The 72,089-nt window shown below is 37.9% G+C and overlaps 1 protein-coding gene across 1 annotated transcript; it reads right to left on the bottom strand.

Moving 5' to 3' along the window:
- Positions 1-16,502: 16,502 nt before the first annotated feature.
- On the bottom strand, positions 16,503-66,090 carry LOC132295577 (tricalbin-3-like). The gene is made up of 9 exons (XM_059793876.1): positions 64,652-66,090; positions 63,776-64,017; positions 51,204-51,222; positions 22,634-22,836; positions 22,336-22,445; positions 22,104-22,202; positions 19,454-19,907; positions 19,199-19,341; positions 16,503-16,742 (listed from the first exon to the last, which is right to left on the bottom strand). Exons 1-8 carry the CDS (start codon positions 65,545-65,547, stop codon positions 19,253-19,255), a joined length of 2,112 nt encoding a protein of 703 aa, XP_059649859.1. The 5' UTR covers positions 65,548-66,090; the 3' UTR covers positions 16,503-16,742; positions 19,199-19,252.
- Between the last annotated feature and the right edge of the window lie 5,999 nt (positions 66,091-72,089).

Raw genomic sequence — 72,089 nt, 5'->3', positions numbered from 1 at the left:
GATCATAAGCTAATCTAACGGCTGCTGATGTACGCGCATAGTAACCTTTCTGCGCCGCATCACATAAAATCACTCCAGTCACCTTCCTCAGTGCCGGTGGCCGAAAACCTCGCTGGAATTTACAGAAAAATCCCAGAAAATTCTATAAAAATCCCTAAAGCCTTAAATAATTATTCCTAAGCTTTAATTAATTACATAGGTCAATAATAAATTGTCTAACATCCTAGATAATTGATATCACATTAATTTAATAAACTAAAATTTAATTTATCATTGTCCTAGCATGGTTTCTAACCTCAAAAATAGCCGAATAAATTCAATGAATGATTTATGGATTCAAAGGGGAAAATTAGATGGTAACTTGCCTTAAGGATTTGAAACAAACCCACCGGTTGTGCGTAGTCGGGTAAAATCACCTACACCGGTCCAAGTTTTTTTCTCTCTCTTTTCCTTTCACCTTTCTAACATAACTCACTGTTATTTTTTTCTCTTTTACTTACGTGAGTTCCTTCAAATGGTAAGCTATAATATATATACTAACTAATATAATATATATAATACAAATATCTAACTTTATATTAACTATCAAAACATTCCTACCTAATCTAATTTAAGGCAATGAATTCTAGTCAACCTATCTAACATAAATTTATATCATAGTAAATGAAATCCGATCCTTCAAACTAATATCTAATTTACATCATGACATTTATTTTTTTTATTTTTTTTATTTGTAATAATACATTAATTAACTAATATTAATTAATAAAAACTTAGCCAAAAAATATATAAACTAACATTATAATATATAGAACATACAATCAATTTTACATGCACAAATAAATAAAATTAATTTAATAATTTAGCATACACAATTAATGGGTGAATAAATCTACACATTAAATAATTAACCCAATACATAATTAATTTAAATAAACTCTTTAAAAATACGGGGTATTACACTTAGGGATTGTTCCTGTAGCGTTGCCGCGTAGGATTCTTATTTTCTTGTAACGGGTTGTTGACTATGGTGTCGAGTATCATGAGTGATGTGTGTTTCATGTCGGGTTGGTACCATTTTTGAATGAGCAGTTGGTAGTGGAGGCTTGTTGTTTCCAAGGGATTAAAGTGTGTGTAGTTAATTTTGCGAAGGGTGATCATGGGGGTGTTGTACTTAAGGTTCCTGTTTTGGAGGGTAAGTCAGTTTAGGGGTGACCCCAGTATTCGGGAAAGAAGTAGTGATTGACTGCATCGTTGGCGGTTTTAAGGGAATAAATGAGTGTTGAGCAGTCTGGATTTTGCTCATTTTCATTTGAGAATTTGTTGGCATGGCATTGCCATATGGAGGTTCTTTCCTAGTGGTGAATAGTGGTTGTGGGGGAGTATCAGGAGTCATGGTCATTTTCTTGTTAGGATAGTAATGTCTCAAGGATGTTTAAGGAAGAATCGCTTAGTAATGGCTTGATAGTCCTCGGGGACAATAGGTTTGGATTATTGTTTGGAAAGAATGAGTGGCAGTGAAGGTGTTATGGTGTGATGATTAGTGTTGAAGAGCAAAATGGTTTAAGGCGTGATCCGAATGTGACTTAGGGATTATGAGTTATTGTTGTGTGCTGACAGGTAAGTGATGGGATTGTGCACCAGTTGAGGTGATTGCGGATAGTTTAGTCTTTAGAGCCAATGAGAGCAGTGTTGCCATGTGGGCATCTTTTTCTTTTGACGAGTCAGTGGCTTTGTTATGACTGAGGTCTAAGGCGTTGAGGTTATCTATTGGAAGTGACTGATTCTAGGTAGAACGGGACGTGGTGTCCTAAGGGCTGTGATTGTTTTTAGTGTTAGTGTGCCGTGAGCATTGGTGCTCTTATCTTGTTGGTTTTGATTAATGTAGGTGTTGTGGAGTAGTGTATGTGAGGTTCCGGTGTTCATAGTGTATGATGGTCCATTGGTGGCGAAGTCGCCTAAATTTATGTTTGTAGTCCCATATGTGTTTCCAGTTGGTTCTTCCCCTTATGTATAAGGAGTTCATTTCATCTCAAGTGAGATTGGGTGTCCATGATTGGATGAACGATGAGTAGCGTGTGACAAGTTGTCGGATGCATTCGAGTACGAGTTGTCAGTCTCTTGTGAGTACGGGGTTTGTTACCCTTTTTGTTTGTTCTAGTCCTAGCAAGGACATCATTTGTCGTATGTCTTGTCCTCTATCTAGGTGTTGTGTGCATTCGCGAATAGACGGACCTATATATGGTTTGTCACGCTGTTAGAGTCCACTGGAAAGGTTTGGTTGAATAGGTCGACTCACTTCCACGGAGGGAGGTGAAGTCTTTGGTTTTGTGGTGCTTGTTCTGAGAGTGTTCTTGACAGGTGGTGAGTAAGGCACAAGTTGCCGAATAGGGATTTTGTCTCTGGTGCTTGGTACTAGCGGTGATGGCTTGAGAATGTGTCGTGAACGACAAATTGAGGATGATTAGGTGATCTGATGTGAGTTATGTGCTCTGTGTTTTTATAGATATCTGATTTAAGCAGTGCTTTGAGGACAAGTGTCGATGTTGCCTTAGAATTTTGTGATTAGAGAAAGAAAATGTGTGATTCTATTGAGGAGTAATAGGAATGATTGACTTTGGTTTTGAGGTTTTCGGTGTGAGATGGTCGTAGTGTTTGTTTTGATGACTTAAGACTTGGATTGAGTAATATTATGAATTGTTTACCTGGTATGGGTGTTATGAGGAAATTAGAGATCCCTTGTGCTGGTTGAGGATTGTGACGTTTGGTGCCGTGTTGTTTTACCTTGTTATGAGTTGTATGATCGAGGAATGATTGAGATTCTTAGTACTAGTAAGTGATTGTATAGTTGTTGAGGTTATTTAGAGTGACGGATTGATTAGAGAGTCGATCTCGTGGTTGTTTTGTAGACTGTGTGAGACTGTGTTTGAGGTTTGGATCTGAGGACAGGAACGATGTCTATGCCGAAGTCAGATTGAGGATAGGAATGGTCCGGCCAACCATTTCTCCTGAATCAATCCCTCTTAGCACGATGTCGGGTCAAAGGTTAATGAATGTTTCAAGCTGTCATAAATAGTGAGAGTATGGTATTGGGTATTGTGTCAGTGTGATTATGTGGATTCAGGAAGTTGTCTCAGGTGAAGAGGTGTAATAGGTGGGACCCAGTGTCCAATTTGTTTGATTATTAAAGATCTTGTTTTGAGAATTTGAGTCCTGGGTACAGGATAGTACGCTTTATTGGTTTGGTGACTCATGATTGTATAGTTGTTGGGAGATTCATTATTTAGTTTTTTTTTAGGTTGATCAGTATAATAATTGCCGGTTGGTGTGATTGGTGGTCGTTGTATGATTATGTCATCGTATAGCTGTATGTTGGATGGCAAGTGTTGGTTTGATAGAGATATGTTGATCTGAGTTTGAGTTTGATTGTGTGATAGATGGGATTCCTCGTTTAGGGTCTGGTTTGTCCTTTAAAGGGATGAGTTGTGATAGGATGTTGTCATGTTCAGGGGTCTTATGACCAATCTTCTTTCAAGCTTTGTGTAGCAGTGTAACGGGGACCAGTGTTGGCTTTAAGTCGAGTGTAGACTTCAGCGGATTTTATGTATGATGTTGTGAGTGATGAGTACCCTCATAGGGTGGTAATCATTGGGTTTTCTGGCGGCAAAGTGTAATTGCCTATTGGCGTCGGTGTCAAAGGCAATATGGTTGTTGGGTTCGTAGTCTCGAGGTTTTGTGAGGTGTTTTCGAAAAGTGTGTGGTTGTGTGCCTCCTTCTTTTAAGGAGGGTAGATTTTGAGGACGAAATCTCTTTAAGGAGGGTAGATTATGATGTTTTCATTTTTCGCTATTTTTCATTTTTTTTGAAATTTTTGTCGTTGCAAGGGCATTTTCATCTTTTTGCCTTTTTTGTACCGGACACTGTGGAGTGTGCCGGTTGTATCCGAGAGATGTTTCGAGCAATTCATTGAGTTTAGGACTCTTTGAAATGCAAGGGCGATCATTCTGACGTTTTTTCTCAGTTTTTCGGGCCGTATGGTCCCGTGTGGGACCCACAACAGGGACTGTTGCATACGAGTATTTTGATTGGATCCATTTGCATTATATTTATTTTTAAGTATTGTGTTTTAAGTGATTGTAATTTAAATGTATATTTATATATGTATGTGGTGAGAATTAAAAAAAAATAAAATAAAATAAAATAAATTTGGTGGGACCCATAAAATTCTCTTAAGTGGTCATGAGACCACATTCTAGCCTCATTTCTCACTCTTCACTCTCTCTCCCCGTTGGTTCACTTTCTCTCCCCTTTACTTTGCTTTTTCTTTTTCTTTTTCAATCAAAGCTTTAGAGCTTGATTTCTCCTCCAATCCTTGGAATTTTTAAAAGCTGTTTGCGACAAATTAAAGCCCACAACGAGACCTATGAGTTGATCGGAGCCAATCTTCATTTGGCCACCATTTGGGGAATCTCTAATCCTAGGGTTTGAGGAGGAAATTGGGGGTTTTTGGCTTGTCTTGAGGTAGGGGTTCCTAATCCATGAAATTCTTGTTCCTTTGTGAATTTCCTTTATTAATTGTTGCCTAGTATGCTTATTTTGTGTTGATTACCTCTAAAATGATTTATTTGATGTGTATGAAGTTCATGAATATGTGTACAAGTTGGTTTATATGAGAAGCATGCTTAAATGTTAATTTTCTATGCTTATTGTGTTGTCAACTTGCTACAATTGCTATATGAAAACATGTTGTACTTCGGTGGGTATCCATAGATAGTGTCTATAACTATCTGGTAACCATAGATAGTGTCTATAATAATTGGTTTAGACCTCATTTGACTAGTTTAAAGTCTTATTACCCTCTCATAATGTAAAATGACCATTTTACCCCTAGTGTGTCCTCGGGTTTGGTTAAGGATCTGTTTAACGATCCGGACCCCCGGTACGGGTCGTTATAGTAACTCCTGTTACTTCCGTAGTAACCCATCCCTTCTTGGCCGAATCAGTGCTCTTCATTGTTGAATTAACAACTATCACTTCCTCAGCAGCTCTTAGTGGTTCTTCCATCTTAAGGCTTTCTTCCATTGTCATTGACTGACATGGAGTAGCCTCAAAGACTGCTAGCAGAACAAAAGCCATATTGCAAGCCACTTCTTCCGAAAAACTTCCAAAATGAATTTTATACTTAAGAGTATACTTGGGATCTACATCTGTATCAGTTTCACGCCCCCCAAGTGCAACTTCATCATCAAAGGCAATGGTTGTGTCTATGTCTTCTGGTTACTGCTCTGATTCCCTATCTATGTTCTCGGCCAATTTAGAACAGCAGTTATGAGATTCTTCCTTCTTTCGCCCTTCAGCCCTTCTGCGTTGTAGCCTTTTTTTCCGGGTCTGAGTGAAGCCATACTTGGCCGAAGGCCTTACTTTTAGGAATTTTGGATATTCCAGTCTCTTCCATCTTTCGGGCATAGAAACAGGTGACCTTACCATTTGGAACTTGTGGGAAACATCCCCTTTTTGTACCCAAACCTCAGATTGAATCTACGGTCTCCTTTTAAAAATAGGAAATTGTTGGCTTGAACATACCACTGTAATTCCCTTCTGCCAATCATGAATCGGCTGTACATCCATCAACTGGTCAAGAATACTTCTTCTAGAAGAATAAGAATCCCTTCTATGATCATGGTGGTGTTTTCTATTATCACGGCCATGACAGTCTGGGCATCGACCGTGATTAATAAGAGCAATCTGAGTTTCTCTCAACTTCTTTTCCAAGTTTGCTATTACCTTAAACTTCCTGCATCTGCTTCTCATCCCCAATATCAATTTTCTTCCTTGGAAAGTTTGGAATAAGGCTAATCATATTACTAATAACAATGGTAGGAAATAGGTCACTGTCTACTCCCATTACTTCCAGTTTTTTTTCTGGAAATTTCAGCGTTCTTTTATCAATGGCTTTCTGCAAAACATTTCGGAATACAAAGCAATTATTAGTACAATAATTCCAGGAATTATGGTATTTGCAGAACTCTTTTCCTTCAGCTCATTAGCCGTAGGAATAATATGTCCCGTAGGCAACGATATTTGTTTATCGGCCATAAGATGATCGAATATTTGCTCTGTTTTGGATAGGCCGAAAGTAAAAACTTTTCCAGAAACGGCCATTCCTTTCTTGGCCGAAGAGGTAGATGCTTGTTTGCCACTTGTGGAAGATTTTGATTTGACCAACACCTCACAAACATATGGTTTCTTGATATGAACATCTACCACATTAGCTTCCAGATCATCTTCTAACTCTATTGAGAAAACTTCATAGTTAGTATCTCTGTAGTAAGTTCCTTTGGAAGAATTCTTCCTGTCCTTTTCTTATTTAAGTATAGACTCAAATCTGCTGGCCATGTCAGCCAACTTAAATAAGTCTCTGAACTTTATTCCTTCAAACCTCTTCCGGAGTGGGGTAGCCTAACATACTCCCTTTCTGGAAGAGAAACACAACACTTAAGTTTAGCCCTTCTGAATCTGGTAATAAATGTTTCTACAGATTCATTGGCCATCTGGCATAGCCGAGATATATCGGCCAGAGTTGCCTCTGATTCTGTTCGGTAAAACTGCGTATGGAAGAGCTCTTCGATCTGCTGCTAAGAATGAACAACATCTGGTGGTAAATGAATATACCAAGAGAAGGCTGATCCCGTGAGGGAGTTTGGGAAAAGCCTCAATTTCAACCACGGACTTGCTCCTGCTTCCCCACATTGAATAGTGAACCTGCCAATGTGTTCTACAGTAGATTGGTTCCCCTCTCCATTGAAGGTTACAAAATCTGGAACTTTGTACTTTCTAGGGAATTCAAATTCATCAACTATTTCCGGGTATGACTTTCTATAAGCCAGTCAGCTTACTCGTCTGGCAGCTAAACCAAATTCCCGATCTATCAATTTCGTCAACTGGCCTCTATCCAAAAGAATTAGTTGGGCCAGTTGATTAATTCCTGGCAGTTGATTGGCCGCTGGTGGTAAATAATTCTCTGGCAAAACTGGAGGATTGGCCATTGGTTGTCCCCCGGGCACCACGGGTTGTGGCACTGGTGGGAATGGTAGGTTATTCCTCCATCTTCCATAATTACACCCCGGGTCAAGATAATATCTTCCAGGGAAATTCAGAGGAAACACTTCAGGTTTTGGAGGTGGCTGGTACGGTGGCTGTGGAAATGGCTGTTGTACCGGTGGCTATGAAAACATTGAAAATTCTGGCCAAGTCACTGGTGAGTTTTGTGGAAGACTCACTACGGGAACTGGCTGAGGTACCGATTCTTGAGCATTCGAACTTCCAGCCTGAGCCGGTCGATTATAAATGACAGTTGACAGTTGAACGATACTTTGAGCAATATTCTAAGAGCTCTGAAAGGACTTACGATCCATGTCATTAAGGTGGGCAGATAATCTACCCAATGCATCGGCCAAGGGTACAACCAGTGATTGCATCTCGGCACTTACTCCTGATTCTTTAGGACCAGGATTAAAACTTCCAGCTTTAGTTGGCTGAACTTCTTCTTTTGGCTCTTCCAGCTTTTGGAATGATCAAGCGATTGTGAGGTTTCGGATTTGCTTTCGATGAAAGGACTTTTAGTTAAGACTATAATGCTATCTAAGGAATTGAAATGCAATACTAAAAGTAAGTGCATGAATATAAAAGAATTGAAAAGACTTGTATTGAAATTGCTTGAATTGAAATACAAAGTATTGCATGTTGATTGATGTCGTTGAGAGAGTTTAAAATATAGTCCTAAGTAAACTATTTATAGGCACTACAAGCCTTACAAGAAGGACCCATGTCTTCTTAAGCAACTTCCTAATTTTACATTGCATAACACTTGTCCCATGTTTCAGTTGCAGAAATCCAACTTCCAACCCCACGATCTGTGAACTTCTTCCACTACTGCTATGTATCCCACGTTCCTTTAACTCCTTATCTGAATGTATATAGATGTACATATATTTGTATGTATATATATACCATGACTTTATACATATGTTTCTTCAGCATTGGACCATAATTTAATACATTTGTCCTCTTTTCATTGCACCATGCCATCATTGAAGTGGTTACCCATTGGACTGCCACTTTTATGTGCCAACAGTCGGACACCATGAGAGTCGATAGGGGAGCTTGTTGGATTGTTACACAAAAAATGGGAAGACCGTGTAAAGGAAGGGAGCTTGTTGGATTGATTATTCTCCAGTGAAAGCAAAGGACCTGCAATCCTGCCCGACACTGCAATTCTCATACTTGGAGATGATTGGTACTTTAATAATAATGGTAACCTTTGGGAAAAAAAAAAAAAATTTTTGAACTTTGATGGAAATAAATTGTAAAAGCAGAACTTGTTTGTTATAAATCTTTTTTAGGGCTTAATTGCCTTTTTAGTGTAAAAGTAGGACTAAGAAGGAATTTTTCCATCCGTCCAAACTTTTTGTTTTATATACTAATATTTTTGTTTCTACCAAACGTGTTTTGTTAACTTTTAGTTTTTGTAAAATGTTATATTTTTTTCTCTTAATATTTTTCATCAATGTAATAATGACATATATTTCTGAAAGTAGAATTAAAATAATCAAATTTTTGTTTTTAAAAAGTTGAAACAATTATTGAATAAAATTTAATTCTTAAACAATGATTTTTTTACATTTTTTTTTTTTTTTTTACCTATAACTATTACTTCCTCAGTTTTTCTTAATTTCTTATTTAGGTTTTTTTTTTTATTTATTTATTGGATTGCATTTTCCACTATAAGTTGGGAGAGGAGATAGAGATCAACGATTGCTACCGGCTTCAGTTGTTTGAAGAATTAAGAGTGAGACAAAAAAGGCCACATGAAGTACAGTGAGACAAAATGGTCATGTAGTAGCATCACAAATATCTCTCCTCCTCCCCCTCTTGCAGTTAGAAATTAAATTCCGGAAAGGCTCAGCGTAAAAAAAATAATAATAATAAAAATTAATTAATTAATTAATAATTACGACAATAAATATAGATTTTATAAATGAAGAGATAAAAGAAAAAAAATTATTCAAAAAAAATTATCAATCAATGAATAATTTAAGAAAAATAAACAATTAACAAAAAATGTAAAAAGGAAAGAAAAATGAGAAATTTTGAAAGGGAAAAAAATTGGAATTTGATTCCAGAGAATTGTAATTCTTTTTTTTTTTTTGTTCAATAAGAAATTATGTTTGGAACTTTATAAATAGATGCAAGGTAATGGGTAAAACATCGGTAGATCGTGAAAGGCTCAAGTATCTAACATCATATCTGAGTAGAGAGTGAGTACATGGGTTCGCCTCTACTGGTTTTATTTCCCATGAGGTAGCGAGTGAGTGAGAGCATTCTCTATAGTAGTATATTTCTTCTTAAAATTTCTTCACTATAGACGAGTTGGGCCAAATCACGCACAATATTAATATTATAGTGGTGCAAGTTGGGCAGGTCCAACCCAACCTGATCTTAACCTAAAATCGGGGTTGGGCTGGGCCGGCCCAACGCCAACCCAAATATGGGCTCCAAGTAACCTGAACCCATTCCAGGCCGGACGGGTTGACCCGTCCAAATTCTTTTACCGTTTATTTTTTTTCTTCCAAATATGCAAATAACATCTTTCTTTGAAAATATCAAATTTTTTGAGAAAATTTAAAATTTCAATTCATTACTGCCCTGTTATTTTTTTCGGGTCTGATTTTAATTATTAATTTTTGTGTGTGCTTCCAACTCTAATTTTATTTTCATTAAAACAAAAAAAATAAAAGAACCCTAACACAAGCCGCGGAAAACAAACCAAAACGCTTTGAACAAAAGGTAAGAAAGAGAGAGAAGTAACTTGCAGGTTGTTTCCTCCTCTATCGCCTCCAAATACGCACAGGCTACCGGCGATTCCTTAATACCCGTTGCTCTATGTACTCTATTCATTAAGGTTCTCTCTCTATCTCCATCAACACCTGCAATCACATATGTATATATATATATATATATATATATATATATATATATATATATATATCAAAGAACAACTCCTTTTTCTTTAGGATCCTGAATTTATTATAGTTAGAGCAACTATGGAGTCTAGGATTAAAAACATGATGCACACTTCTCATAGAATATTAACCATATTGTGAAAAAAAATAAAAAAAGATTTTGAATTTTTTTTTTTTAATTTCGGGTGTCCAAGATCTGGAAGATGCCAAAAAAAAAAAAATTTGGATTTATTTTTTTATTTCGGTTTCCATGATCTGGAAGGTGCAAAAAGCAAAAGGATTTGGAAATTTTTCTCTTTTTTTTTCCGATATATATATATATATATCAAAGAACAACTCCTTTTTCTTTAGGATCCTGAATTTATTATAGTTAGAGCAACTATGGAGTCTAAAAAAAAAAAAACAGAGATTTGGATTTATTTTTTTATTTCGGTTTCCATGATCTGGAAGGTGCAAAAAGCAAAAGGATTTGGAGCATGAAATTTTATACTGACCTCCTCTTTTGTTTGTCAAATAACAATAACTTCCCTTGAGATTTGTATACGTATAAGAAGGATCTCCCCTCCATTAACGGAAAATACTTTACTAACAAAAAATGATGATGTCATCAATTTTTTATTTTTATATTCCCATTCTATCCCTCAAGGATATATAATAAATTAACTGAAATGTCTAAAATCTCCCTCTCTGCAAATCCCTTCCTCTTTAAACTCTCCCTTTCTCTCTGAAAACTCATTTCCCGTTACCAAAGCCTTAATTTTCTTTTCCAGCTGCAAACCATAAAATGTAAAAACACCCCAATCAGAATACTACTACAACTACCAAGTGCCAAAACCAATGCAAGGCTATCATGGTAATCCAGAAATCAGTTCCATACAACTGAAGACATTCAAACCAGTCTAACACTATCATATCACATAACAAATTTCAGTATACAGTTAGCATACCATTTGTACAACCTAAAACTTGAAAAGTTGACAAATTAAACATATATCTATTCGTCCCTCTCAATCTATGCAGCTGCATAAATATGTTCTGGGTTGGGGATTGTTATTAACGGGTCTGTGAAAAGGTTCGTGAGAGGTCGATTGGATGACGAGATTAAATAGTGTTCTTGGAGGGTTGCGGTGGAGGTGCTCGGCGACGACAACTTTCCGGCGAGCCAAACCCAGTTTTTTCGACAAGTTTCATCGACCCAAAATGAAACAGAGCGACATCAACCTATCTAACTGACCCAACAAGGAGCTCAAAGAAACCACCCATGTTCGGAAAATCCCAACTTGGATCCGCAAGCTCCAAAAAATCACCCACATCAGAAGATTGTTTCAATGGTGCAAGATCGCGAAACGGATCTCATTCTCACCGACCGACTATGGTTCAGCCACTCCCTCGAGCTTGCGGTGTTTGCCCAATTGCCGGATTCCTTGCTCACATCATCATAGCGTCGTCGTCATTCGGTCGGCCGATAAGTTCAATCCGGCCTCATCTTGGAGTCACTACTCTCCGCCGCAGTTCATGCTTAGGTTAAACCAGTAGAGAGAAAAAGTGTTTGTCTTCTCTCTCCTCTCATCGGATGAGACTCCAACACAAACACCACCGACGACGATCTGTTCTCCGTCCCGCTCTTGCTCGTCGGAGTGCTATTATATCACTGAACTTGAAGATCGCAACAACGGACTCGGGTGAGGAGACTGAAATGTGTCACAATCATCAATATCGTTCAATTCACCTCCGAATCTCTGAAAATTCATTGATTCATTATTATCTCTGTTCGTGATTCCCATAGAATACAGTGAGCTTTGTGTTCGGCGATGGCCGCTGGTTGATGGGGCCGGCGATGGTGAAGATGATGGCATGGGTATGACAGCAACGGATGGAGCACCCAACGAGAACGACGGATGGGGTTTTTGGGCATTTTTGTCTTTTCAAATTACATTGTGTTTTTAATAAAATACAATATAAATATAAAAAGGTATAAAAGTAATTTCATTAGAACCGTTAACACTGTTCTTCCAACAATTCTGACTTGGGAGGTCATTGTTATTTGACAAACAAGAAGGGAGGTCAATGTAAATTAACCAAACTTCAAAAGAAGTCAGTGTAATTTATCCTTTTTTTTTTTTAATTTCTGGTTTCCATGATCTGGAAAGTGCAGATATATATATATATTTTAAAAAATTGGGGGTTTGGGTCGGGTCGAACCCGAACATAGTTGAATTTTGAGAAAATTCAATCCAATTTGATTCCTATTTGTAAATTTAAAAGTCCAAGACCCAAAATTTTCGGACTGATTTCGAGCGGCCAAGTTGCAACCCTACTTATTCATGGTTGTTTGTGATCTCCTTCAGATATGGCGAAGGGGTATAATTCCCAAATTGAGTGGTAAAAGATCCAAACAAAGTTTACGAATCGGACCCCACTAGACGAGAATGAGTGTTTGGTAATCGAGTAACAGGTCTATGGATTTTTAGATCATGTCATAGAAATCCCCAAATCATAAATGGGTCAGATAACTATTTATGTTTTCATTGCTTTTCTGATTTCTTACTTTCACCTTAATTCCCAGTTTTTAGATTATGGTCGTTTTTAGATTTATTGTCTCAGTGCCACGTATTTCTTGAAACTCAATTGCCGCGAATTGTTCTTTTAACTCAAGTTCTGGATTGTCTATTCTGCATATAGCAGCAAATATGGAACTATAGGCGAGGGGTGGAGTTTATATGTATATATATATATATATATATATATATATATATATATTGATTAATGGAGTAACACATGATAATACTCCGTGTTTAACAGGACATCTTTTACGAGACATAGGTAGTAAAAATTTAGTCAAAAAAATGAGTACAATAAGAAAGAGAATCGGACATCGATCTCTCTCTTGCATATATATGTGTCATAAGCGGAAATGGAGGAAAATGTGAAAACTTGCAGGAACCTGAAGAGGTAAAGTCACTCGCAGGACATACGAGCAACGCAAACATCCCAAGAGAGCTGCAGGATAAGTCTACTTCCGACAACTAACAGGGGGCTTTGTGAGTATGTGTTGGGACCAAAGGTTCCACTTTGATGACGAACTGGTGTTACTGTCATACCCTATGAATGAGTACGAGTATCGCCCCTCTCAATGAGAAGCCGGGGAGTTAGGTTTGCGAGGGATGGCGACCACATCAGAATCAACCTCAGGCTCTAGAAAGAATGGACCTCTGGGGGTCAAAACTAGCGGAGAAGCCCTTCACAGAGTCCCAAAATGAATCATGAAAGTTGGCAAAATGATCAAACCAAAAAATCAAGCCGAGTGCGTATGCAGAAAGACCAATCCTCCTTTTGGGTGTGAATCGGCTGGGGTCGGTATTACATCATATCTCAGCGGAATGGCCTTGTGAAATGAGAGGGAAAGCAAAGCAGCTAGAGCGTAGAAAGCGATAGGAGGAATTTTGGGTCCTCCGGTATTGCATTTTCCGGGGTGTAGACACTAAAATTTGGTGGGCTTTAGTTTTAACGAATGAACCCATTAAATATAGGCCTAATGTTTAAATAAATTATTTAATTTACCAGGCTTGGTCCACTTAAATTATTTAATTTTCCCAGCCCAGATAATTAAATAAAACGATAATTATTCCTAATAAAATATATTTTGAATAATTATCTTTAAGGATAATTATCACAATATAACCGGCCCGACCCAGTTATAGTTTTATCCTTATCAGGAGATGACACGTGTCATCATCCTATTAATCCAAGAAGCCTATAAATAGAGGCCTAGAGGAAGAAAGGGAGAGGATTCAGAATTCAGAAGTCTACAAATTCAAACACAAATTCAGAATTCAGAAACTCAGAAATCCAGAGACTCAGAATTCAGACACAAATTCAGAATCGAAACCCAAAAGTGAAGAACATCAAGCACATCCAACGACGTGCCGTTCTTCAACAAATTCCACAGTGATTCAAGAACAAGCTCATGCAACCCTTGGATCCAACCAACCAAAAACAAGGAGATCGAATCATATGACCATTCTTTTTTTGTAAAAGATATTACAAAGGACTGTACTCCACATTGTTTCTATTGCAGACTTACAAAATTTGTGTGTACAAATTTGTGGCACGCCCGGTGGGACCTCCTTTGCCTCTCATCTCTTTCTCCTACCATCAAGTTTCTTCTCTATCAGATTCTATGGCTCCCATTAAGATTCAGACAGACAAGAAAGCCCAAAAGAACATCGCTATTGCAAAGGTCGACGCTAAAGCCACCATGAAAAGTGGCACGAAGACCAAATTAAGCGATGGAAGTACCTTGACGGGCCCTGTGACACGTAGCAAGTCCCAGGCGATGGCGTCATTCAAACTTCAGCAAGATGTGGTGAAAACTAATCCTCCAACACCGGCGAACGTGAAAACTCAACATGTCAAAAACCTTGACATTATTCCAGTGGAGGCTCCACCACCAGATTCACTTCGTTCTATCTATGATGCTCACTCTAATGTCGGTTCACCCCCAGAGTCACCACGTCAGACTTCGGAGCAATCAATCACTTCAAGGAACGTGGATTCTCAAGGCCTATCATACTTAGATGTGGTTGCTGCTATGATGACTGGAGCTGCTACGGTGGAGGAACAACTAGCAACTATGGCTCATTCCATTGAGAACCTCACAAAGACTATTGAAGAAAAGGACTTGCAAATCGCTACACTAATGAATAAATTGGAAGTTCAGACCTTCGGTGAAACACCAATGCCATCCGGGAATCGTGCAACTTTCACACCACTACCGTCTGGGAAACCTACATCTTCCACAGCAATACTAACGGAGAATCCTAATTCTACAGCACAAGGTACTCACAGGGAGAATCCCAAACAGACGCCGGTGACAGAACAAGCGACCAGTCAAAACCAGACGCCGAGGATAGAACAGGCGACTGGTCAAACCAATCATACCTCTTCTTTAGTCTCTTCATTATCTGTCGAACAATTGCAAGATATGATAACGAATACAATTCGAGCTCAATATGGTGGTGTCTCACAGAGCACTCTCATGTACTCAACGCCCTATACAAGGAGAATCGACAGTATGAGAATGCATGTAGGATACCAACCTCCGAAGATTCAGCAATTTGACGGAAAAGGTAACCCCAAGCAACACATTGCCCATTTTGTCGAAACTTGTAACAATGCCGGAACAGAGGGGGACTTACTAGTCAAACAGTTTGTCCGGTCCCTTAAAGGAAACGCGTTCGAGTGGTACACTGACCTAAAGTCAGAATCAATTGATAGTTGGGATCAGATGGAACGAGAATTCTTGAATAGGTTCTATAGCACTCGTCGTACTGTTAGTATGATAGAGTTGACTAACACGAAGCAATGGAAGGATGAGCCTGTAATCGACTACATTAATCGGTGGAGAGCCCTCAGTCTTGACTGCAAGGACCGTTTGTCAGAAGTATCTGCTGTGGAGATGTGTATGCAGGGAATGCATTGGGGCCTGCTCTACATTCTGCAAGACATAAAACCTCGCACATTTGAGGAATTGGCTACGCGTGCCCATGACATGGAGATCAGTATGAAATCCCATGACGGCAAAAGTCCCTTGACTATAGAACCACGCAAAGATAAGAAGGACTGGAAGAAGGGCGACAAGTCATCAAAAAATGCGGCTAAAGATTCAATGGCTATCTCAACCACCCCAATCAAGATATCTGTTAGAGATGACAAGAAGGATGATAAAAAGCCTCGCCAGTTTCAAGAGAGGGAGAGACAGCGTCCTACGCTAAAGGAGTTAGAGAAGAAAGAATACCCCTTCCCCGATTCCGATGTTCCTGGCATCTTGGAATGTTTACTTGAAAGTAAAGTTATAGAACTCCCTGAATGCAACACGGGGGAACTTGGATGGCTGCTCTCATCCAGTGACGGGGATTGCCGAATGGAATTTGGAAACGTATTTTCGGATTGAAGTAAAAACAAATTGAATTTAGTAAAATGTGTTCCCATGCATCTCCTTCCCTCCCATCATTCACTGTCCAACATTTTCTTATTCTACATTATTTAATAAACGGTTATGGCGTAACATTTTGGTACAATAGGTTTACAAAGATATGCGCATATAATGTATGTAGCCAAAGAGGAAAAGGATCAAGAATCCTCAAATCTTTCGAGGCTGGTGTGCGAGAGACGCTAAAATCTGGAAAACGTTAGCCTGGTGTAGAGCACACAAAAACATGCATGCTTGTGAGTCCCTATCATTGTGGACACACTATTAATCTCCTCATCTTTCCAAACATCAGTTTCTACATCTTTTTCTTCTACAGACAAGGTAAAAAAATTATTACATTTATATTGTCACTTTTTCAACCACGCAATTTTCTAAACCTAGTATAAACTCATTTCATTGGAATATATATATAACTTGTAAATGAGAGAACCTACACACTTTTCCAAAAAAAACTTGCCTGCCTAATGAAAAGAAAGAAAGAAAAAAAATGAAGAAAGAAAATTTAAGAATGACTGGTATAACGATATAGAATATTAACAATGAAAACATATCAGCAATATTTCATACCATTACTGCTCGAGGAGAAAAAGGCCAAAACTTTCTGCCGCCAAAAGAACATTCCTCTGTTTATAACCACAAATTCAAATAATTGAAGATTAGTGGATACAAGGAAAAATTGGATCCACAGGATGTGTACGCCTCAATAATTAAGTATGGTGCCAGCCAGCCTGCAAGAAACAAGTTTATCTGGTAAGCAGTCTAATTTAAATGAGTATAAATGCTAGAGCATATGATGAGCAAGCTAAAGAAATTAAATTTTCTATACATTGTTTCCAGCATATCTTTTTAGTGAAAATGAATTGGTATTCAAATAATGTTGGAAGGGAACTATATACAGAAGGGTATGGACCAAGAATTGTTTCAAAGCAAGTCAAGCAACACATCATCTGAGATTTGCGACATGGTTTTTAATCTTCAAAAGACAACCTACTTAGGCTTGGCCACAGAAACTTCTTTTGACATGAAACTGATAGCTTATTCATCTCCTGAAGGAAGATTTTTAAAGAATGGCAAAAAAGTAAACAATAAAAAGGATTTAGAGAAATATAAGAAATTCAGATATGAAGCCAAGAAAATAGTAAGTATTCCTAAACAAAATGCATTAAAGGACTTAAATGAAAAACTAGGCACAAAAGAGGGTGAAATAGCGATTTTTAGATTGGCAAAAAGTAGAGATAAGTCAAGTAGAGACAAGGATCAAATTAGATGTATCAAGAACTCAGATCATAGAATATTACTTAAAGAGAACGACATATTAGATAGATGGAGATATTACTTTCGACGCCTATTAAATGAGGAATTTTCAAGAGATGAAGTGGTACGTAATGAATTTAATATAGGAATGCTAAATAAATCAATAATTAGGATGTAGAGGACACATTTTAAAAATTGAAAAATGATAAAGTGGTTGGTTTGGATAGTATACTTAAGGCATAGAAAAAGTTAGAAAAGGTAGGAACTGAATGGCATTAAAAAAAAAAATTAATAAGCAAGGCATTCAAAAAAATTTAGAAGGAACAATGCCAAATGAGTAAACATGATTGCAAGAAAATTAATCCCAGAGTCAGGCACTAGCTTTCTGCGGAGAAATGTTATCTTGCTGTGCTTGTAGAATCTAGATTTAGAGAAGCTAAATTCCTAAAGATTGCAAGAAAATAAATCCTATTTGGAGCTGGAAAGCTAATTATGAGTCCCATTCTGGTGGGAAGATTTCGATAGGGTGGAATTCTGCTGTGCTTGATGTTGATGTTATTCATTCTGATGCTCAACATGTCTTAGTTAAGTGTAAGGTTCTAGGAACTGATCAACGCTGTTTTATCTCTGCTGTGTATGCTGCAAATACGGTAGCTAAAGAAGGTTTTTGTGGCAAAGTTTGAAGGATCGTGGTTCTGCTATAAGTGGTCCTTGGCTTGCTCTTGGGGACCGGAATATGGTTAGGTTACATAATGAAAAAGTGGGAAGTTTGAGAATTCCTCAACCGTTATTAGATGAGTTTAATGGAATGTTGGATGTTGTGGGCCTTGATGATTTACCAGTGAACAATGGATCGTGGTCTTGGTCAAATAAACAGGTTATTGCTAGAAGGATTATGGCTAGGCTTGATAGAGCCTTTGTCAATTCTGATTGGGTTAATGATTTTATAGATTCCAAAATCTCTCTGTCGGCTGCATCATTCTCATATCATTATGGTTTGGTGATTGTTAGAGAATACTATTATAGGAACCCTTCAATTACTCCTATGATCTTCTCATATCAATATTCTGTCAAGGAGTAATTGAAGGGTTCCTATAATGATATTCTCCAACAGTGATCAAATGGGCTTCTAACTGCTCCAAGGTCCAAAACCTTTTAAGTTTTTGAAAAGGTTGTGTTTTATGCCAGAGGCAGAGGCTTTGGGGACTGAGTTGAACCAAAAATTCCAACCCAGGCACTCCCAAAGAAACAAATCTCAACATCATCGTGACTAGTCCATACAGATGTTATTGTGAGCATGGGGTCATCTCATGGATGTTGAAGTCAGCACACCTCCAATGTTTTCAATGTGATCCAAAAAATTGTGATGGCTTCAAGATTTTGATCAGGTCCTCTGATTCCAAGTAGGAATGTGATACTAATTACTAACTGACGGTAGGGTCAAAAGAAAGAAAAAGAAGAGGAGAACAGAGGAGAGAGGGTAAAAAAGGATTAGAAGATTACATTACTCACCACCTTATGCCGACATATATTTATATTACTAAATAACTGATAATTACAAAAAAAAACTGCACCATAGAACGTTCTAACTAGGAGTAACTCTCGTTTTCTAACTTTCTGGATGGACATGATAGAGCAAAAGGATATCAGCAAAAAATTGTGAGAATTTAATCATATGGATCATACAACAGAGATACACTCGTGCATTACAAGTAAGATGAATGAGAGAAGAAATAATTTTATAGGACAAGAAACATACATTTCACCACAGACAACTTATGACAAAGTTACAGTTTGAAATGAGAAAAGCAACAACTTCAATAGGAGAAAAAAAAAAACAAAAAAAAAGATTAATTCATATAAAGGAACTGCATAAGGATTTTTTTATTTTTTTTTAAAGCCACAAACAAGAAGCAGTCGAGAGAATTACTTGATCAAACAGAAGCACTGAATACCAGTTCTCTAGAAGCTCTGTCACATTATATTAAGGATTGAAAAAGCTTGAACCACCCATATTAATAGCAATGAGCACCAAGATACTAGTAAGCACTGCAAGCCAAAACAAAGCTGATCCTGCAAATGATAATTTGTTTATGATGCATCCAAACAAGAAGAAAAAGAACTATACTATAATGAAGTTCAGAAATTATAGCATCAAATTAGAGACAATTTAAAAGTGCACTACCTCCAGAACCTTCAGAACCACTGTCAGGGTATGACTGAATGGTTTCAGCACTAAGACCGCGTGGTCTTAATGTTGTTGTTGCTGTGGTTTTGACATCATCAGCAGATCTGGGATTTCCTGTTTCAGAGGCCACAATCCCTTGAAATTCCTCACTGACAATTAATGCTGCTAGAACATCCATAAAGGATTCATTTTCTGTTCCATTTGAGGAATCCCTTTCACGCTGCTCATAAGTAGCATCTGATTCATCTGTATCAGACAACTCATCTTCTGAAGCTTCTGTATCCATAGATTTTGGCTCGGTCCTTTCATCTTCTTCATCCTCAACATATGCTTTATATGTCAGTCGAAGTAGTATTTCCCCAGAAGGTTTCTTTCTAAGCAGTCCCCAACCGCCTCGCAAGACCACGATCCTATCTGTTGGTACAGTATCTTGCAGAGACCCCAGATCAACCTGGTAAACAGTATTTTGTTTATATATATATATATTTACATGCAGGGAATGAAAAGAATATCACCATGACAACATTATAATTAAATTTTGAATTGTGAGTTAACATTGCAGAGAGTCAAATTTCACAGGCATTACTGTAGCTATAATTTATATATAATGATTTAATAACAACACAACTAGGGGGAAAAAAACATAACAACACAACAAGGAATACTATCCTTTCCTTTTATAGGATTTATGGTTCAGAGACCTTAGAAGGAAGCCATTAACACGGCCATACATTTGGCTCGTCTCCCCCTCCTTTCCTTTTAACGGTTTTTGCAACCTGGTTTCGACCTGAAAATTGGGCTTTGTGTGGGCCTAAGCCCACCAAAGCCACGGGGTCCAGGGCCAGTGCCCCTGGGAAAATTTTATTGACCCGTTTTCTCTTCCAGGTCTTGGACCCTGTTTAGGACTCTCTTGCAACCCAGTATATAAGGGTGTTTAGGGTTTGGGGTGTGTTATGAGAGAACAATGAAAGCTGCAAGAAAGACAGTGAGAAAGAGGACTAGGGTTTGGGGACTACAACTTGTAATCTCCTGTTTTTCACATAGTGAATTTTTTTGTCGGAGGACATGGGGTTACGCCAAGCCACGTAAATCTTTGTGTTCTTTGTGTGTGGCATGTTTACTTTTCTGTCATGATTCTTGATTGTGTTCTTGGTAAGCAGTGTTTGTCATAACAAAGGCAAATAAACTGTTTGAGCAAAAGGGCTAAAGTTCCTTCCATATCAACAAAGAACTGGCAATAATACATTAAAACCTCCGCTAAATAATACAAAATAATATTTTGTTTCCTTATGCTATAGAAGATGCTGCTACACCTGACAACAACTCCATTCCTTTACTCTTTGTTGCATCAGCCTGTCCTTTTTACTTCACTGCAACAAAAAGTCTGATAAAGCAAACATACTGTTGAAGTTGAGCATCTAGCTGCATCCGTCAGAAAAAATTGATCTGTCCAAAGGCATACCATCTACGGTAGCTGATGATTTGTTATTGATTGTACTTAATACAAATCTATATTTTAAATTAGGAAAACTTTCAAAATTTGGTAAAGTGACTTCATTAGGAATTTGGAGACAGTGTGTTAAGTATTTTTCATTTCTAAACATTAGGAATTTGGAGACAGTATGTAAAGTATTTTTCACACTCCTTTACTGACTGACTGTGTATTACTTTTCATGACTTTTGATCAGTAGAAATTTTTAATACAATATTGCCTACAAAAAAGGATGTAATTTTCTCATTTAGTTAATAATGAAAATCAATTGAGATTTTGCAGACTGACACTTTCATTTGGATGGCGTGATGTATTACCTTCTTTTCTATAATAGGTTTTCCCTCCTTGTCCCTCTCTTTTCGTTTTTGGCAGAGGTTTGCCTCCAATGAAGCTCAGATGGACACTCTACACATACTTGCAGATAGGTATCCTATATTTCCTAAACATATCCATAATTTTAAAATAATTTTTTTTATTATTATTTTGAACATGAATTCAATTCTTTAACCGCATATAGGATACTTCTTAGATGCTTCAAGAAACATGTTTAACAAGTCTTAAATATTAAAATGTAAACTTTCTAACTATAATATCATAGTATACATAAAGTTTCAAATTTTTTTCAAAAAAGAAGTATTGTGATATAATGATAATGTATAACTTAGTCCAAAATTTATGTCCATGCAATATAACTCTTAGCTTGAAAGAAAATGTAAATAACAATCTATATAACCTGAAAAACAATAATTTTCATTTATACATATACATATATATTAATTTTTATGCATATCCACATTACTATGATATGTACACATTAATTTGTTGTGTTCTTTCCTAATCCATATCCTACTTTTTACGAATTTTTCACATTGTCATATATGTATGGTATCATGTCTGTTTCCCATATTTGTTTCTATGCTTCAATTGTCTGCCTCCTTTGTCTTGTACCTTGCTGACTACGTTTTTCTATAAATTCCTTTTCTTTTTTTTTTCTTTTTTATTTTTATTTTTTTTTTTATCAAAAACCAACTCTGCTTTATAAGACCTTGTGCCATTCCAAAAAATCCATGCTCCACTTATTCCTAGACATATCGCATGCCAGCACCTTTTCTGGTCCAAGTTAAAATTATTTCCCAAAATTCTAAAGTGCTTTACCTCTCCAGAACCAATAGTCAAATTTGTGAACCCAAGGGAATCCTTCACTTGAATGTACAGCTTCTGTTTTCTAGGGTTTGCAACTAGCATATGAAAATCCTGCAAGAAAGCAAGAATACCTTATCATTGACGGGAGCTGGAACTTCAGGTGAAAATTACATCCTGCTAGTTAAACAGATTTCCGCAAGTATATGAAGCACTGCGGCAAAAAGTAAATGCTTAGAAACTTTACCTGATTCCAAATTGGCTCACCAGGAGGTCCAATGACAGTGGTTTGACTGTTCTTCTTACTACGTATAATCTGATCTCCCAGGCTGAGAATAACATAGGGATCAGTTTTGCCTGGATAATGCAGGGGACCAGTGAGTATGGAATAAGGAAGGGATATATTACAAATGGAAAATTGCATTCAAAGATAAGCAAAAGTCATTTTTTTTTGCAGAAAACACATAACTTAAAGTCTATATTAAAGGTGGACTATGGAATGAGATAACTTTCACAGTTATACAAGAAAAGAAAAAAGTTGTTACCATAGAAAACATAAGAAAGCTTCTGAGCATCTACAAGAGTAACAGATAATTCTCCAGCAAAATCTGTATTTCCTTGCATTTCCCCTGACTTGAAAACATTTGGAACAGGACCAACTGCTTTCCCCTTCTGAAAATCTAGAACAATCTTCTTTGGACGTACAAATAGCCGAGGCAAATCTTCAGTGAGAAGTTTAGTTAAAAACCTAGAAGAGAACCCAAGTCAATATTTGGTTTTAGAAGATCAGCATTGGAGACTACAAGAGATACTGATAGGAAAAAGCACCATACAACAGAACAACAGAAAGTATGCATCACTTACAAAAGGAAAAGAAAACAAAAATGAGCAGGGATGGAATAACCAGGAGAAATCATAGTCAACTCTGAAAAATTAAAAAACCCAAACTCGCCAAAAAATCATCCAAAAATTCATAAAACTGTAGAGATTTTAAGGTAGTAATGAGTGTCTATAAACAGCCAGACCATAACACATCAATGAAACAGCCAACCATCTTCTACATGAAATATATATATGATAATTAATATTGACCAATGGGCCAATGGCCTAGCGTTATCAGCCTCTTACTTCCCAAAGTGAGGTCAGGAGTTTAAGTCTCAGAAAAGACAAGTGTGTGTGAGTACCAACTAGGAAAAAAAAGATAATTAATATTGTCCTTTTTAATTATCTTTTTGATTAAATTAAAGAAAAAGTTTCTTACAAATTACCCAAACATTTGTTAGAATCCGACCAATCAGGTTGGTGAAATGAGGATCTGATGAAATATAGAAAGATACAGAACTCTATATTTTCTTGAGTGTTGGACTGCGATTGGTGTAAGGGTTTTGCAATTGGGTCTTGCGGCTCCTGTAATTGTGTTTAGAGCAATTGGGTCTTGCACATTGTTTAGGGCTGTGCGTTGAAGAAGATGAACAGTGACAGACGGGCATAAGGCTGCGATTGGGTAGTGGGAAATTTCTCCACCTCCTCGGAGAAGATGTACAATTAAGGCTGCAAATGAGCCGAGCCGAGCTGAGCTTTAGGCTACTTGGGCTCGGCTCGCCTAAGTCAGAGTGTTGCTCGGGCTCAGCCAAGCTTAGCCCAGCAAGGCTCAAGCTCAGCCCGGTAAATTTTTGACGAGCCTGAGCAAAGCTCGGCTCGGGCTTGTATGTTGAGATGTGTGTGTGTGTGTGTGTGTATGCACTTATCTATCAAATGGATCGAGGAGAACCATTTTGAAACAGAAAAATGTCACTATCAATTCACATGTTAAACACTCATCTTCTCCATTCTTCAAAATCTCCTTCACTAGCTTCAAGTTAATCAATGTTTGATTTATCAGATTTATGAATAATATTAAACGAGAGAGAGAGAGGGGGAAGAAATAGACCTAAACTGATGTCGCCTTAGGAGTAGAATACAGCCGCCTAAGGAGTAGAAGGATGTTGCACTAACTGGATTTCCATTGCCGCCAATTGGATTGGAGAAGCCGTTGCAACATCTTGCGGCTACTTTTAGGGTTTCTTTATCTAACCCTTAAAGAATTATAAGTTCAGTCAAATGGCTGAGATGAATCTATGATTAGTTAGTGGGCTACTTAATTAGATGGGCTTCTCAATGCCCCAACACTAAATGGGCTAATGAAAATATACTTCTATGAATTTGGGCTGGAATTATATATATGGGCTAGTTTTAAAATATAATAATTTATATTATAAATATATATTTATGTAAACGAGCATGCTCACGAGCCGAGCTTAACATTGTTCAAGCTCGGCTCGTTTACTAAATGAGCCTAAAAATTGAGCTTTACTAAACGAACGAGCCCGAACTGAGCTTTTAATGAGCCGAGCCCGAGCTGTTCATGAACAGCTCTGTTCATTTGCAGCCCTATGTACAATACTTTGGTTCGGAATTCAGCCCTCTATTTGAGGAATTGAAGGTCAAAGTGATGAGTTCTAGTCAGCGATTGCAGACCCGAAGTGCTATTCAATTGCGATTTTGATTGAAAAAAAATTCAGATCTATCATTTAACCCTATCAGTCGTCATTGATCTGGTGATAGCCGGTGTTGTAGCCATCGTCGCCGATCTAGTGATTGCCGGTGGTGTTGCCGATAATTGGTTGTCTCAATAGCAAGAGTGGTGCGGAGCTAGGTCTGTTGGAGAGGAAGAAATAGAGTGTTTTGTGTGGGCTATCTATCTGTGTTGGTCGGCGGAGAAATTTCAGGTGGTGGATGGGCACCCCTTTCTCCTGTTGTACCATCCCTACCCGTGGATTTTGTATACATATAACATGTGTATATAATATATATATATATATATATATATATATATATATATATATATATATATATATAACAGTCATTAGGGCTATTTCTGTCTTTATAAAATTTTCCCCTCACGTGTGTCTTTAGCGTTAAATTTTAGACACCAAATTAACGATTTGCAACAAAAGATATAGTTTAAGGGGTTAAGTGTCTTTTTGATAGTTCAGGGGGGTTTAGTGCACTTAACCCTAACATAAATTGGAGATAAAATGATCACATTCGGGAGATGGTTGGAGCAGCACAAATGGGAGTTAAAATGAGAGAAAATTAGTTAAGATGGTTTGGACATGTGCAAAGAAGACCTTTAAGTGCGCCAGTTAGAAAGAGTGACATAGTCACATTGAGAGTTATACCAGGAAAGAGGAATACCAAAGTTAACGTATGTAGAGTTAGTTAAGAAAGATATTATAGCATGTGGTTTGACGGATGCTGCGCCTTTAGATAGAACGGAATGAAAACATATGATTCATATAGCCGACCCCAAGTAGTTGGAAAAAAGGATTGGTGGTGGTGGTTGTACAAATACATACATAAAAAGGGAAAATCAAGTTCATCATTTTTGCCTAATTTAGTGAAGAGAATAATTCATTGCTTTATCTTAACCAAAGCTTCAAAAAGAAAAATAATTATCTACAACGTGTGATTCTTTCTACAATTAGATCTTATGTGACAAAAGAAAACTCGATGTCTTTTAATTCTCACTTTGATTTCATAAACTAGCTACTTGTTTGCTACAATAAGATACTTCTAACTTAATGATTTAATTGATTGAATTTTGATTCAAATGAAAGAAAGCAACATCATCATCATCTTTGCCTTTGTCCCATATGAATGGGGTCAACCAAATGATTCTCCTTTTCTATTTTTTCCTGTTATAAACCATGCCACTTACAATATTTGGTTTTTAAAAAACATTTTTAATTATTTCATCCCATGTATGTTTTAGCTGCCCTCTTTGTTCCTCACCTTCTAGGAAAACAACCCTTCCTCTTTTAACTATTACATCTTCCACTTTACGTTGTATACCATACCGCCTAAGCTTACTTTCTCTAATTTTATCACTAATAGGAGCTACTTCCCGCTTACCCCTCACTCATTCATTACTAATCCTATCGCATCTAATTACTCGTAACATCCTTACTTCTGCTACATGAATGTGTTGTTCTTGTTTCTTTTTCAACGCCCAACACAACATAGCCGGCCTAATAACCATGCTATAGAATTTTCCTTTTAATTTATTTGAGATTCATATGTAACATAGAATGCAACTAGCTTGCCTCCATTTTGCCAACCCTGCTCCAATCCTACTTACTACATCACCATCTATCTCCCCATCTTGTCGTAATATTGAACCTAAATAGCAAAAATAGTTATTTTGAGTAATTATTTGGTCTTGAATTTGTAATATAATCTTCTTCTGTTGCTTTATCAAAATTACATCTCATATACTCTATTTTAGTTTCACTAATTTTTAGGCCTTTTGCTTCTAACACTTTTCTGCATGTTTTTAACTTTGTTGCTAAAGCTTCTTTCGACGTATCTATTAAGACTATGTCATCCGCAAACAACAAAACACCATGGAATGTCTTTTTGGATATCTTTCGTTATTTCATCTCAACACCATCATAAATAAGTATGGACTTAACACATTGAAAGGAAAGAAAGCGTGGAGCTGAAATCATTCAAACCAGCATAAAAACAGTAGAAATATATAAAAAGAAGAGAAAAGAGAGAATTGCGTAAAGGTTTGAATGAGATGAATTACTCATTCACAGCTCTAGTATTTATAGATAAAATGAGCACATGCTCATATTACAAGAAAGGAAACTAAATCAAATCAAAATCAAATCACAACCTATTCTAAAGCATATTCTACGGCATATTCTATAGCATCGTCAAATTTCTGCTATTATGGTAAGTCATACCATAAATCGTGGTATCATATATATGCTATTATATGCATTGTCAAATCTCTGCTATTATGGTAAGTTATACCATAAATCGTGGTATCATAAATGCTAACACTCCCCCTCAAGTTGGTGCGTGGATATCTGAAACGTCCAACTTGGACAATGCATTCTCAAACACAATCTTGCTGACGCCCTTTGTAAGAATGTCTGCAAGCTGCTGAGAGCTTGTGACAAATGGAGTGCAAATTTGACCAGAGATGATCTTCTCTCGAATGAAGTGACGGTCCACCTCTATATGCTTAGTCCTGTCATGCTGAACGGGATTTGCTGCTATGTTAATGGCAGACTTGTTGTCGCAGTAGAGTGAGAATGGAAGCGACACTGGAAGGCACAAGTCTGTCATTAAGGTTTTTAGCCAAAGCAACTCACCTACCTCAAGAGCCATAGCCCTATACTCTGCCTTTGCACTAGATCGACAGACAACATCCTGCTTCTTACTGCGCCAAGTAATCAAGTTACCACCAATAGTGGTACAATAACCTGAAGTAGACCTCTTATCTGAAATTAATCCTGCATAATCAGCATCTGTCCAAGCCTCAACAAGTAAGTGACCATGATTAGCAAACAAAATACCACGGTCTGGACACCCTTTTAAGTAGCGAAGAAATTGAATAGCTACATCAAGGTGTGGGGCACGAGGAGAATGCATGAATTGACTCACGACACTAACGGCATAAGCAATGTCAGGTCGAGTCATGGACAAATAGATGAGCTTCCCCACAAGTTGTTGATACTGACTAATATCTGACAACAACTCCCCCTCAGAATCAGCCAACCGATGATTCTGCTCAATCGGAGTATCAGTAGGACGAGCGCCAAGCTGACCAGAAGCAGAAAGCAAGTTAAGAACATACTTGCGTTGAGAGATGAAAATGCCAGTCTTAGAGCGAGCCACCTCAATGCCCAAGAAGTACCGAAGGGGACCAAGATCCTTAATCTCAAACTGACGGCCAAGATAGCTCTTAACCTCATTAATTCCGGTAGTATCATCGCCGGTAAGAATAATATCATCGACATACACAATAAGAGCAACTGTCTTACTACCTGAATGACGTAAAAACAAGGTATGATCAGTTGCACTTTGATGGAAACCAAACTTGAGCATCGCAGTGCCAAAGCGATTAGACCAAGCTCGAGGAGACTGCTTGAGGCCATATAGAGAACGACGAAGACGACATACCATACCAGAATGAGCAGGAGAACGAAAGCCTAGAGGAGGAACCATGTACACCTCCTCCTGCAAATCACCATTAAGAAAGACATTCTTGACATCTAACTGAAATAACGGCCAAGATCGAATTGTAGCAACGGAAAATAATACACGGATGGTATTCATCTTGGCAACAGGGGCAAAAGTCTCTTGATAATCTATGCCATAAGTCTGAGCATAACCCTTGGCAGCCAATCGGGCCTTGTAACGAGCAACTGACCCATCTGGATTATGCTTAACTGTAAACACCCAACGACAACCCACAGCCTTTCGTCCAATAGGAAGCGGAACCATGTCCCAAGTCTGATTTTTCTCAAGTGCTTGTAGTTCTTCTGTCATAACATCACGCCATTGAGGTTGTGCTAGTGCATCTGCAACACTAGAAGGAACAGGAACCGAGGCAACAGAAACAAGAAAACTCTGATAGGAGGGTGAGAGAGCATAATCAGAAACAAAATTAGAAATAGGGCAAGTACAAGAACGTTTATCCTTTCGAAGAGCAATGAGCGATCATCAAGCGAAACAATAGCTTGGGAAGGCAGAGCTGGTGCCGAAGGAACAGGGTAGTCGATCGTGGGAGTAGAAGCTTGTACCTAATTGTCTCCGACTATAAACCTGTGAAAAAGGAGCAATTCCCCCTGCTGAAGGGGTATCACGAGGAGGAATTATAGAAGAAGAAACAAGTAATGGCAGAGGAGTCGAAGACGGAAGAAGGTGATCATCCATTATATTCAATGGGAACCATTCACTCTGAGAACCAACTGAACCACTATAGTATGGTGTATGCTCAAAGAAAGAAACTTCCATGGATATAAACCGCCGACGACTGGGAGGATGGTAACACCTATAACCTTTTTGAGAGTGAGAATAGCCCAAAAACACACACTTCAAAGCCTTGGGGTCAAGCTTTGTACGAGTTTGCCCCAACTGTTGAACAAAGCTCACACACCCGAAGACTCGCGGAGGAATCAAAAATAAAGATGAATTGGGATGTAAGATTGAGAGTGGGGCTGCAAAGTTAAGAATCCTAGAAGGAGTCCTATTAATGATGTAAACAGCGGTAAGAACTGCATCTCCCCAGAATGCAGATTATAAGTCAAGGATGTGGCGATTGCCAATGCAGATTGCTCTGGCTAAGTCAAGGATATGGCGATTCTTTCTCTCAGAACGACCATTTTGTTAAGGAGTTTTAACATTAGCCAGCTGATGCTCAATCCCAAATTCTGTACATAACCGTTGTACCTCCCCATAAGTGTACTCTGTACCCTGGTCAGATCGGAATTTGTTAATGGTACAACCATATTGAGTCTGAACCATTGTCATAAAATTTTTAAAAATGGTATATACCTCATTTTTGGTTTTCATAAGATAAACCCAAGTAGCACGACTATGATCATCAATGAACAACACGAAATATCGAAATCCAAGACTAGAAATAACTGGGCAAGGACCCCACACATCTGAATGAACAAGTTTAAAAGGTGTTAAAGCAGATTTATTACTACTAGCAAGATAATTGGAACGAACATGTTTAGCCATATGACATGTTTCACAAGATAAATCTAACACTGCCACGTTACAAAATAAGGAAGGAAATAAATGTTTCAAATAACCAAAAGAAATATGTCCTAAACGAATGTGCCAACGCATAAGCTGGGCTTTATTAGATGAAACAATATTAGAAAATGAAGCTGAATGTGCTTGAGGTAACAAAGGAGCATCCAACAGGAATAAACCGTCCACTTCACTCCCACTGCCAATCGTCCGTTTCGACACCAGATCCTCAAAAATACAATGAGAGGGAAAGAACGTTACACTACAATTTAATTGTTTGGTAACGCTACTAACAGAAATATGATTTGTAGTCAACTTTGGAACATTAAGTGTATTTGACAAAGTTAATGAAGGAGTAACTGATATGTGACCCTTCCCAGCAATGGAAGATGGAGAGCCATCTGCAAGGCGGACCTTGCGTTGGCCAGAGCAGATACTATAGGATTGGAAGAGTGAGGACATACCATGCATATTGTCTGAAGCACCAAAATCAATAATCCATGGTTTTGAAGATGTAGATACGCTATGTGCAGACGCAATAGTACCTGAGTGGGCATAAGTGGAGGTTGGCTGAGATGATGCCTCCATTTGGTTAAAGAATTGCGTAAACTTGTCCAAATCAGCTTGAGTCAAGGTAACTGTGGCAGAAGATGTAGAGGCAGGGTTGTCAGGAGTTGACAACGAGACTGGTTGTGTAACAGAATGTGCAGAGGATCGAGGCTATTGTTTCTGTTGCGGTGGACGTCCATGTAGAGCATAACAACGAGATTTAATGTGACCAATTTTTCGACAATGGTCACATCGTCCACGTTGTCGTCTCAAAGGAGGACCGGTGGTAGTGCTCTGAACTGACTGGGATGGTGAAGTTCCTGAAAGGTTGGGAATCCGAACTGTCATAGCAGAACGATCAACAGAAGCAACACCTAATGGATGAGTCCGGTGGCTCTCACCTGACAACACATAGGAATATGCATCCTCAAAAGTAGGGAATGAAGATAAGCCTAATAAATGAACACGAGCATACTCAAACTCGTCGTTCAACCCGGCAAGAAACTAAAACACTCGATTCTTCTCCACAATTCCTGTATATAAAACTGCATCATCTGGATCCTTCCAAGAGTGGAAGGAATCATAATATGATATCTCCTCCCAAATAGAACGAAGCTTGGCGATGTAACCTGAAACTGTCAAGTCACCCTGAGAAATCCTGGTGATATCTCGCCCCAGCTAGAAAATTCGTGCATTATTCTGCCTTTGAGAATAAGTGCGTTGAACTGAATCCCAAATCTGCTTAGCAGTCTTCATAAACATATAGCCAACAGCTATGTTTGGTTAGATCGAATTAACTAGCCAAGACATAACCATAGCGTTATCTGCAAACCACTGTGGATATGCCTTCTCTGACTCAGCTGGCTCTTTCTCAGAACCAGTAATATAGCCAATCTTGCCTTTGCCACCAATGAACATCTTGGCAGACTGTGCCCAAATCAAATAGTTGGAACCATCCAACTTCACTGTGGTGATTTGAAGTCCTGGATTTTTTATGAGTTGGTGGGAAAAATGGCACCACCACCCACAGAACGTAAGCCAAGAGAATTAACAGTCGAGGACCCTGAATCTGCCATAATCTGTCACACAACAATAAATAATAAAAAAAAACTCCAAAAACACTACAAATTCTGTTAATAAATTAAAGGGTCTCCTCAAACCATAAACAATGTCTCCTCAGACCATTCCCGAAAAATCCAAATACATACCTTTTTTAAGGAGCGCTGCCCGCTTACATATAGCCAGGCAGCCTCCTTCTTAATATTCGGAACCTCTTTGTAAACTAATTTTTTTTTTACCCAAGCCCTTCTAGGTGTTGGAAACCAACTATCCCAATTTACCCAACCCTAGAAGAGTGAAAAAGAAATTGTAAAACTTAAAAATACCTGTTTTCGATCACAAAATAGCAACACAGAAAAACATGTGTAGGCAACGTCACACGATGTCACAAACAGCCTAAGGTAGCTGTCGCACAAGTAGCAAGGCTGTTGAAAGGTGTGGAAAGGTGTTGGCTCTGACACCAAGTAGAAATATATAAAAAGAAAAGAAAAGAGCGAATTGCGTAAAGGCTTGAATGAGATGAATTACTCATTCACAGCTCTAGTATTTCTAGATAAAATGAGCACATGCTCATATTACAAGAAAGGAAACTAAATCAAATCAAAATCAAATCACAACTTATTCTAAAGTATATTCTATGGCATATTCTATAGCACAGTCAAATCTCTGCTATTATAGTAAGTCATACCATAAATCGTGATATCATATATATGCTATTATATGCATAGTCAAATCTCTGCTATTATAGTAAGTTATACCGTAAATCGTGGTATCATAAATGCTAACAAAAACATATCAATGAATCAGCAGATATTATACCTCAGAATTATTGAAGATTTAATGGAGGAATCAGTGTAGGAAAATCTTTCAGTAATTGGTGTTGTTTCCTATTATTGAAGATTTGGTGTTACTAGAGGAATCAATGGAGAAAAATCCTCCTTGTTTCCTATTTTCTTATTCTTTCCATTCTCATAATTTCTTCTCCTACATAAAGGAGCCTCCACCATTGTATTGTATATGAATTGAGAGAGTATTATAAAAGTGATGTAGCCCTTTGGGCTCTTTGTGCCGTGAATGTAGGCCCTAGTGGCTGAACCACGTAATATCTGTGTGTTTTACTTGTTTTATTTATATCTTCGCTTGCGTTTTATGCTTTACAACATGGTATCAGAGCCTAATTTCTCTTCTTAGGTTTGGACCCCAATTTTGGGGTATTCCTTTAGCATCTGAAATGTTGCTAAGGGTTTCTCCATGCTATTTGTGACTTGTTTGGGCTACCGGTTTGTTCGGCAGTAATGTTCTTTGCCTTTGCCGTGTCTCCGGCAGTTTTTATTTACTTGTTTCGACCACCAGTGTGTTTGGTAGCATTATCCTTGCCTTTGCCTTGTCTCCTGATAAGCGCCGAATATTGCATATTCAAGCGCCCTTAATTGCATTATTTAAGTCTATTGTTTGCTTATTTTATGTAGATTATCCCCATTTGTGTGTTTGTATATATTTTCAGGTCCTTTTGCCAAAAAGGAGTACAAATAAGACTTTGTGGATTTTAGACCATCAAAAGGCACAAGGCTGAATTTCTGGCAGTAGTGGAGTCAGGACTTTGCTCGCCATTTTGACCTAGCAAACTCAAGAACTGGACTTCCCTCATAACATGAAAGATTTAGAGCTCTGAATCAGCTTTCCAAATCTTCAAACAGTTTGTCATTCGGAGCTCGGAGCAGAGAGTTATGGCCTTGTTACCAGAGGTGCGCAGAACTGCCTGGCAGCAATGAAATTCTGCCTTGATCTTCATTTTTGACCAACCATCCTTGAGAATTGGATCTCCACCAAAACATGAAGCATTTAAAGCTCTGAATTAGCTCTCCAAATCTTCAAACGGTTCGTCATTTGGAGTTCGGAGCGCAAAGTTATGGCCATTCCATCAAAGTAGGTCTGGGCGGAGCAAGTGAAGCATGGAGCTTTTTACACTAAATTCGAGTGCTCGAGGCCTTGCTTAGAGTGCTCGAATTTTGGGCAGAATGCCCTTCGGAAATGGCTCATTTCAGCCCACTTGCACCTTGGTTTCTTCATTTTTTTTTCCTCTTTAATGAAGTGGTTGGAGATGTTGGTTGGTAGCCTCTTGGAGTGGATAAGATATCTAATAAAGGGAAGCAAGGCCACACAAAATCATTAAGCTTCATTTCTACAAGATTAGAGGAGGGAGAAGAGAGCAAAGAGGAGGAGTTCTTGAAGCTTCAAGGAGGAAGCTCGAAAATGGAGGGGAAAGCCTTGCTTCTTCCTTCATCTAGGGCCACCATGGGTAACTAAACCTCTTCTAGGGAGGTGATGAAGCTCCATTTTGTAAGCTTTGCTTTGTTTTGATTTATATTTGGGGGTTAATATATGTATGTAATCCTTCCATGAACTAGAGCTCTTCATTTGATGTAATGAATTTCAATATCTATACATAATCATCTTGAGTTAAATATCTTGTCTTAGATGGTTTTTCTCCTATGATTATATTGCTACATTTTCATAGTGACAATGGAATGGAGTTTATGGAAGTGTTGTTAATGGCATGATATTTAGGAGATTTGATAATCTATTGCTTAGGATCTTCCTTTGATAGATTATTCTTGGATTCTATGTCATGTGCTTCTACTATGTGATTAAGGGCTTGATAACTCTATGCTTAGTGAGTATGTCTAAGGTTACAACCTAGTTTAGGTAACCAAAACATGCAATGCTTTGATAGGTTATTCTTACCTATTGATTTCATAAATTTCTTGAAGGGAATGTAATAATTTGTGTTGTTGCATCCCATGGTTATACATATATGTTATTCCCCTAAGTAAATCATATCCTAGCATGCTTATTGATGGTTGTGGAGTCTCTTCCCTAGTTTTTCTCTACTTGTATTTCATCTCTTTTTTAATTCTTGCAAGTTTCTAATTTATGCAATTTCAATATTCTTAGCTTAAGTGACAAAAAAAAAAAACAAACCCTTATTACCCCTTATCATTCTAAGAATGATTCTAGACATTTAGGTTGCCTTAGACTAGCGTAGTCCCAGTGGTTCGACTTACCCGACCAATAGCCCTATTTTACAATGATTCGTGCTATTGCGAAGGTTGATGTATAGTTGATCAACCGATCAATTTTTGGCGCCGTTGCCGGGGACTGCAAACGGTTTAGCAACCGAAGTTTCTAGGGTTAAATTTTAGTTTGATTGTGAATATCGTGTTTTGTGAATATTCCTTGTGTGTTTTAATCATCTTTAAGTTGTAAGTGAGATTCTAGGAACTCAAAGCTCGCCGTGGGAATGCTAGCAAATCGTAAGTCTAGAGGACCCCGGGTAAGTCTCTTGACCTTCTAGTTTCGAATTGTGAATATCGTGCATGTGTTAAGCTTAGAAGTAGATAAATTGCAAGCCCTTGTCGAGGCTATTTCAATTGTGTATTTTCAATTCCAAGCATCGGTCCTTGTCGTGGCCATTTTAATTTTTGTCTTGATAATTGAGGAGAAAGGGAATATCATTGTATGTGAAGTTGATGATAAAGAATTGTTGTGTTGATTATGTTGTATGTTGTTGATGTTTAACTCCTAGATGGAGAATAATTATCTCCCAACTCAATTCTACACACCACATGCATTTTGTGCTTTTTGCTCTAGTAATACACATCATACAAGAGATTGTCTTCCAACGAGACAATTCTCGGATTTTTATCTAGAGCAACCAAATGCAAATTTCTCTGAACCGGGTAGTGATCCATACTTCAATGGTTATGACTCGGGTAGGGGAGATCACCAAAATTTCTTGTGGCATGACATGGAAAATTCAGCCCCACAATCTCATGGGCAACATTTTCAAGCCAATTTTCAACCCAATGATCATTATTTCCAGCCCTCTTCTCCTTTTCCACCATCTCCATTGGATGAGCTAATTGTTGCTAACAAACAAATGATGGAGTCTATGCACACGCAAATGATGGACTCCAACAATCAACTATTGGCCTCCCTTGCTAGCATGCAATCCACAGTAGAGTCTATCAATCAAGTGGTACCATATCACCAGTCCCAAGTTAGTGCAATGATAGATGACCAAATATCTCAAATTCAACAAAGGATTAATGCTAAAAATCATGAAGAGGAGGAAACATTTTCATTTGAATTTATGGCCAATCCAAAAGAAAATTCTACGAATAATGAGATTACTCCTAGTAACTTTCATCATGAGAATGATCAAGTGGTTATTACATGTGAAAATGATGAAATGGTGGTTGAAGATCAAATTGTTGCCACTCATAAAATGGAAGAATTTGTGGTTAAAAATGAGGAAAAAGATGATGAGATTGCATCCTTTAAAACTCCAGAACAACCCCTAAATAATCCTTTGCTTGATGCACCTCCTTCAATGGAGGATCCTCTAAAAGCTTGTTTGGCTCATTTCAATTGTGAGGATTTTAATGTTGACAATTCCATTTCGGAGGTGAATTCTTTGCTTAATATTCATCCACCTATTCATTCTCTTCCTTGGTCAACATCAAATGTATCTCTTTCTTGGGAGCTTGCATCTCATCCCATTCCCTCACTTGAGTTGTCTCAAGTTGTTGAGCCCAAACCGCCGGATAAGTGTGAGGAGGATGTTGAAATTTTGAAGGATAAGTTGTCGAGCATTCCCGTGCTCAATATGACCCTTCAAAAGCCTTTGCTAGGTGCACTCTCACCTACTCCATCTTCCTATAATCCAAATAAGCCCCATAATCCAAAGTTCTTCATTGAGGATGAAGAGTGGGTTGAGGTCTTTCCGCTACCTCTTTTCCACTTTTGTCTTCAAGCTCTTCCTCCTTCGCTTTTAAAAGAATTATCCTATTTGGGGAAGCTTGAATCTCTTGAGAGACATGGTATAGGGTAAGGAGGACTAACCTGATCTCGGTGTGTCTAGCTATCGAGATTTTTGAGGATTAGTACCTGCTCTAATTTCGTCTAGCTATCGACATTAAATTTAACAAAGCAAGGGAATAAATTCTTTCGATGTTCCAAGCTTCCCTACCTTCTCAAATTGCTTGTGCCTTGAAATTTTCTGGGAAATGGTTAAGAAAAGCCAAAAATTTAATTTTTCTGGAAATCTCTTCAGTCGTGTTCCAAAATTTTAGACTGGCTTCTTAGACCTTCTCAACTCTAATTTTCATTCCCGGAAATTTCCATCGCTTTTGCGCAATTTCATAGGATCTTTGGCATGCAACTCATGTGCACAACCTCTCATTTTCAACGCATTGTTGGATCACGGTTCCCCAAAATTTTCCATGCATTGGAGATGAAGTGCAAGGTTTAAAAAAAAAATTTCCTACATTCATCCATGCATTTGAAGAGACCAAATCCCATCCATGTATTGAAGAGATGTTCCAAGGCTTGAAAATTTTCTCAAAATCCATCCATGCATTGGATTGGAATAATGTGTCAAGTTTCAAATTTTCCATGCATGGCTTGAATTTAGGACTGACATGCAAATTTTCAAAAATTCTCTATGCTTAAAATTTTCATTTTTGAGAATTCTATCCATTTTGCATCATGTTGCAAAAAGCTTGAAAATTTTCTTAAACTCATACATGCATTGTGTGCAGTGCAAAGATTGAAAAAAATTTCCATCCATGCAAAAAAAATTTCAATCCATTTCATCCATGCACTCAAAATCTATCCATGCAAGATCTTCTATGCATTCAAGTTGGCTGAAACATTCAATCTCCAAGTGCCAATTCATTTCCAAGCTACTGAGCCAATTTCGTGCCCTCCAAATCCCATTCAGATTGCTCCAAATTACCACACCAATTTTGCATGCTCACTGCCCAAGTTTGGAGCGCTCTAGCTTCCATTTGGATTGCTCCAAACTTCTCCACCATCATTCCGAGGCTGCTACTTGTATTTAGAGCACTCTAATTCCATTTTAGAGTGCTCTAAATGTGAACCAATCTCATCCCAAGCTACTGCCTTCATTTAGAGCACTCTAGCTCCCATTTGGAGTGCTCTAAATGTGAACCAATCTCATCCCAAGCTACTGCCTTCATTTAGAGCACTCTAACTCCCATTTGGAGTGCTCTAAATGTGAACCATCAATCCCAAGCTCACTGCCTTCATTTAGAGCACTCTAGCTTCCATTTAGAGTGCTCTAAATTTTCAGCCCAACATCCCGCAACCACTGTCTCCAATTCGAGCACTCGAAGGCCAAGGTTCGAGTGCTCGCAGCTGCTATCCCACTGCAACCCAACATACCGAACTCTCTGTCTTCAAATCGAGCACTCGAAATCTCTTTCTCACCCAAGCCAACAACCATGCAACCTTCTCTCGGCATTTCTCCACTTCACCATGCAAGCAAGCAACCGTGCTTGCAAGCCATGCACAGCATAACACCAACTCCTCACTCTCAACTTCAACCTCACAAACCCGAGCCACACCAAACCACCCTCAACCCATGCAAACCAACCTCATGCATGCACCCAAACCATCCCAACAAACTCTCCTTCACCTTCCTCTAGAACCCAAAACCATCTCTGCAACACACCATGTACGACCAACCTCTCACCCTGCATGCCCACAAACCCACCAACACCATCACCTCTCGGCATCTCTCTCTCTCACCCTCATGCCATGCAAACCATGCATCAAAAAAAAAAAAAAAGAATACAAACCACCCTCTTCCTCTAACCCCCTCGGCACCAAACCAACCTCATGCATGCTTCACAAAAAAAAAAAAAAAAGAGAAGAAGAAGAATTTGTATAAATCTCTATCTTGCATTAACATTCATGTTTGTATTCTTATTTATGTTTTGATTTTTCTTAAAAGACCTGTGCTTTTACCTGTGTACATTAGTTGTGTTTGGATAGGTCTTCATATCCAAGTTTGGGGGACGCGTTTGCGCATTTACATCGATGGATATTTTTGCATTCGTCACTCTACTTAGTAATATTGTTCTTTTACCTTCTTTGCTCTTATTTTGTTTCACTTGTCTTCACACATTGAGGACAATGTGACATTCAAGTTTGGGGGTGCATTAGGACATTTTTGGTTTTGCATTTTTGCTAAGCAATGATTGTATAACTTGACACTAGTTGGAGATGAAGCATATGTTTAATACCTTGTGTATAGAAGCAATTGACATTTTTGAAAATAAAGAAAAATTTGAGTTGAAATGATCATGTGGATTCAAATCAGCCTATATAAATGTCTCAATTAGATTCTCGCTGGATTTGACACTCTTTTAAGCTTCACAATGCACAAATGCACATTGGAAACTTAACTGTGAGGCATGCAACTTGATCGACCTTGACCTTGGCCTAGTTAATTTGATTTGATGAACCTGATAGATGAATATCTTTGGCATGATTTAAGTTGTCTAAAAAATAAAAAAAAAACTGAGAAAGAAAGAAAAAAATGACCAGTTGACGTTCGTAGCCTTTCCAACTCGAGCTATTAAGCCCTAGGAGTGTCTCTACACTTAGCACCCTAAAGCCGTTTGGTTTGGGAGTTGTTGGCCTAACGCTTGCTACAAGGGTTGGTTAGAAAGCTTAAAGGACTTAAACATTGCACGGTCATTCAAAAAAAAAATTGTAATAAACATGGTTTGCTGGAGTTCGTAACCTTTCCAACTTGAGCTATTAAGCCCTTTGGAGTGTCTCTACACTTAATAACCTAAAGCCATCTGGTTTGGGAGCTGTTGGCCTAACGCTTGCTACATAGGTTGGTTAGAAAGCTTAAGGGACTTCAGCATTGCACAACCATTCTATGTTTCGCTTATGAGTTACAATAAATTGTTAACAGGCAACAAAAGTTGTCTTGAAAATAAAATCATGCCTTAGGGACTTCATGTAAAGGGGAATTCATTGATTTGAAAACTTGTGTCTTGGAATTGGAAAATAAAGTAAAAGCCGCATGTTGAGAATTCAATTCACTTTCACTAGAGTTTGAGTTATTTCCATTTAAGAGATGACAATTGAATTATTTATATGGACTATGATGTTGATGCATGCATGTTGAAATGTGTTTAGTATCAATGCTTCATATATGCAAGGTAGTCTTCCCAATGACCCCATCTCCAGCTCTTTTTCTGTTTCAAGTTATTTTTGAGCTATGTATATGTCTCATTTTACCATGGATGATATTTTTGTAGTAGCATGCCCATGGTTGTCTTTTCATTAAGTTTTTCATTCTAATTTTGCTAAGGGACTAGCAAAATGTAAGCTTGGGGGTATGATAAGCGCCGAATATTGCATGTTCAAGCGCCCTTAATTGCATTATTTAAGTCCATTGTTTGCTTATTTTATGTAGATTATCCCCATTTGTGTGTTTGTATATATTTTCAGGTCCTTTTGCCAAAAAGGAGTACAAATAAGACTTTGTGGATTTTAGACCATCAAAAGGCACAAGGCTGAATTTCTGGCAGCAGTGGAGCCAGGACTTTGCTCGCCATTTCGACCTAGCAAACTCAAGAACTGGACTTCCCTCATAACATGAAAGATTTAGAGCTCTGAATCAGCTTTCCAAATCTTCAAACGGTTTGTCATTCGGAGCTCGGAGCAGAGAGTTATGGCCTTGTTACCAGAGGTGCGCAGAACTGCCTGGCAGCAATGAAATTCTGCCTTGATCTTCATTTTCGACCAACCATCCTTGAGAATTGGATCTCCACCAAAACATGAAGTATTTAAAGCTCTGAATTAGCTCTCCAAATCTTCAAACGGTTCGTCATTTGGAGTTCGGAGCGCAAAGTTATGGCCATTCCATCAAAGTAGGTCTGGGCGGAGCAAGTGAAGCATGGAGCTTTTTACACTAAATTCGAGTGCTCGAGGCCTTGCTTAGAGTGCTCGAATTTTGGGCAGAATGCCCTTCGGAAATGGCTCATTTCAGCCCACTTGCACCTTGGTTTCTTCATTTTGTTTTTCTCTTTAATGAAGTGGTTGGAGATGTTGGTTGGTAGCCTCTTGGAGTGGATAAGATATCTAATAAAGGGAAGCAAGGCCACACAAAATCATTAAGCTTCATTTCTACAAGATTAGAGGAGGGAGAAGAGAGCAAAGAGGAGGAGTTCTTGAAGCTTCAAGGAGGAAGCTCGAAAATGGAGGGGAAAGCCTTGCTTCTTCCTTCATCTAGGGCCACCATGGGTAACTAAACCTCTTCTAGGGAGGTGATGAAGCTCCATTTTGTAAGCTTTGCTTTGTTTTGATTTATATTTGGGGGTTAATATATGTATGTAATCCGTCCATGAACTATAGCTCTTTATTTGATGTAATGAATTTCAATATCTATACATAATCATCTTGAGTTAAATATCTTGTCTTAGATGGTTTTTCTCCTATGATTATATTGCTACATTTTCATAGTGACAATGGAATGGAGTTTATGGAAGTGTTGTTAATGGCATGATATTTAGGAGATTTGATAATCTATTGCTTAGGATCTTCCTTTGATAGATTATTCTTGGATTCTATGTCATGTGCTTCTACTATGTGATTAAGGGCTTGATAACTCTATGCTTAGTGAGTATGTCTAAGGTTACAACCTAGTTTAGGTAACCAAAACATGCAATGCTTTGATAGGTTATTCTTACCTATTGATTTCATAAATTTCTTGAAGGGAATGTAATAATTTGTGTTGTTGCATCCCATGGTTATACATATATGTTATTCCCCTAAGTAAATCATATCCTAACATGCTTATTGATGGTTGTGGAGTCTCTTCCCTAGTTTTTCTCTACTTGTATTTCATCTCTTTTTTAATTCTTGCAAGTTTCTAATTTATGCAATTTCAATATTCTTAGCTTAAGTGACAAAAAAAAAAACAAACCCTTATTACCCCTTATCATTCTAAGAATGATTCTAGACATTTAGGTTGCCTTAGACTAGCGTAGTCCCAGTGGTTCGACTTACCCGACCAATAGCCCTATTTTACAATGATTCGTGCTACTGCGAAGGTTGATGTATAGTTGATCAACCGATCATCTCCAGCAGTTTTTTGTTGACTTGTTTGGGCTGCCGGTGTGTTCGGTAGCATTGTCTTTGTCTTTGCCATGTTTCTGGCAGTTTTTATCAACTTGTTTGGGCTGCAGGTGTGTTCAGTAGTATTGTCCTTGCCTTTGCCGTTTCTCCAGTAGTTTTTTGTTGACTCATTTGGGCTGTCAGTGTGTTCGGTGGCATTGTTCTTCGTCTTCTCTCTCCTCTCTTCATCATTCACACTTGTTATTACTCGTCTTCTCAATGGCAAGTTGGGCATTCATGCTCCAACTTGAGGGAGAGTATTGAAGATTTAATGGAGGAATCAATGGAGGAAAATCTTTTAGTAATTGATGTTGTTTCCCATTATTGAAGATTTGGTGTTACTAGAGGAATCAATGGAGAAAAATCCTCCTTGTTTCCTATTTTTTAATTCTTTCCATTCTCATAATTTCTTCTCCTATATCAAGGAGCCTCCACCATCGTATTGTATATGAATTGAGAGAGTATTATAAAAGTGATGTAGCCCTTTGGGATATTTGTGCTGTGGATGTAGGCCCTAATGGTTGAACCACGTAATATCTGTGTGTTCTACTTGTTTTATTTATTTCTTCGCTTCCGTTTTATGCCTTACAACAAGAATTATGACTACTATTGTTAACCTAGCCCAATGTGCCAGGAATAATAAAATAGGGGGCATGTACTTCCAGAGGCTGACAAGGGATTTGTGAGAAGATCAGCCAAATAATCTCTATTCTAGATAACTTTTGTCATTGGAGCACATCTTTTTTTTTTTTTTGATAAGTAGAGCACGTCACTTATAATGAAATCACTTTTCTCATAATTAGAGGAAATCGCCTTTAATGGCATTCGTTGAGAGAAGCATTCACCAAATCGATTGACCGCCGAATCGAGGTGTACGGACTTGTGTGACTAATCACCCTACTGCCCAGTTTGTTTCTTATCAGGGACTTCCAAAAATCAAGCTCAAGAAATGAAACTTCAAGAAAGTGAGTTCAGGAGTGAAACCTTAGTGACCTAGGAAAACCAGTGATTCCTTTAGATGAAATTGTCCGTTAATTCTCTTGCCACTTTCATCTGAATCTTAATATTGACTTTTTTAGGAGACTTTTCTCTTTTTTTACATGACACAAAGACCAGATCACTTTGCTCGGAACTTGACTACAAAATGCCTTTTTATTGAAGAATCCTCTCATGTCATTTGCCCAAATATAATGAAAAACTCCAATTTCAAGTATGAAATTTGACCAAATCTAGTAATATGCTTTCTCACCTTCAGATATAACACTCAAGATTTAGACATTTCATTGTCCTTTGATGTTATGGAAATCCCACTACAAGAGAAACACATGATTTTGGAACACACTGCAGTTTGACTAAGTTCAAACATGGTAAAGAATTTAAAGTGCTTTCAGCGTACACTATTCTATTATCAGTTCTAATTATCTTAATCTTGGCATCAAACTGAGTTCATGTCATCTTATTGAATGTCTGAAAACATGTAAATACCTCACTCTTAGTGGAAGAGGTCTCTAGCAAATATATAGACTATCATATGCTTTATCACTGCCAATCGTTCTCCCATCCCCAATTCCTAACACAAACAATGGGTAGGAAAAAAGGCACCTAAACAATTAAAAGACTTGGTGGTACGACTAACAGAAAACAAATTGGTAAAGAAATTTAGAACATGTAATACAGAAGAAAGTAACACGGACATGGAGCATTGCATAAGTCCCATTCCAGAGATGGACTAGAAAGAGTCATTTGCAACTCTAACCTTCATCCTACGAGAACATTTGCAATAAGAGGAAAATCAGAAGAACCTGTCATATGATCAGTGGCTCCTAGATCGATAACCCATGGATGGGAGGGTGGAAACACACTAAGAGCACTTGTAGATATACCTAGGTGAGCAAAGTTAGAAGAAAATGAGGCAATAATAGAAGTTAAGGCAGATGGAGTATTAAGACGAGCCATCAAGAATCGAAGTGTTAACAACTCACCTGCAAAAAGAATGGTAGTATCCCAATTGTACGCTAGGATACAGCCTTTGAGACCTTTAAAATATGAGCATGTGCGAGATCGACCACCACCTTGTCCTCTAATGGGACGACCATGGAGTTTCCAACAATGATCCCTAGTGTTTCCTGTCTTCCCTCGTAAATCACACTTCAGTTGGTCCTTCTCAACGCCCCCGCTCTTACCCTAAATCCTTATTGCTAATCTCTCTAAGGAATAGAAGGTAGGATAGAGTAACCCTAAGTCATAATGTGAATCATAGCACTCATACAACTCTCCTCTTGCTGGACATATGCATAAAACTAGGAGGGAATCCATACAAAGCAACGACCATGGAGTTTGGAACAATAATTCTTATTGTTTCTCGTCTTCCCACATAAATCTCACTTGAATTGGTCCTTCTCAGAGCCCTCCCTCTTTCTTATATATACTTGTACAAGATGTTAATGTTAATATATGAGGCAAAATATTTTACAAAGAGAATTTCTACATGGTATCAGAGCAATACTGTGAGAGAAAGAGAGAAGTTTCACGGGTCTGAGCGATTACCGCTGACCTATTCTCTTTGTCCTCCTATTCTTGTTCTCTTGGTGTGCAATTGTCTTGGACAACACCCTAAAGCCTAGATTCTAAACACCATACACATCAAAACATGTCTGTCGTTACCTCTAAATCTTCTGATTCTAGTACAGCACCGCCCATTCCTTCGATTGTGACAAATCAACTTGATAACTTAAGTGTGCATATGACTTCTTACAAATTTGATGGGACAAATTATTATGCCTGGTCCCAGTTTGTGAAGTTGTACATCACAGGAAAGGGAAAGTTGGGTACTTGACTGGAGTGAAGAAACAGCCGGCGGATACTGAACCTTCCTTCTTTACTTGGTTAGAGGAGAATGCCATGTTGATGTCATGGCTTCTTAACTCAACAACTCCGAATATTAGTGCCAATTTTCTTTGACTTCCCACAGCTCATGCTATTTGGGAAGCCGTGGCTCAAACCTATTTTGATGGTAGTGTTGCTTCTCAGATTTATGAACTGAGGCACAGAGCAAATGAGACTCGATAGCAAGGGAAGACATTGGCTAGCTATTTTTCTGCTTTGCAGGCCATTTCGCAGGAGCTGGATTTTCTCCAGCCATGTGATAAGGAGTGTGTTGGGGATACAACAAAGCTAAAGAAGAGAATTGAGAATGAAAGGGTCTACGATTTCCTAGCAGGCCTCGACCCAGGGTTTGATCAGATCAGAGTACAGGTTTTAGGGCATGATCCTCTTCCTAATCTTCGCGATGCATATGCCTATGTTCGACGTGAGGAGCTCCATCAGGCCACCATGCTTACAGGTATCTCACAGGAGAGTTCAGCCTTGGCTACTATGCAGACTCCAATTGCACTGGTTACCTCTTTCTCGAGGAAACCTGAGAACAAAGAGTCTTTGTTTTGTACCCACTGTAATAAGGCTAGACATACTCGAGAGACTTGTTTTAAGCTGGAAGTTATCCAAACTGGTTCCGTAAGAAAGGTGAAAATAAGGGGGATAACTCAAATTCTAGAGCACATCATACAACCTTTGATGTGCAGTCTGATGCACAATCTTCTTTTGCAGCCCAGCCACAATATTCTTAAGCTTAGGTAGATAAAAAAATGCAAGAGTATGCTCAAAAGCATGCTCAGAAGCTATCCTTAAAAGAGGCTTCATGTAACTCAGCCAATACAGGTAACTGTGGATTAGCCTTGAACACTTCTGGTTATGTTGAGTCATCTTGGATTATTAATTCAGGTACTACTGATCATATGACAAGTGAATCTAGATTTTTTTCTTCTTATAACACTTATCCTAGTACAAAGAGTGTTAAAACAGCAAATGGATCTACTTCTATTGTGTCTGGGGAAGGTTCCATTCCAATTACTTCTTCGATGTCTCTTTCAAGTGTCTTACATGTTCCATGTTTATCTGATAACCTATTGTCCATTAGTCAAATTATTAAGGCTCTTAAATGTTCCGTAACATTCTTTGATACTCATTGTGTCTTTTAGGACCTACTTACGGGAGCAAAGATTGGTCTTGGTAGAGAAAGAGGTGGTTTGTACTACTTAGATATGAACTGGGCTTCGAATGGAAAAACAAATCAAATAATTGGCAAGTCAACATCAGAAGAGCAGATTTGGCTATGGCACAAAAGATTAGGACACCCCTCATTTAGCTACTTGCATAAGTTGTTTCCATCCTTATTCTCCAAAATTGATGTCTCTAATTTTCATTGTGATAGTTGTGTGTTAGCCAAACACCATCGCACTCTTCTCCTTCAAGTTTTAATAAAAAATTTACGCCTTTCTCAATTGTTCACAGTGATGTGTGGGGGCCATCTCGTGTTCCTAATCATTTAGGTTCTAAATGGTTTGTTTCCTTTATTGATGATCGCACTCGTGTTTCATGGATCTATTTGTTAAAAGAAAAAAGTGATGTTTTTGCCACCTTCCAAACCTTTCACCAAATGGTTTTGACCCAGTTTAACACAAGCATAGGTTATACGATCATATAATGGAGGGGAGTATTTTAAGAGAGGGCTTAGTGTCTATTTTCAAGCTCATGGCATCATTCATCAAACTTCGTGTGTTGACACACCCCAGCAGAATGGAGTAGCAGAGCGTAAGAATCGCCATCTCTTGTTGCTAGGTTATTACTCTTTGCTATGAACGTTCCTAAAACTTTATGGGGAGTTGTTGTCCTTACTGCAACATAACTCATTAATAGAATGCCTTCAAAAGTCCTTCAGTTTCAAACTCATCTTCAGACATTATCCAAAACACACACTATTCTTCAATTTCAAACTTTGATAGCCTTGACTTCCCGTGGAAGACCATTTGGCGTTCTATTGCTCCAACTAGAGTGGCATTCTTTGTATGGTCAGCTGTATGGGGAAAGATCCTGACGATTAACAATTTGAGGAAGAGAGGTAACTGTTTTGTTAATTGGTGTTGCCTGTGCAAACAGGATGGTGAGTCAGTTGATCATATCCTCATGCATTGCCCCGTGGCATACGACAATCGTCAATTTGAGGAAGAGAGGTAACTATTTTGTTAATTGGTGTTGCCTGTGCAAACAAGATGGTGAGTCAGTTGATCATATCCTCATGTATTGCCCCGTGGTGCTGGAATCTTATACTTGGTTTGTTTGGCATGCTTTGGGTAATGCCACGTTCCTCTAAGGATTTGATTCATGCTTGGAGAGGATGTCGTGTGAGAAGTGGTGTAAGCGATTACTGGAGAATTGTTCCACATTGCGTATGGTGGTGCATTTGGAAGGAGAGGAATAGAAGAATGTTCGAAGGGAAGGAGTCGTCCACGGCGACGCTGAAACTTTATATTGTTCGCTCTCTTTTCAGTTATGTGAAGAGGAGTTCTTACTCCATTTCCGATGATTTAATCATTTTTTTGGATTCTCTGGGGCCTTAGACCCCGGTTCCACTTTTGTATAAGGGACGCGTTCCCTTTTTGAACGCCTTTTTATTTAATTTTTACTTATCGAAAAAAAAAACACACTATTCCAACTCTTCTTCACATTCCACCCAAAGTGTTTAGCTGTGTTTGTTATACTCATATCCACAAACAACAACGGAGTAAGCTGGATCCGAGAGCACTAAAGTGTATTTTCTTGGGGTATTCTACCACACAAAAGGGATACAAATGCTATCACCCTCCTTCAGCAAAGATAATTGTTTCCATGGACATTATTTTTGTTGAAAATCAGGCTTACTATTCAGGGGGAGATTCAAATGCTTCTCTTCAGGGGAAGAATTTGGGAAATGAAGAGAAGTCTTGGGAGGTGTTGCCACTACCATTAACCAATGTATCATCATCTATTGAAACTTCTGCATCGACTTCGAAGGAATCTCCTGCAAATTCTACACCGACTTCAAAGAAATTCCTTGAGCCACACAGATTTGTACACTCAAGAAGGGAGAAGACACAGACAACTCAGCCACCTCTTCATCAACCCAATGACTAATTAAGCGCTCCTGTGACTAGTAATACTGAGGTAGTTCCTTCCTCTAAACGCTTTATTGTACTTCTATTAATGAGTCAGCTCATTTACCTATTGATCAACTTGATTAACCACATGATGCTACTGAATTAGTTATTGAGAATTAGGCACGTTATCCCACTCGAGAAAGAAAACCTCCCTCTCGTTTTAGTTTTTCATTTGTAAAATATCCCATCTCTCATTCTGCATCTTCACATCGTTTATCTTCATCTTATAAAATATTTGCAAACCAGTTATCATCCGTGACAATCCCTAATAAGTTACAAGAAGCTCTTGACAACCCCAAGTGGAAAGCTGCCATGATTGAAGAAATGGAAGCTTTACAGAAAAATTCTTGAGCTACCAAAGGGAAAGAAGACAGTTGGTTGCAAATGGGTATTCACAGTGAAGCATAAGGTAAATGGTTCAGTGGAGAGGTTCAAAGCAAGATTGGTAGCTACAGGTTATACCCAAACCTATGGGATAGACTACCAGGAAACATTTGCACTGGTGGCGAAGATAAATACAATAAGGGTCCTCTTATCCTTGGCTGCAAATTTAGAGTGGCCTCTTCAGCAGTTTGATGTGAAGAATGCATTTCTTCACGGCGATTTAGAGGAAGAAGTATACATGGACTTTCCTCCAGGCTTTGTTAATTCCTCTAAAAGAGGTAACGTATGCAGATTGAGGAAATCCTTATATGGACTCAAGCAATCATGTAGAGCTTGGTTTGGCAAGTTTACTCAGGCCATGAAGAAATATGGATACCACCAGAGCCAGTCAGATCACACTCTCTTTCTCAAACATTCACTTGTAGGTAAGATTACTGCCTTAATCGTGTACGTGGATGATATTGTGGTGACTAGTAATGATGGTGAGGAGATGGGTAAGCTGAAAGCATATTTGGCAAAAGAATTTGAGATCAAAAACCTTGGGTCTTTACAATATTTTTTGGGTATTGAAGTTGCTAGGTCAAAGAAGGGGATCTTTGTTTCCCAACGAAAATATGTCTAACGAAAATATGTCTTAAGACTTATTGGCTGAGACTGAAAATGTTGGCTTGCAAACCTATTGATACTCCAATTGAACAAAATCATAGGTTAGGTGAATGCACAAATGATACACCTATAGACAAAGAGAGATACCAAAGGTCGGTTGGGAAGCTAATATATTTGGCACATACTCGCCCTGACATAGCCTATGCGGTGAGTGTAGTAAGTCAGTTCATGCATGCTCCTTACGAAACACACATGTTGGTTGTACACAGGATTCTCAGGTATTTAAGATCAGCCCCTGGGAAAGGTCTACTATTCTCCAACCATGGTCATCTCGAAGTGGAAGGATATACAAATGCTGATTGGGCAGGATGTGTAATAGATAGAAGATCAACTTCAGGATACTACACCTTTGTGGGAGAGAATCTAGTCACGTGGCGTAGTAAGAAACAATCTGTTGTGGCCATATCCAGTGCTGAAGCAGAATTTAGACCCATGGCTCATGGTATTTGTGAGATGTTGTGGCTAAAGGCTTTGTTAAAGGAGTTGGGCTTTAATTCTAGGGATCCAATGAAACTTTTTTGTGATAACAAAGCTGCCATTAGCATTGCACACAATCCAGTTCAACATGATCGTACTAAACATGTTGAAGTGTATAGACACTTTATCAAGGAGAAGTTGATAGGTGGATTAATTTGCACTCCGTTTGTGAAGACAGAACATCAGCTTGCTGATCTTTTGACAAAGGGAGTGTCAAGTACGACTTTCAATTTGGCACTTGACAAGCTGGGCATTCGAGACATCTATGCTCCAGCTTGAGAGGGAGTGTTGGAAGATATATATTATTTCCCTTGATTTTAGGGATTTGATTGATTTCTCACTATGGTAAATTAGAACAAGATTGTAGGACAGATTAATTGCAGTAAATTAGGATAGATTGATTGCTTTAAATTAGGAACAGATTTGTAGGAATATTTTTTATTCCTTTCCTTGTATAGCTTTCCCTCTTTCCTATATATACTTGTACAAGATGTTAATGTTAATAGATGAGGCAGAATATTTTACAGAGAGAATTTCTACAGTTCTACCAGAGGTTTCTAATCTACCCTTGTGTGATGTATCTGAGGAATAGAAGCTATAACAGAGCAAGCCTAAGTCACAGTGTGAATCATAGCACTCCTACGGCTCTCCTCTTCCTAGACATGCATAAGACTAGGAGGGAATCCAGACCAAGCAACAACCATTGGGTTTCCAACAATGATCCCTAGTGTTCCTCATCTTCCTGCATAAATCCCACTTAAATTGCTCCTTCTCCAGAGCCCTCACTATTTCCTAGGTTATCCTGATTTTCTGATCTCTCTGAGGAATAGAAGCTAGAACAGAGCAATCCTGAGTCATAGTGTGAATCATAGCTCTCCTACGACTCTCCTCTTGCTGAACACATGCATTTTTTTTTTTTTTTTGTTTGATAAGTCTTGCTGAACATATGCATAAGCCTGCACAAAGACGGGAACAGATGGATCCCTACCAAGCACCTGAACATGGATTTGGCCATACTCCATGTGAAGCCCAGCTAGGAAATAATACACATGCTCCTTGTCTGGTAGTTTTTGAAATTTGGCACCATCATTGGCACAATCTGCCTCAACATCCTGATTATAGCCCAACACTTTCCTCATACTTCTAAGATCAGTATAATGTTGCGCAATAGAGATAGCTCCTTGTTTGGTCTCACAAATTTTCTTCCTCAATTCATAGGCTCATGCGTCATTCCCAATCTGAGAATAGGTCTAAGCTACAGAAGTCTAATGGCAAGCGTGGAATCAAGAAGATAGCCACAACTGATATGTGGCTGCATGGAGTTAACTACCCAATATATGACCAAGGAATTTCAGATACCCATTGATCAAAAAAGGGTTCTGAAGGTTTGGGCTGCTTACATGCTCCGGTCAAATATCAATATAAGCCACGAGCCTTGACCGATAGCAAACATAAGTAATTGCTTCCATCCAATTTCACAGGACTAATTTGAAGGGAGGGATTATCACCAAGAGTCTCGACACAACACAATCCACCTTCACTGTTACTGGTAGGACTTGCGCTTATCTCAATTTGATTGACCCGAAATCATCCAAGAAGACTCACCAGCCCTATGCGCACCCCATAGGATTGGATTGGTCCAAATAAATCAGTCCCGAAATTCAGTAAGTAATTCAATAACAGATGTTAACAACCATCTACTATAAAAGCATAAACTATTAGAGAGGGTGTAAAATTAATATTTAAACCCTTCAACACGCCCCCTCGTGTGTGGCCTTCTTTTGGTCCAACACACATTTCAATTGTAATTATCAGGGTGATAGTGAGGTTAGAACACAGGACCTTGACTGTTCTGATACCATGTTAACAACCATCTACTCTAAAAGAAGCTTAAACGATTTAGGGGAAAAAAAATAAAAAATAAAAAACCCTTAAAACTATTAGAGAGGGTGTAACTTTAATATTTAAATCCTTCGAACAATAGAAAAGGGCCATCAAACGGCTTCAAACATCGAAACAAATTACACCATAATTCACAGAAAATTCAGGTACTTGATCCATGTGGCATGACATTTGATCTAGTATACAAAATTAATATGAAGAATAATGTGTCTTAAATGCATATGAGCAAATCATTTAAGTATCCATATGAAAATTGGAATAAATAAACAGAAAACATAATGAAAACAACTACTAATACAACAATGATGGGGGGGGAGGGGGGTGTGGGGTGGAGATACTTGGTGCAAAAAATGAAAAAAGAAATTAAAAAGTAAAAAGAGCAATAGGGAGAAAGTAAACATTATTGTGTGTGCATAGATGAGATAAAAAGACCACTCACATTGAGAGGACGGGAATTGCTGGTATTGCCCAATACATGCACATAAGAGGAAGAGAGAACAGAACACATTAGTATTTTCAATTCCAGAAGATTTACATTCAAACCAGAAGTTTTACATAACACACAGTATTAAACCATATTGCCCTTAATAATAATGTGAAACATTGAAATTTGATATCAAGTAATGTACTCAAAAAGGAGTAAACATGATTTAATATACATCATAAGGTCAAGGAACCTTTTTTAAAGATTGAATGAATAATTAGTATAGTCTAAATAGGAGTAAAATAATGGATTAGTAGTATAGTTTAAATAGGAGTGGCGATAAATTAACATTAAAACTACAAGACTTCTATTAAAATAGGTAATCTTCACGAAGAAAATTTAAGTTTATTCAGAATGTATATATTTTTTTTGATAAGTAAGTTTATTCAGAATGTCTATTAAAAAGTAAATTCCAAGAACCTTTATGATTATTGCGACAGTTAAGATGGTTTGGACATGTGCAAAGAAAACCTTTAAGTACGCCGGCTAGGAAAAGTGACATAGTCCGCATTGAGGGTAAGGACAGATGTTTGGTGTGGGGATGTGGCGTTGGCTTGTAGGTTTCCTAGACTTTATAGGATGGTTGAGGTGAAGCATGCGGTGGTGGCAGATTATTTTAGGTTAGAGAATGGGAGAGCTACTTGGGATGTGAGATTTCGTAGAAATTTTAATGATTGGGAGTTGTTGGAGTTTACCGAGTTAATGGGATTAATCTATAGCCAAGTGGTGGAGGGGGGAGGAAGGGATGAGATGGTGTGGAAGGGGGATTCTAGAGGGGTGTTTAAGGTGGGGCTGTTTAATAAAAGTCTTACGAGTTCGATGAGCAATGGGTTTCCTTGGAAGGCTGTTTGGAGGACTTCAGCTCCAATAAAGGTGGCATTTTTCACGTGGACAGCGGCACTTGGCAGCATTCTTACTTTGGATAATCTCAGAAAAAGACGCCAAATTACAGTTAATTGGTGTTGCATGTGTAAGAAGGCGGGTGAATCGGTCAATCATCTCTTGTTGCATTGTAGGGTGGCAGCGGATGTGTGGAGTCTGATGCTGAATGTTTTTGGGGTGGAATGGGTAGTGTCAAGTAATACGAGGGATATGTTAGAAGCTTGGAGAGGGAATAGAGTAGAAAGTCAGGTTAGGAAGGCGTGGAGGGTTGCACCTCTTTGTATTTGGTGGGGGTTGTGGCATGAGAGGAATAGGAGATCTTTCGAAGGACAGGAATCGTCAGTGTGGGTTATCAAGGCAAACATTTTGCATTCTCTTTATTCTTGGGTTAATGGGAAAAACTGCCCATCTGTAGATTGGTTTTTTGGATTTTGTTGACAACTTATCGTTGTATTGATGCGTTTGCGTTTTTGTTTTGTTTTGTAAGGGTTCGCTCCCCTCTGAGCATGTTTGTTTATACATCTTTACCTATCAAAAAAAAAAAAAAAACATGGGTAGAGGTGGTAAAGAAAGATATGATAGCATATGATTGACTGAGACTATGGACTTAAATAGAGCAGAATGGAAACATGGGATTCATGTAGCCGATCCCAACTAATTGGGAAAAGTCTTGGTTGTTTTTTTTGTTGTACCTTTATGATAACTATGAGGATAAATATCTAAGTTTATTCTTGATAAATTTTTCATGTCCTGCCTATACAAAAGATCGAAAAGGCCAAGGACATCCTCAAGTTCCCAATCCTGAAAAGAACGCCGAAAATGCACATCCCACGTAAGCCTTCCGCTATCAAGCCGATAACAGTCCGCTACCGTAGCATGTCTATCCGCAACAATCCTAAAAAGTCTCGGAAACAACCGAGACAACGAGCAATCCCCCACACCAATAATCCTTCAAGAACCAAACATCCCTGCCCTCCCCAACTTTGAACCTAATATGCTTAGAAAGCTTGTCCCCCCTTGCGAATAAATTTCCACACTCCCACGCCAGCAACAGATCTAACCGGCCTGGAAGACCATCTTGCATTGTCCTATCGCTTATGATTGCTAGAGTCTTATTTTTGGTCTTTTTGGCACCCACTGGATTATGTCACGGTCTTCAAGGGAGTTAATTGACATTTGGCGGGGCCAAAGGGTAGGGGCCCATGCTCTTGTCTATTGGAGGGTGACCCTGTTGTCAGGGGCTTATTTGTTATCACTTATATAATGTTGGGGCTTATGTGTAATTTCTAAAACTTCTTGTTATAAATAGAATGTGGTGGAAGGATGAAAGTATTCTTTTATTCTTTCTCTCTTTCCCCATCTCTTTCTCTTTTTCTCTCATCCGCTTTCTTCTCTTTTTCTTCTTCTTCTTTATCACTTACTTTTGATTTGATTATATCTTAAAGTCAACATGGTATTAGAGCATGGTTTGTAAAGCTCTAGGTTTGTAGTTGAAACCCTAGGGCAAGTTTGTGTAAACCCTAGTGGGTGTGAAGGGTTTTGAAAAGATTCTAAGATGGGATTTGTTTGCAAGGAAGGGTTTTTTTTTTTTTTTTTAAGCTATTGCAATCTCGATCGGTGTTTTTTTTGTGTTCGCGGGGTTCTACAACAACGGCTTTTTCTTCGTCGTTCGCAATTCTGGTATAGTCTACTTTGTTGCTTTCTAGGGTTTGTGTGGTGACTATGTAGTCACTTTTTTATGCATTTCAGAAGACAGTAATCTTTTTAGTTGAAGTTCCTGTGTTAGAAAGGTGGTTCTCTACGTGTTTTGTTGCTGTTTTTGTTTCTGAGGATTGTATACCCAGAAATTGTTTGATAATATGTTTGGCTCAAAGGTGACTTCAAAAGAATTTGGGTCTTCTCCTAGTCTGACTCCAGTATTGAGAGATAGTAGTGATCACCATCCAGGCCTTTGTATTACGACTGTTAGGCTGGATGAGACGAACTATATGGAGTGGGCTCAATCTGCTCGTATGCATATCACTGGTCGTAGGATGATCGACCATATCGAAGGGACTGTCACGTATCCCTTCAAGAGCGATCCTAAATTCAAAGAGTGGAGTGCAAATAATGAGCTAGTTATGACGTGGTTGTTGCAGTCCATGCAGCCACAAATCAGCAAAGGGTTTTTGTTTGTGAAAACAGCTAAAAAACTATGGACAGCTGTGGAAAAGACATATTCCTCAGTTGGTAATTTTGCAAAACTGTATGAACTCCAACAACAAATTTCAAGATTCAAGCAAGAAGACCAAACTCTTGCTACATATTACCACACTCTATGTGGTAAATGGGAAGAGTTAGATCACTACCAAGACTACATATATGTGTGTGCAGCTGATGTTAAAGTATTTCATGCTATGGTAGAAAGGAATTGAATCTATTAGTTCTTGGGTAGTCTGCATCCGAGATACGAGCATGCCAGGGTACAAGTGTTAGGCAGGTTGTACAGCTCTTGGGACGTGTACCCCTTTTGAACATTTTCTAATACATATTTACTTATCAAAAAAAAAAAAAAGTGTTACGCAGGTATCCAACCCCTACTTTTGTTAGAGATGTGCTTTCGTATATCCAGGCAGAGGAGAGTAGAATGAAGGCTATGTCTGCACTTGTATACACTAAGCCTGAGCCAGAATTACCATTGTCTGACAGGTCTGCTCTTGCCACACAATAATGGAACAAGCCCAATCCACCAAAAGGAGGGAAACAGGATGACAAAAGCAAGTTAAGGTGTGATCACTGTGGGCGTACGCGCCACACTAGGGAAACATGCCAGAATCTACACAGTCGCCCTACTTCCAGCTCTTGCTAATGTGAATGCTAGGCCAAGGCCTGGTCCATTTAGGAGGTTATCTACGGCACATACTGTAGAGCGTGAGATTGCTTCTATTGGTCATGCCTCCTCAGGGCCACCGAATTCTTTGTCCGGGGCTGAACTTGATTCTCTCCGAAATCTACTATCACAACATTCCTCCATTTCCACCTCTAACTTCGCTCAGACAGGTACCTATCATTCGGCACATCAAGTTTCCACATTATCTGGTGGAGCACCCTGGATCATTGATTCAAGAACCACTGATCACATAACTGGTACGTACAGTTTATGTTTTGGTAAGGATAAGGTTAGAGTGGCTGATGGCACCTTCACCTCCATTACGAGGAAAGGCACTATTTTTGCCTCTCCTAATCTTATCATGTCCCAAAGTTTACCAATAACCTCCTTTCTGTCAGTCACATTACAAAAGGCTTAAATTGTAGTGTAACTTTTTTTCCATCTCATTGTGTGTTTCAGGACTTGAACACGGGGAAGATGATTGGAAGTGGACGTGAGGACAATGGCTTGTATTTGCTGAACGCGAAGCCAACTTCTTATTATGCTGCAAATCAATCTAGTGTTAGGAATGGTAATGTCAATAAAGATCTGTTAATGCAATGGCATAATAAACTAGGTCATTTACCTCTTCCAGTTTTGAAGCATGTGCTTCCCCAGTTTGCTTCTGTTGAATCTTGAGTTAAATTGTGAAACATGTGTTCTTGCCAAACAATGACGTGTTTCTTATCCTACTAGTATTAATAAAAATACAGCTCCTTTGCAGCTTGTTCATTCTGATGTGTGGGGTCCTGAATCTACTACTTCGTTACTTGGTTTTCAATTTGTTGATGACTTTAGTTGATGTACTTGGCTTTATCTTATGAAAACCAAAGATGAAGTTCATTCCATTTTTAAAACCTTTCATAGGATGGTATGTACTCAGTTTGGTTGTCCCCTCAAAATCCTTCGATCTGATAATGGAGGAGAGTTTATGTATGGTGGTCTTGCCTCCTTTTTTGCTGATAACGGGATTATCCATCAAACCTCTTGTGTCGATACACCAGAACAGAACAGTGTAGCTGAAAGAAAACACCGTCGTATTACAAAGGTGACCCGTTCTCTTCTAATTGGAATGGAAGTGCCTAAAAGTTATTGGGCTGATGCAACTTTAACAGCTACATACCTTATCAATCGCATGCCTTCTAAGGTTCTTGGCTATCGATCCCCCTTCTCTGTCTTACACCATGACACTGCCTTGTTTACTATTCCTCCAAAAGTGTTTGGTTGTGTTTGTTATGTTCACATTCATCATCGCAAGGGCAAAATGGACCCTAAGGCAATCCGATGTGTCTTTCTTGGATACTCTGCCACTCAGAAAGGGTATTGGTGTTATAACCTTACCACTCGTCGTCGCTTTGTATCCATGGATGTTACATTCTTTGAGTCTATTCCCTTTTTTCCACTACTCGGAATTCTCTACAGGGGGAGACTACTATACAGGTAGAGAATTCGTTGTCCATTCAGAGGGAATACCCCCTTCCTTCGCATGTTCCCATTCAAGGGGAGCTTCTTACTGAGATGTCTATGTCTAGTCCTCCTAACACTAATGATTTGTAGCAGGGGAAGCATCCAATTGTCTACACTAGGAGGGCAAAACAAGTTATTGACTCACCCCAGGACCAAAAAGTCTCCCTCGATCCAAGTAGTTCCTTAATTGACATTGATACTCCTGATTCGTTTCCCAATAGCATTCCTGTTGATCTTGATGTCCCTATTGCCTATCGTAAGGGTGTTCGTAGTTGTACAAAGCATCCCATATCTCAGTTTGTATCGTATGATGCCTTATCTCCAACATATCGTGCTTTCACTTCGTGTATCTCCTCTATATGTGTTCCTTCTAGTGTTTCAGATGCTCTCAGTCAAACTCCATGGAAGAAAGCTATGCTTGAAGAAATGAAGGCCCTTGAGAAAAATGGTACTTGGGATATTGTTCCATTACCTGGGGGTAAGAAACTAATAGGCTACAAATGGGTCGACACAATAAAGTATCATGCAGACGGAACAATTGAGAGATATAAAGCTCGGTTAGTTGCAAAGGGCTTCACTCAGACCTATGGAGTTGATTATCTGGAAACATTTGCTCCAGTTGCCAAGATGAACTCTATACGTGTTCTTCTTTCTTTGGCAGCTAATTTGAATTGGCCCTTACATCAGCTAGATGTAAAGAATGCTTTCCTTCATGGTGACTTGGAGGAAGAGGTGTATATGACTATGCCACCAGGGTTTAAGCTTGTTAATGGTCCAAATTTAGTGTACAAGCTAAATAAAGCTTTGTATGGGTTAAAGCAATCGCCACGTGCTTGGTTTGAGAGGTTCAGCACTGCTGTGAAAAGAGTAGGGTACACACAGAGTCAGGCAGATCATACTCTTCATCAACAAGCACCAGGGCTACACCACTGCCCTTATTGTATATGTTGAAGATATTGTTATCATTGGAAATGATCCAAAAGAGATTCATCGAATGAAGTCATTCTTGGAGACAGAGTTCGAGGTTAAAGACCTCGGATCATTAAGATACTTTCTTGGCATTGAGGTGTGCAGATCGAAGAAAGGGGTGTTCATTTCTCAACGGAAGTATGTGTTAGATATGTTGGTTGAAACAGGCAAACTCGGAGCTAAACCAATTGATATTCCCATTGAGCAGAACCATAAGCTTAATGATGTAAATGATGTGGGAAGATTTCAATGATTGGTTGGGAGACTGATTTACTTATCTCTCACGCACCCGGATATTGTCTATGCTGTTAGTGTGATTAGTCAGCTTATGCATGCTCCACGTACACCTTACCTTGAGGCAGCTCACCATGTTCTTCGCTACCTCAAGGGTTCGCCTGGTAAGGGAATATTGTTTGGCAGTCATGGCCACTTGCGTGTTGAAGCCTATAGTGATACTGATTGGGTAGGGTCTGTGACAAATCGACGTTCTACTTCAGGATATTGCACATTTGTTGGAGGTAATCTTGTTTCATGGCGAAGCAAGAAACAATCTGTAGTAGCTAGATCTAGTGCAGAGGCTAAGTTCAGATCCATGGCACATGGAGTTTGTGAGTTGTTATGGCTACGTATGATGTTAGGTGAGTTGGGTTATCCTGTTCGCGAGTCAATGAAGTTGTATTGTGACAACAAGGCTACTATTAGCATTGCCCACAATCCAGTTCAACATGACAGGACAAAGCACATTGAAGTCGATCGACACTTCATCAAGGAAAAGCTTCATCATGGGTTGGTTTGTACTCCATACGTCAATACACATGATCAGGTTGCTGATGTTTTGAGGAAGGGTGTGAGCAAGACTTGCTTGCAAAATATGTTAGTCAAGCTAGGCATGATAGATATCTTTGCACCAACTTAAGGGGGAGTGCTGTCAGGGGCTTATTTGTTATTACTTATATAATGTTAGGGCTTATGTGTAATTTCTGAAACTTGTTGTTATAAATAGAATGTGGTGGAAGGATGAAAGTATACTTTTATTCTTTCTCTCTTTCCCCATCTCTTTCTCTTTTTCTCTCATCCGTTTTCTTCTCTTTTTCTTCTTCTTCTTTATCACTTACTTTTGATTTGTTTATATCTTAAAGTCAACAGACCCCCCTTTGCGTTTGGTAGAGCATCTGGAAAGAGCGAAATAAAAGATCTTTTGATGGAGAGGAAACCTCATTGGGGCGCTGAAATTTGCTATTATTAGTTCTCTTTTCAGTTAGGTGATGGGCAGAAATTGTATATCTTTAGATGAGATTGTGGACTTTTGGGGGGCTTTGGGTCCATAGGGTTTTTGTTTGGTTTCTTGTATATCTCTTGGGATGTGTTCCCCTTTTGTACGCTTTCTAATAGATTTTATTTATAAAAAAATAAATAAATTTTCCATGTCTTACTTTTATGATGATTATGAGGATTAATATCTTAGTAGTACATATAATTATGAAAATTTAAAAACTAATTGTTAGAATTTCCTAATAGTTCTTAAATTTGATTCTTGTAATAATGATTATTCATTTCTTTTTAATAACAGTGTTTGAATGTGACCGAGTACGGTTAATGGATTATTTCGTTGGAGAGCAGCTTTGGGGAGGATTTTGACCATTGAGAATTTGAGAAGGGGTAGTCAGATTTTTATCAATTGGTGTTCTACGTGCAAGAGGGATGAGGAGATGGTGGATCATCTCCTCCTTCATTTCCCTAGAGGAAAGGATGGGTGGGATATGTTAAGTGCCATCTTTGGGTCCAGTGAGTAATGCCAAAGTTCGCGAGGAGTTTGATTGATGCTTGGGATAGTTGCCAAGTGCATTCCCAAGTCAGAGATGCATGGACTGCCCCCCTTTTTGGTGGCCTTATTGAAAAAGAGGAATAGGAGATCCTTTGATGGGGTGAAGTCTCCTTGGGCAGTGCTTAGATTTTCTATTATTTGTTCTCTATTCTTTTGGATCTAGGGCTCTAATTGAAAATCTTTGGAGATTCTTTTGGATTTTGTGGATAGCTTAAGGCTATAGGTTTTTATGCATCTTGTTCTGGACCGCGCCCCCCTTTTGGGCACTCTTTAATGAATACTCAAAAAATAATAATAATAATTTAATGGATTGTTAGAGATTTAAATGTTCAAAATGGATTTTGGATGCGTGTTTAGAATTTATTTGCATTAATATGATATTCTTGATCCTCTCTAATTGACATGTTCAGTAACATACATAGTAAGATTGAATAACGGAATGATTAAAATGGAAGTGTTAATTTAATGACACTTGAGGTATATAAATATATTAAATTAATGGCTATTTTATTAAAAATAAGAATAACATGATAATCCATTTACATGTCTCGCTCTTTTATATATATTTAAGACTAATCCTTCTAACTATTGTTAGTTAGTGATAAAACTTTATAGTTTGAAAAAGAAAATAGGATTCATGTAGCCAACTCCAGATGGAGGGCAGGCCTTGGCGCAATGGTGAGGTCGCTCCATTGCCACGTGGAAGTCGCCGGTTCAAAACGAGAAACAGCCTCCCCGCATGTAGAGGTGAGGCTAGAAATTGACGCTCCCTATAGAGGCAGGAGCTTCGTGCACTGGGCTCTTTTTTTTTTTTTTTTTTAAATGTAGCCGACCCCAAGTAGTTGGGAAAAAAGGTTTTGTTGAGGGGTTTTACGGTATCTGCAAATGATGATATCCGGAATGGGCTCATGTCTTTTTTCAAGCAACTCTTTGAGGAGACTGCTTCTTGGAGGCCTTTGCTTAATAGGATTGAGTTTGCGGTTATCTCGGATGGTGATAGAGACTGGCTTGAGATGCAGTTTGGGGAGGAGGAGGTGTTGGCGGCTGTGAGGAGCTGTGATGGGGATAAAGCTCTTGGACCGGATGGTTCTACTTTAGCTTTCTTTCAGCATAATTGGGAGGTGGTGAAAGTTGAGGTGATGGGGGCAATTGGTTCCTTTTTCCTACATGGATTGTTTGAGAAGAGTCTCAATGTTTCCTTTATTACTCTTGTCCCAAAAAAGGGTGGAGCAATTGAGGCTCAGGATTTCAGACCCATTAGCCTTGTTGGGGTTGTGTATAAAGGTTATTGTGAAAGTGCTAGCCATTCGACTGAGGAGAGTGCTTGATGGGGTAATTTTAAATTCTCAGAATGCTTTTGTTGGAAGGGCGTCAAATTCTGGATTCAGTGTTGATTGCCAGTGAGTGTATTGAGGCTAGGGCAAAAAGTGGAATTCCGGGGGTCGTGTTCAAATTAGATATTGAAAAGGCTTATGATCATGTCTACTGGGATTTTTTTGATGTATATGATGAAGAGAATGGGCTTTGGTCAAAAGTGGAGGGCGTGGATTTTTTTCTACATTTCAACAACATGGTTCTCTGTTTTAGTGAATGGATCACCGGTTGGTTTCTCTGCTAGTTCTCGAGGCTTGAGGCAGGGGGACCCTCTCTCCCCATTCTTGTTTATTATTGTTATGGAGGCTTTTAGGTGTTTGATAGGCAGGGTGGGGAAGCTTGGGTTTATTCAGGGATTCTCAGTGGGTAGAGCCCCCAACCAGTTAGTCATTTCCCACCTGCTTTTTGCTGGATGATACCATTGTCTTTTGTGATGCTAATCTTAGTCAGCTGAGGTATTTAAGGTGCATGTTGGCATGTTTCCAAGTTATTTCTGGTTTGAAGATAAATATTGGAAAAAGTGAGATTGTCCTAATTAGGGTGGTGGAAGATATTCGTGTTCTGGCTGATACGCTGGGATGTGGTGTTGGCTCTTTTCTGATCTCCTACTTGGGACTCCCTTTGGGAGCCTCGTCGAAAAGGGGGGAGGGTTACTCTTATGAAAAGCACACTCTCAAACCTTCTGACCTATTTTTTGTCACTTTTTCCGATGTGCAAAGATAGTTATTAGAAGACTTAATGTTACTCAGAAGTTCTTGTGGGGCGGTTTAGGAGATGAGTTCAAGTATCACTTGGTTGACTGGAGTAAAGTGCATTCCCCTATTAAAATGGGTGGTTTAGGCATTCGAAGGCTGGACGTGTTTAACAAGGCGTTGTTGGGAAAGTGGTTATGGAGATTTGGGAGAGAGAGGACCAAGCTTTGGAGGCGTGTCATCGCTTGTCAATACGGGGAGGGTGTTGGCGGATGGTAGTCTAGGGAGGTTAGATTCCCAAAGGGTATGGGCTCTTGGAAACTTATCCGTAAAGGTTGGGATGAATTTTCTAAAAGGATTCGGTTCAAGGTTGTTCAAAGCGGAAGAAATGTCAGATTTTGGGAAGACATATGGTGTGGGGATTTGGCTTTGGCCCGTACGTTCCCTCAAATTTAGCAAATTGCTATGTGTAGAGATGCTTTAGTTGCTGATTATTATCGTCTTGATAATGGATTGGTGACTTGAGATTTACAGTTTCGTAGACAGTTCCGTGATTGGGAACTATTGGAGGTTACAGATCTTCTGGCTTTCATCTATAGCCAGATGGTGGTCGGGGTGGGCATGGATGAGATAGTGTGGGTGGGTTCCTCGAGAGGGGTGTTCGAGGTCAAGTCCTTCTATTTTAGTAAGGTGGAGCTTCTTGCCCTGTTTTTCCTTGGAAAGCTATTTGGAGGACAAAAGCACCACTGAAGGTAGCTTTTTTCTCGTGGACAACTGCTTTGGGAAGCATCCTCACTATTGATAATCTTAGAAGAAGAAGTCAAGTTGTCAACTAAAATAGGTAACCTTTCCACCTAATATAGCGGTTGGAGAGAGAGAGAGAGAGAGAGCAATACAAATTGGGGAATAAATGTCTAAGGGGGAGAGAAACTGAAGAAGGCAGGCTTGAAGGAGGCAGCCGAAGGAGAAGAATACTAAAAAAGAATTTATAAACAAAACCCAGGAAAGTTGATCTCACTTTATATCTTTATATCAATTTGTGAATTAGTACCTTAATAAGTTGATTTAATGATAGTTAAGATCATTTTGAATCAAGTATAACTAAAAATCATTTTGAAAACTATTAAATTAGTCATGAGATGCGTATAATCTGATGTACTTGGATGTGAATGGTCACAAAATATAACCCTATCTTGTTATAATTCATCTAATCTACATCTTCATCTAAACAAGAACATTAAAGGAAGAAGTAGGAAAATAGTTTTGGTATTGCAATTCCATGTATGTGTACCATGTTCTCGAACTTTATTCCTGAACACAAATGGCTATCACTAAATTCATTTTGTGTACCGTGTTTTAGAACTTTGTTCCTGAACACAAATAGCTAGGGTATTAACCTTTATTGTTAACTCTGACATCACAACAGCAATGTGCTACTTTATCTGCAAAACATAGATAATATGGAGATAAAGTATGATTGGTTGCCTAAGGTTTCAGTCAAATGCTAGTAGACTATGTGGAACAGACATATGGAGTATATAAGCATAAGACCCTTCTAAAATGAAGTCATACAAAATGTTGTTGTCAGCAGGAGCTTGTGCAACTTGGCCTCTGGTTTATCTGAACGTTAGAAATGAGTTTTCCTTTAAAGATGTGGAAGAGGAACACATGACACCGTCACCTGGGTTAAGAGTACACCGTAGTGAAGAAAACGTATGTAAGAAGTTGAATCAGTCTTCTAGAACCTTTTTTTTTTTTTTTTGATAAGTCTTCTAGAACCTTATTTGAGACGGGGCATTAATCAAGATCAGATATATTCAAAACCAAGCTAATCCTAGATTATTCAGAGGAACACCAAGGTGGTCAACCTCAGCAATATCTTTGCATAGAAACACAAGCTGAATGGAGATATGGAAACTTTAAGCATTGAAAATAAGCAAAAGGGTGGAAGAGAAAATAATTTGATACATCCTTTCATCTTTTTTCTTTTCTTTCTTATCTTCCCTCTTCTTTTTCTTTTGTTTCCCAACTTCTGCTCTTTTAGCAGATCATTAGGCCAGTGCAACGGCTAACCATCGCTTTTGCTTTTTCTTTTTCTTTTTCTTGTTCCACAATCTCTCCCTTGTTATAAAGATTCTACCTTTACCCTTCTCCGGGAGTGTAATGCCAGCAAAAATGAAGATACTCTACCAAAGAAAGGATCAATCTATTTATCATTTACTGGGCTTGGTAAATTTACTCCTAAACATTGCAAAAATTTCCTCTTTCTTTTGTTTCTCATTTCCTTCCACTTTTGACTCAATTTTTTATTTTTCTTATATTTGATACTAGAAATCACATATAAATATAATCTTCAAACTTTGATGCAGAAATAAGATCATCTCTTGAAAGCCATGAAATAATGACATACCCATTAGATTGAACAAACGAAATGGTGACAGTTCAAATTTTATCTTTGGAAGAGAAACAAAAGCCCATGAAACAGCTCCCACCCAAGGCTCTGATGGTATCAATCGCAATTTGACCCAAAGTTCCCCATCAATGTCAAAATCTCGGACACCAACTGGCACGACAACAGGGATAATGCCAAATTTCAATGATAGCATTAACAGCATACGAGCACCACCAGCATAACGGAGGCCTATTTGGTATCTGATAACATCAACAACAGAGAAAAAAAAAAATAAAAAAAAAAATAATGAAATACTCTTTGGTCAACAGATAATGAGTTCCAAAAGTAGCAATATATATATAATATAGACACACACAAACACAAATTCTAAGCACATCCCACTTTATACCAAGGAGGGGTGAATTTTGGCAATTAAATTTTATAAACTGGATTGATAAATACCCAAGGAAAACCAAGAGAAACAGAATCTCCAATTCGTTCTGCTTACCGCAACTCATTTTTATCTGATTTCAATTATTTTGTTCTCCTTCTAATCTCTCATGGCATGTTACCATCATTGCTCTGATCCTATTCCTATTCTTTATTACTCCTACCACTTAAGACTGGAGTATCTATTTTATTGTATGAAACTTACTACCACTTAAAATGTGAAACAACACAACACAACATGTACTGCTCTTTTCTCGTTTTTTGTCTAAGCGGTTCAAAAAGACAAATGCAGATCAAAATCAAATTAAATTGATACAATCTTGAAGATTATCAAGTCAAACCAAACAACAAAGTGCTACTTTGAAGGATGAGCATAAAACAAGAGCTGAAGCAAACAAGAATCTGATTAAAAAAAGAGCAGCAGAATTTCAAGGAATGACTTACTGCAAATCATTGACTCGGCGAGAAGTTCTGCGCTCAACGTTCCTAACTGACAATGGTTCATCACCCAACGAGAACTGCTTAATTTCAACTCTTTGTACATAGTCAGGTTTCTTAAGATTATCAATGACCGGCTGAAGCAACCCAATGATCCAATTCTCAATCCCAGGTTTGTAAACCTTCCACAACTTCCCCAAAACCATATTCACCCATTCAACTGATTCTTTCCTCTGCAAATCCTTCTCGAGGAATAAAGAAAAACTGGTGGGTACCTGTGGCCAAATACCAGGCCGATTCCCATTGCCCGGTTTGCTATTCCTCTTCCTGGAAGTCCATAGTTTATCGAAAACAACACCAACAAAGAAAAAGAAGACAAACAAGCCAACAATGTTCCGATTAATGGGAGGTGAGGGGATAGGGTGTATAACACCCAGCTGAGTCCTCAGCTTATCGACAATAGGGTCTTCACTGAAGTTAGTAAAATTTGAACCCATTTGAATGGAGTCTTGAGAAGCAACACCCACTTCTCCTTCATCTAGTTCATCCGATAAAATCTTCCGCTTCAGTACGAAGCTTTTTATGCCCTGTCTTGCAGCAGCCGAAGCCGGATTTTTGGTGAATTCTATGTTAAAACTATGTCTACTTCCGGAACTGGGACTGGAACTGGAATTGGAATTGGTTGGGATCATACATGCCCGAAGAATAATCCATTTTGGGCGAGAATTGTTGGACGAAAGAGTCATTCCCACAACCTTTTTTCTTCTTCTTCTGGAACAAGAGCCAATCAGTGCGAAACTCCATTTCCTTTCTTCTTCGGGGATACTAGTAATTTCATGGATTTTAGGTGAAGAAACTTGAAAGAAATCACAGGCCGTGCAGGTTGATTGTAAAACAACCATTTATTAAGAACCCTACTACACTACTACATAAACCGATCTTTGATATAGGGAAATTGAAAACAACCATTTATTGAAAAACAACAATGATTTAGGGAAATCGAAAGCAACAATTGGTAGAACATGGGCGTGAACATTCAGATTGGTAGACTTGAATAGACTTAACCTTGTTGTGTGTGTTGTGTTGTTAAGAACCCTACACTACACAATCGTTAGTTCAATCGAAATTGTGAATGAACAAAGATTGAAGAAGACAAGTTAAAGTTTAACTACCCAACTTCATTCAATAAAAATCAAAACCGTGATAGCTTTCGATGAAGATGAGTATTATGTGTGTATGTGTATATTATACACACGCAGACAAGAAATTGATGAGATAAAAATTCCCAGAAGATAATCAAAGCCGTGATACGAATTATTGTTGTTAGAGAGAAATGAGTGTTTAAATCAAGAAGAGGACTGAAGGATGATTGTTCGTGGTAACTAACATACATTACGCGTATTTTGATTTTAGAGACACGCAGAGCTACTTTCAAAGCCTCAAAAAAATTGGAAACAACGTGGATAATAGTACTACTACTACCTTCTTTTTATAACGACACGTGGATCGTATCAATTTGTTGACACGTCTAACACTATTTTCGTGTCCGCAACTTAGGCCTCATAGCACGGTTCTTGGGGAACTCTATTCTCAAAATAACCATTTTATTTTGTAAATCCTAGGCAACACGTAACACTGGACTAATTTAATCTAAATAATTGTTAAGATTTTTTTGTAATATATTATTACAATTTTACGGGAACATTTTTTTCATTGAATAGTCAGAATTAAATTCGCCCACTAAATGTTAATGGGCTGGAATTATCAAATAATTACTCAAATCAAACATAATTACAATACAAAGGAATTCAACTGAAATAAATTCAATGTTGGTCCAAAAAAAAATTCCATTGAAATGGATAGCGGTAAATAGATATAAAAAATAAATAAATAAAAATAAAAAAAGAACAAAACCCATAATTAGAACGTCGTTATTGAAAGCTTAAATATAACCATTCGTAAGTGCACGAATCTTTGCATATAGAACTTCTTGTAGGGGTGTCATACCCAAGAGACTTGTATTAATTAAGTTATTAACAGACTTCTTAAATTTTAAATTAATTTAAAATAGGACAAACAAATTATGATGGAATAATAATTTAATCTACTGAACAAAAAAATTAAATTAAGCATTTGAATTAAATGAGAAAAATATGAAAAAAGAGACTAGGGACATGATTTCACCACTAATATCACACTATCAGTTGGTTACATCAATTTATTAGAGAGATATGAAACATGCAAAAATTGATTAGGGCCAAGGATTTTCCTTTAAGTACTTAGGGCTGCCTTTGTCTAACAAGAACTTAAGAACAGGTGATTTCAGATCTTTGATGGATAAGATTAATGCTAAACTGGCTCACTGGAACACAATCAATCTGTCTATTGCAGGAAAAGTAGAAATGATTAGATCAGTTCTATATTCATATTTGTATCATTGGGTTTTTGGATTTAAGATCCCTTAGGAAATTAAAATTAGGCTTAAAAGAAGATTCAAACAGTTTTTGTGGAGTGGTAAACAGGATGTAAAGAAGATGTCTCATTTAAAATGGAGTCAGGGTTACTCTACCTGTTTCAGAGGGAGGTTTTAATATTAGAAGAATTCAAAAGATTGATGTAGCTGCAAAAATGACTCTCTGTTGGGATTTTGTGCAGAAGAAGGACAAATTGTTGATTAAATGGCTTCATGATGTGTATTTGCAAAGAGGTTCTTTTTGGCATGGGGTTCCAAAGTGCAGTGATTTAGTGATTTTGAAACAGTTGATAGGGGTAAGACAGATGGTATTGGATAATGCTGAGTTTAAGATTGGGGATGGACTGGTTTTTAAATTGTTAACAGATCCTTAGTGTGAGAATCAGTCACTAATCCAGAAATTTAGGGCTACTAGACAAGTTGACAAAAATCTTATGATAGCTGATATTATAGTTGATGGTAGATGGGATATACTTGCTTATTTGCCTGAGGAAATAAAAGATGTTCTTTAAAGGCTTAATATTAATTTTGGGACAAATCTTATTGTTTGGAAGCATTGTAAATTCTCTTTGAAAGCAGCTTGGAATGCATGCAGATATTCAGGTCAAGTACAGAAATGGAGTGGTTTAAATTGGAAAAATTGCAGACCTAGAATTGTTGTGGTTGTTTGTATTATTATACACAATAGAAATGTGTCTTTGGTGAATTTGCACAAGTGTGGGATTGTTTTGACATCTATTTGTCACAATTGTTGGAATAATATGGACACAAATGATCATTTATTTTACACATGTCCTTATGCTCAGGCAATTTGGCAGGAACTGTTCTGTCTGCTGCAAATGGATTTGCGAGTTTGTGATTCACTGATGCAAGTTGTGGACTGGTTTTGTTTACAAATTTCTAATAAATCTATTAAGAAAAAGGTTTTGAGTGCTATTTTTGCAATCACTATTTGAAAGATTTGGATTGTTAGGAATGTTGTTCTTCATGATGGATGCAAAGATCAAGCTTCTTATGTTGCCAAGACTATAGTTTGGGAAGTTTTGTCTTACCTCAAGCTTAGTCTAGAAGATTTTATACTTGTGTTTTAGTTGTATTATGCTAATGTATTCTGTTTTTTACTCTAGTATATACTAGAAATGGGCTTATTCTAGCTCTTGAATTGTAAAAGGAGGTATACCTTCTTATGCACTTGTACTGTTTATCTTTTGTATATAAAATCATCCCATTCAGGGAAAAAAAAAAAGAAAAAAAGAAATGAATGAAACATGCATAAAAAATTAATCATGGCTACAAACACATATTAATTCAGTTAGAAGATAATATAAAATTAAAGCTAAACATATATGAACTATCTTCGATTAGCATAAACCATCAACCTAACTACTCTACTCTAGGGTGTAATATGGTCTATCTTTTCTAAGTATAATCCATAAAACCCTAAAATTATATTCAATGAAAAACCACTGCATAACTATCTCATTCACAACTACAAGAAGTAGATGAGTTATGCTCAATCACAAGCATCAAATACCTAAGGCAATATAGAAAATACTTTGCAATTGGATTAAAACTTTAAAAACAACTTCTATTGAAAAGTCAAATAAGAATCATCTAGGTTACACAATCATGCATTAAAAATATTGTTCTCCAATAAACAAATACAATCAAACCAATAGTGCTAAGATAGGGCTACATCACAGCCCTAGCAAAGCTTTTAGCTGCTCATAACTGGAATGGACTTCTTCATGGTTGGGGAGAGCATCTTCGCCGCCATAGGTCGATCCCTTCTTTCTTATGCATTATTCTTCTCTGATTTCAGCCTCTTGCTGCTTTTTATATGATGATGATCCCCTAATAGTGTAGAGAACTCTTTTTAAATAAGAGAAGAATAACCCCAAAGTTCCCTTTTCCAAATAGGAGATATATGAAAATTCTGCTAAACTTGGACTCCAAAATTCGTTCTGACTTCCAACCCAATTTTGACATGGTAAACATCATTTTCACAAAATTTACGTGAAATACAAAATTGTAGATTTTCGAATTTAATTTCAACAAACGTGAAAATGAAGTCATTTTGATGCTTACATAAAGAGATACATACAAAATACTAAAATGGGTTCAAGTTCCTAATTTTGGAGAAAGTTTCCTAGTTGGAGAATGATTCTTTATTTTCTTCTTGTTTCCATTCTCATCAGCTTGTGGGCTTCTCTTGGGCTCTTTTATAGGTCTAATTGTTATAGGTCTAATTGGACTTGGATCTTCATCATTGCTCAGCCCAATGGATGTGGTCTTCCCCTAACCTCTAAAATATCATCTTTTAGAGCCCAAAATCACTAGTTTTGACTGATATTATAACTAAGGCCCTAAAATAAAGAAAAACGCTAAAACAACATAAAAGTCACAGATAAAACTATTACTAAGAGAATAAAACACGCAAGTTAAGGGTTAAAACGTATAACATTTAGCACCTAACAGTCGTCACTCTAGTCCTAAAACATAAAAGTTACTTCTCTTGGCAAAAGTTACAACTATCCATCACTAATTTTAGGGTAAAGTGCAAGAAATACTCCAATTTTATACAAAATGTGCAACTAGCCATGTTCAATTGTGCAAATAAGTACAGTTATTGATGAAATGCCTAAAATGCCCTTATACTAAAACTAAAATTAAAAAAATATTATAGCGACCCACTTCACTACATAGTATGATATTATTCACTTTGAATCCAAGCCCATACGGTATGTAATACCCCTAATTTCTAGAGATTTATTTAAGTGCTTTAATTGTATTTTTATTTAATTATGTGGCTATTTGATTATTTTCTTTTATATTTAATTATGTAATTATTTGATTATTTGTTTTTAGTTGTTTCATTTATTTATTTTTTGTTTAATTTAAATTTATTGATGTGGCTAATTGTGTATGTGCATTCTTTTAATTAATTTTATGTGTGATGTGTTTATTTAATTAAATGGCTTTTAATTGTTTAATTGTTTAGTTAAATGATTTGTTTATTATTATTTTTTTAAAAGGTTATGGATTGGGCTTGTAGTTCTTGGACCAACTAGATAGGGCTTGGACTATTTAAAAGGGATCTTTTATGGATTGGATATTGGCCTATGGGGATGAGTGTGTATACATATATATATATATATATATATATATACATATATGTAGTCTAGGAAAAGAAAAGAGAAAGAAAAGAATAAAGAAGGGCGGGAAAGAGAGAGAGAAAGGCATGCGAAAGACAGAGAGAAAAAGAAAGCTAGAGGAAGAAGAAGAAGAAAGAAGATCCGTTCGTGGGTAGATCGGATCAGCGGAGTGAACGGTGGTAACCCAAAGGTTGCCGACGTTAGAGAAGAAGAAGGAGGAGGAATGAGTTTAACTTTCGATTCGAAAGCTTAAGGCAAGTCCTCTATTCTACACATCTCCCTTAAATCCTGTGTTCTGTATGTCTCTAGTTAACATTAGGGATTTGTAAAATCTGTGTTCATGTTTAAATGGATCTAGAATATAGGTTTTGTGAATATATGTTCATCTTAGTACATGTTGAATGTTTTTGGTAAAATAAAGGCTTAGATCTACTTTAAACCGGTTTATGCATGTTAAATTGATGTTAATTCGTTCATGAATGATTACGCAACTTAGTAACATGCTTTAGGACCCTTAACAATGGAGAACAAGGCTAAAAGTTGGACTTTTCGAGTTGTTTCCCGAAATAGCGCTAGAGCACTGTTTTATAGGGATCGAGCGCCCATTTTTAGGAAATAGCGCTTGAGCGCTGTTTGGCGCTCGAGCACTAATGTGTATATTTAGGTAAACATGTTTCGTTTGGCACCGAATTGATTATTTAAGGGACCAAACAATAAATAGGGATTTAAGAACAATGATATGTGAATTAAAAATGTATGATAGTAATGATGCATGTTAATGGGATTAATTCATTTATGAATTCGTAAATTTAATCTTATAAATTGTTTTAACATATGAGATTAAATGTTTAGCATGAGATAAGATTGTAAATCTCTTTATTTGTTGGAAAATTAAATTATCAGTACGCGTATATTTCTGATTATGTTGAAATAACTGGTGTAGGAGGTTTTAAATAACTTATAAGTTATTCCCGTGATGTATTAAATGTTAAATTGCTGTAATAAATGTAATATTTCATATTATGATTATAATCATGTGTGTAGTTGTTTTATATGATCTTATATATGATCTATATGTGTATGATATCCATCAATTCTAGAGTTACAGGTGATCAAGTCCGAGCATAGATCCGAGGGATATCAAACAATTAAAGTATTTAATCGAACACAGAATACAAAATAAATTAAGAATAAATAAATAAGTGGAAAGAAACTAAATAATAAATCCTTAAATTAATAAATAAATAATCCTCCAATTGAAATATCCAAAACTTCCAATATCATTACAATTCGGGAATCCATCTAATGGACCCTTAAGAATATCCCAACTGAAATAACTGAAATGAAATATAATTCGAAACTAAAATATGAAGAAGAATCCTACATAGAATCGGAAGAATGATGTGGACTATCTCTGCTCATCACGAACAAACTCTATGTTTGAAACTAACGAACACCTGAAAAATAATAGTGGGTCAGGCTCACGAACAAGTTCTTTCTACGACAACCCAAATAGAGACCGAAGAAATTACACATCTATAGCTAACTCATGCAATAACTACATAGTCCATAAATACATATACACATTAAAGGAACCTCACTAAACTATAGGGTTGCCTCAACCTAAATAGTAGGTAACATGCAAAACGCACATATAGTGGGTATGAGTACCTAAACCTACCAGGGCATATAACTACACCATACCTAGCTACACATCCTGGCAATATACGCACCCTAACCATTGATCCTGAGACTCAAGCTCATATCATGGCACATAACTATATATATATAACATCCATCCTATCCAATAAAAATA

This window comes from Cornus florida, unplaced genomic scaffold (genome assembly GCF_030987335.1).
Source record: "Cornus florida cultivar Cherokee Brave unplaced genomic scaffold, ASM3098733v1 CherokeeBrave_3.0.0_Hap2_Chr02, whole genome shotgun sequence".
Taxonomy (NCBI): domain Eukaryota; kingdom Viridiplantae; phylum Streptophyta; class Magnoliopsida; order Cornales; family Cornaceae; genus Cornus; species Cornus florida.
The sequence above is the reverse complement of the archived record's forward strand: the minus strand, read 5'-3'. Positions and strand labels throughout refer to the sequence as shown.

Excerpts from the sequence above, each read along its gene's own strand:
- LOC132295577 (XM_059793876.1), bottom strand. The coding sequence starts at position 65,547 with ATGGTTGTTTTACAATCAACCTGCACGGCCTGTGATTTCTTTCAAGTT. Across the intron at positions 22,446-22,633 it reads GCTTTCTTATGTTTTCTATG|GCAAAACTGATCCCTATGTT; the intron begins GTAACAACTTTT and ends TGCATTATCCAG. Across the intron at positions 19,342-19,453 it reads TGGTTCTGAAGGTTCTGGAG|GATCAGCTTTGTTTTGGCTT; the intron begins GTAGTGCACTTT and ends TATCATTTGCAG.